Raw genomic sequence first — 72089 nt, 5'->3', positions numbered from 1 at the left:
TATGCTTAGCAAACATGTCAAACAGCACCCTACACGGTCAGATGTTTGTAAAACATAGTAAAGTATCACAAATTGTTTGATAGTTTTAAAGCGTCGCTTTCGGGAGGTGGAGGTGCATCGGCTCTGGCCTCGGAGTGCCAGTCAGTCTGAATGTGGTTTTCAGACGCTTTCCCGCATTCTGCTAAAGGAATACAGTTCTGAGGCCTAACTCCCGTCACAATTATCGATTGACAAACATTTCAGAAACTTTCGCTCACTTTCGAATGGATAATACTGCGCGCAGCCAGTTGGGACACACACATTCCGTCCCAGGGGATGGAGCGGGGGTGACTGGAAAGGCATCCAGCCACCGCTTAAATTAGTCATGTCTAGAATTGTAAAACGAGCATGTGTTACTGTAATCGTAGGTAAGCGTAGACTACAGCAGTTTTCCGAGTAGCTTTGGTCAGTCAAGATCGTACCTGCCTACCAGTGCTAGTGTGAAGTTACACACAGGACGAGTGTCCCAAGTGCGACCTACTCATAACAAAAGTCAGGACGCGAATCATCTCCACATCGGAGTCTGAATCAGAAAATCCACTCAAGACCGGAGTCTCAATTGGAAGACCTCTCCAGACTGGAGTCTGAATCAAAAGATAATTTTCCTCTCCTCACTTTCCATCAAACCTCGCTAAACTGCACAATAGAACTTCTGCAACTCTCCCGTAAGGGTTTTGTGCCAATCACAATACTCCACGAGTCCATGCCTCCCGTCCAAGACTTCCGCTTTACACTTTGGACAATCCTAAGCAAAGTTAACAATATTATTCTCTTTTCAGGAGAAGAAGCCAACCCCTGACTCACAAATTCCCGCACAGAGACGATGAAACATTGTGCTCCAGACTTATTTTTCCCCAGGGCCACTTTAGGCAGTGTGTTTTGAGTTTCTACATAGCTCTAAACTGAACAACACATTTATCATGGAAATAATTACCTGGATAGCCCCAACGTTCCCACGTGTCCAACCAGGGGTTCCAGCTAAACTAAGAGAAGTGCTTTTGCGTCCCTACATAGATCATTTCAGAGCCACCATAAATGTCGTGGTCCTTCTAAAATTTATTTGAAGGCTTGAGGCGTCCCAAAAAACTATGCAGGCAGAGAGACTACACCACCTGACAGTTCCCTTGATAGCATCTGGTCCACGGTGAACATTGGAACTTGTGAATTTTTTACAGCCGCCATTCCTGTTTACAAAGGGCATTTACGACACTGTTGCGGCAAGAGACACCTAACAGGTAGTTTCGGGTAGGCAGTTTTCCGCCTCTTTGACGGAACGCAACTAGTAGGCTAAATGTGGCGTGAGGACAATTTTGATATCAAACTGACAAGCAAATTAATTAAATTGATCAATTAATTACGCACAGCCCCAGCCCATCAACACCCAACCCCAACCCCATATGATGTCATGTGTTTTCCTCAGCTGGCACATGAGTCCCCTCCCAATCCCTTCCCACCCCAACCTTACCTATTGGCGGGAATTTTGAATTTTTGCGGGAATTCCGAGTTTTGGTGGGATTTTCATCGTCCCAGGGTTGTACTGACATCACATCCCACCCTGCCACCCGGGAACTGGCGGAAAATTAAAAGTGGTGGTGCCTTTTCTGGGACTGAAACCCTAATACTTCTGGACAGAAAGCCCAAGTGCAAACCCCCGATATATGGAAACTGCCCAGATGCAGGAGAGGAAGGTTAGGTAAGTGTACTTTATTTATTTCGGTTGGGAAACTGAGGTAAAGATCGGTCATAATTACGTAATTAATCACAAATATTGGGCCTGATTACACAACTATACGCATACCACTACACAAGGAGTGCCTAGAATCGCAATACAGCTCAAAAATTGATGATGCCATAAACTGGTGTTATGCTGCCATGAAAAAATTCCACAATATCACTCGAAACTAGTGGCATATGTACTCAGACTCTTCCCTTCACCCACAAGCTTACAGGAAAAAGGACTGGAGTGGAAAGTACATTCTATATTTTTTTGGTGGGAAATATGTTCAACTGATGAGATGCAGTTGTTGGCTCTAATGGCTCTGAGCACTATGGGACTTAACATCTATGGTCATCAGTCCCCTAGAACTTAGAACTACTTAAACCTAACTAACCTAAGGACATCACACACATCCATGCCCGAGGCAGGATTCGAACCTGCGACCGTAGCAGTCCCGCGGTTCCGGACTGAGCGCCCCTAGAAGCGTGCAGTTGTTGCACAGAGAGGAGTTTAATAAGTTTAATAAGCGTAAAGCTGAGGACTGTGTCTATCACTGTTTGACATCAGAGTTCACTACAGATGCCTGCTCGACAATCACCCTGCAGCCCAGGTAATCGGAGCCAATATACGTTCGTCTATAAATTACGTTGCCAGCGGTGCGCACTCCGTGCTAAGTAGAAGGGAAACTCTCACGTTCGGGGATGCTCAGTGCAGTCAACACACTGTCAACTAACGAATAACTTATTACTAGGACAAAAAATACTTGAAATATACAGTTTAGGTGTCCTAATATGGTTGTGGGGACGTATCAGAGTTGGAAAGTGTAAACAAAAGTAGCGAAGCTCATCTGGCAAGCAATAATAGAATGTAAATATGAGGAAAAAATATCATAGGAGGAGTAGAAATCAACTCTGTACACATGCCAACTCCCTGTTGCAGATCCCTACACGGTACAGTGGAAGTCAGATGAATGTGTAGAACTGTGCCAGACTCTAAATTTCCATCAACTGCATTACTACACGAGTCTGCAGACAAGCTCTCTGATGTGTCTTAGAAGTACACATATTTGTTTCCAGACTATGAGTTTCCAATCTGCACCACTCGCTGAGCCTCATCTAGGTACGAGGCGAGTGTTACTATACTTTACATGATATTCCTATCCAAAAAGTACACAAGTATGTAATCTGGAATAGGGGAATCCTTAGGATTTTTAATAGGTTTCTGTATAGGACAACAAACAATGCATTGGTATGCCTGCACTAAGACAATATACACACGGAGAACTATCGGAAAAATATGAAAAAATGACATAAAATCAGTAAGAATCGTCGAAAACCTGGTATAATTACGACAAATCTATGTAAAATACATAAAATTGAGGGAAATATGCCGAAATAAGTAAAAATTACGAAAAAATTTGCAAAATTAGGTAACTTGACTGAGAATACATAAAACTAGAGAAAAAGCACTATGAAATGCGGGGAATTGAGGTGAGTTTGGGGTACCCAGACACTCAATACGAAGAAAAGCTTAAAAATTATGCTCTGGCTGCATTCAGTTTTAACCCTCCCCCTGCCCCTGTAATCTACAAGGGTTTTCCTAACACATACTTCAACTGAGGCGATACAAGTATTACACAGAGGCGCTATACTAAAGCATGCGAAACATATGTATCCCAATCCATAACTGTGTTCTCACATATCTCGAATAAAGATTTTACCGAATTACGGTTAGTTCTCACAAGCAATGTTATTCCTTAAGTGCATTTATTAGACGTAAGCCATCCCCTAGTGTGTTCTGCAGGAGAGCGGACTGCTGCCTCATACATCACCTTTAATAGTGTGAGGAGGGTGTACTCGAGAGACGTGGTGTTAGGACGGTATTGCTATATTATCCTACATATGAGCAAAGCTGCCTAACATCAAATCAGTATTCCTTTGTGCAAGAGGAATACTGCCAGATCCGTGCTGATGTTGCTGTATACAGCAATAACACTGTTACATCTCCTTTAGCTACTGATCGTGGTGCTTATGCCCTCGTAAGAAGTTGCTGCTTCTTCATGTGCATTTTCGTACAGCAGGGCATAGATGGTACCTCAATGTATCAGCTATCGAAAATATTCATGTCCCTTTTATCCTCGCTCTATTTCCTAGTGAGAGATAGCCACATCTGACAAAACCGATATTACTACTAAAAAATAAGCACGACTGACACGATAAGTGTAATCGAGAGTACGTACAATCCCGATTTAAAAGGACATATAAAATCCATTAATTTCCTAGGAGACAGAACAGCAGTCTCCTGACTTCTTCTAGGTGGTGTATAAGCAACTCTAACGGCACATATACATTGACGATTCCTTCCTAGGTCACCAGAATAGTGTAGAAGGAAGTAGTTTATTTTAAAGTTTGGCACTGTAGTGATTGGGATAGGAGACTTGCTGGGTGATTTTTAGTCTGATGACGGACAAATACATCCTGCATTGGAGTATTAAGAGCGTTGCCTTCCACACCACTTCGGAAACTATATGGCTTTAACAAATAGCATTTTTAGGTTTAGAACTGTGTAACCACAGGAGTATGTTTTTATGCTCTTTTTTGATATACGTCATGCTGGTACCTTCCTGGTACTGACTCCCGACAGTCGAATAATACTTCAGAGGCTGGCCGTGGTGACCGAGCGGTTCTAGGCGCTTCAGTCCGGAACCGCGCGACTGCTACGGTTGCAGGTTCGAATCCTGCCTCGGGCATTGATGTGTGTGATGTCCTTAGGTTAGGTTTAAGTAGTTCTAAGTCTAGGGGACTGATGACCACAGATGTTAAGTCCCACAGTGCGCAGAGCCATTTGAACCATAATACTTCAGAATTGATAGCACTGTTGATTTACGTGAAATATTTCCAACTCCGTCCGTCTGGAGCTCCATCATGTAGAAATCACACATTTCTTGTTAACCGTCTGTTATATCTCTGCAACATTCTCATTTCTACTACACACTGATAAGAAAAAAATGGTTCAAATGGCTCTGACAAGGGAACCTCCCCATCGCATCCCCCTCAGATTTAGTTATAAGTTGGCACAGGGATAGGCCATGAAAAACTGAACACAGATCAATCGAGAAAACAGGAAGAAGTTGTATGGAACTATGAAAAAAATAAGCAAAATATACAAACTGAGTAGTCCGTGTGCACGATATGTCACATTAAGGTACATGTTACCGAAGAGCACCGTGGTCCCGTGGTTACCGTGAGCAGCTACGGAATGGAAGGTCCCTGGTTCAACCCTCCCCCGGGTGAAAAGTTTTAATTTTTTATTTTCAGACAATTGTCAAAGTTCATGCACTCAGACATGATCAACTTTGCTCTCCAAAATTCCAGGACATGTTCAGATTTGCTTGGACACATGCAGGATTTGACGGCCTACACACGGAAAAACTTGAAAACGTTAAAAACGTTTGTTTTGACAGAGCACAGGGAAAACTGTGCGACTGTGAAACTGTTGCATTCATTTGTTGCCGTTTATGCGACAAACTCAATGTTTTCATCACTTTTTTGGGAGTGATTATCACATCCACAAGAAAACCTAAATCGGGCAAGGTAGAAGAATCTTTTTACCCATTCGCCAAGTGTGCAAGTTAGGTGGGTCGACAACATATTCCTGTAATGTGACGCACATGCCGTCACCAGTGTCGTATAGAATATTTCAGACGTGTTTTCCTGTGGAGGAATCGGTTGACCTATGAATTTGCGATCAAATGTTTTCGGTTCCTATTGGAGAGGCACGTCCTTTCGTCTACTAATCGCACGGTTTTGTGGTGCGGTCGCAAAACACAGACACTAAACTTATTACAGTGAACAGAGACGTCAATGAATGAACGGTCAGATCGTAACTTTGCGAAAATAAAGTAAATAAAATTTTTGCTCGAGGGAGGACTCGAACCAAGGACCTATCGTTCCGCAGCTGCTCACTCTAACCACGGGACCACGGCGCTCTTCGTGTTACATACTCCTAGATGTTGGATATGTTACACTTGGACTACTCAGTTTGTATATTTTGTTTATTTTTTCATAGTTCCACACAACTTCTTCCTGTTTTCTCGATTGATCTGTGTTCAGTTTTTCAAGGCCTATCCACTGTGTCAATTTATAACTAAATCTGAGGGGGTTGCGATGGGGAGGTTCCCTTGTGAGCACTATGGGACTCAACTGCTGAGGTCATAAGTCCCCTAGAACTTAGAACTACTTAAACCTAACTAACCTAAGGACAACACACACATCCATGCCCGAGGCAGGATTCGAACCTGCGACCGTAGCGGTCGCGCGGTTCCAGACTGTAGCGCCAGAACCGCTCGGCCACCAGCGGCCGGCACACCGATAAGAGGTGTTACGCTTCCCGGCATGCACGCATCTGGTGAGATCGTGTGCATTTAGATGAGTGCCGTTGCCGTGGGTAAGACTGGTGCTGAACAGTCTTCGCTGAACAGCAGTTACAGACACAGCTTGCCTTGTTCCTTCACAAAACATTGAGTGCAGTAGGTGTAGGACCCTAATACTTCTGGTTAGTTGCAGATTAAATTGGCGACTGTGTTGCAGGGAGGTTTGGCCAAGGACATGTGGGAGGGATCTGTCAAACTCCGACTTTATCCTGCGACTGCGAGAATACTCTGTGCGCCCATCCACACAGGGAAAGATGGCCAGCCGTAATCGTAAATTGTGCACTATGATTGATGTGCTGGAAATATGTAGATAACCTAATTGTGTCCGTATAGGACGCTGTCTGGTGTAGTTTGGTGTATATGGCCAAACTGATGTACTCCAAAGTCATCTATCTGCATTTGCAGTCTAGTACAAGGTGTCTGGAAAGAAGTGGAGGGGTGATTTAGCGATGATGCAGAAATTTGGAAGCATTCTGCTTTGTCATTGGCAGGTGTTGAGACTGCAAAACAACTAGTAAAATTGTTAAAATTGAAGGCACAGTCAACTGCAGTGCATATTACAGTACATCGTCCCATATCAACGGTGCCTTTCCCGTCCCATCCATCCACTGGTACATTATTGATTACCAAATAACGACTGACACCACTTACAGGGTGGCGCACGATATGTGTTACCAATTGTGTCTTTCACAATTTACGACGCACATTAGATATCCCACTGGGATCTCTACAGCAGTACCAGCAGAGCTTGGAAAAACAAATGAGTTACGAAATGACGTGTAATTCACGATGCTGCTGCCAGGAGACTAGTAAGCAGCAATGGCTGACAATGGAAGACTGACGACACAGCAACGATCGGCAATTGTGTTACTTTTTCATGAAACGAAAAGCCTTGTGACTCAGAGGCGTTTTCGACAACAGTTTAACACACGATGGGTCCCTTGCAAGAAGACCATCCACAGGTTGTACGATAAATTTGTACAGGAAGGAACAGTATTGGAAGCGAAGCGACCTCGGCCTAAGCCTGTTTGTTCGCCGGAGAATATTGAAGCGGTACGAGTTGCTGTACAGAGAAGCCCCGGGAAATCGTGTAGAAAGGCAGCACTGCAACTGGGAATATCCAGACGCTCCGTTCAACGCATTCTTGAAAGTGACCTCCACACGTACCCATACAAGATTACCTGTGCACAGAAGCTCACTGAAGAACACAAGCAGCAGACACTACTGTTTGCTCAGTGGGCGGAGGATAGGGAAGAAACAACGTTTGGTTTTCAGACGAGGTGAATTTTCATTTAGACGGTGTGGTTAACAAACAAAATGTACGCTTTTGGGCCACTGAAAACCCACAAGTGCTTCATGAACGACAACATTATGCTCCGAGGATTACAGCGTGGGCAGCAATTTCCAGTCACGGACTTATTGGGCCCTTTTTCTTTGAAGAAACTGTGAACAGCGAGCGTTATTTGAGCATGCTTCGCAATAGTTTCATTCCACAGCTTCTTGCTACTGCCTTGCCCTTCAACACGCAGTGGTTCATGCAAGATGGAGCAAGGCCACATACTGCAAACATTGTGTTGGAGTTTTTACACGAGCATTTCGACGTGCGGATCATTTCACTCAGGTTTCCAGGTCGCTTCAATGACGGACAAAATTGGCCCCCCAATAGTCCAGACGTCAGTCCATGTGACTTTTCTTTGGGGGTACCTAAAGAAAATTTTTTTTCCCGAAACTTCCACGTGATTTAATGGAGCTCAGAAGACTTATTCTTCAAGCTTGCAGTGAAATTACGGAAGACATGTGCCGTGGGGTAATCACCAACTTCAGTGTTCGTTTGAAGGAAGTTAGGAAACGAAATGGTGGATATATTGAGCATGTGCTGAGTTAGAAAAAATCTCCATGGACGGCTCTTTATTGTAGTATATGTTCCTTTCAGATTGTATTGACAATAAAGTTTATATTCAAAAACAAAACGGTCACACATTTCGTGCGCCACCCTGTAGTTGAGATGGAGAGAGCCGTGGAAGAACAGTGGATATCCACTACTTGTCACGTGGAGCATTAGATTAAATGTAGGAGTCATCACTTTCAAATTGTTGTTTGGAAGTGTTCCTCAATGCTACAGACTCGTCCTACTTCCACATACTGCGATACTCTGCACATTTTTTCACCAATAAGATAACAGCACCTCTTTTTTATTTTTATTACCTAGCATGTTGTAAACAGCACCTTCCAGCGATGGTCAATACTGGAACAGTAATCATGTACATGACTGCAAAATGAGGAAACAATGCTCCTGGAACACCGAGACATCTGCTACACCGTCACTGTGGAAGATGAGGTAAAGCATATGGGTAATCACCTTTGGATCGCTGTTGGAAACGCTCTACAATGCCTCAAACTCTGCCAGTTTCCAGATGTTGCGATTTTTAGCACGTTTTTGATAAACATCGCCTCTGTGCTTTATTTCTACCATCCTTTGTGTTGTGGGAGCTGCATAGTTTACACCATGCAATGTTCAGCTTCCTGTGAGAGCCAATGTATTGGAACATCTTAATGTCATTTTAGCACCTGTCACAGACCTTGAAGTCATGGTAGAAAAAGAAGTGTGTGGTGGTGTACAAAGCTGTAGTCATACATTGCTTAGATGTGTTACAGCCGAAAAAAACAAAGAATTAAACTGCTTATGAATTAACAGTACAAGAACCCTCTCATGTGATTGATAGTCTGTTGGTTGTGGACCTCCTCCGGTACAGGAAACATTACTTTACGCAGGTCTGTGCAAGCGACTTCGACCACTGGCCACCTGCTTCCAGTGGAGCGATACGTGTATATGCAATATGCTCGATGTTAACACACAGACGGTATTTGTTCTTCGGTATATTAGAAGAGAGTGACATGGGAAAAGCTCGTAGAAGGTGCTATTACAAGGAGTGATACAACTGGTTAAAGTTCGGATGAGATAATTCTGTCAAACCTGCACCGATTTTTTCTCGTAAAACCAATGGAAATCTGCTGCATCTATTCTTGTGGAATCATGGATGTTTTCATTATTACCCTCACGATCGCATGTTTCAAAATAGGTGTTACCGCAAGTCCTGTGTTATTTCGTATTTCATAGTCTCTAATTATAAAGCAGACATCACTTTAATTGTAGCTCGTTGTGGAACCTAGAAAGGGCAGTGTTTGTCCTGACATGTGAATAGATTATGTGAAACAGGCTGTGATGATCAAATTGTTTACAAAACTAGAACGCAGGCTTTTCTTCTATTGCGAATGATTGTCTGCTGTGTGATAGTAACTTTACACACAGGTTGGTATAAAAGAGCTATGCAGCAAAAATGTCAAATCTAAGCACGCAGACAATATTTGCTTTCATTGTATTGGAAGGAAGAGATCTGGTAAAATATTTTTGCAGGTTCTGTTTAAAGATAGGCTCTGATGATTCGCTCCGTAAACACTAATGGGATTCAGTATCGCATTGGTAAAACGGGACCTGCCACAGTGTACAAAACAGCAACGGCTTCTTGAATTATAGCTTGTTCAACGTAAAATGATTGTTTTTTCAGCCATGCGAGAAAATGGTGTTTTTTTTTGCCATGTGAGCAAATGGCATAGAAGGCTGTATTCTGTAACGTTATTCCACGCGTCTGAAATGTTTGTAATACACACGTGCATGACAGATTATTTACAGATACTGACTTGAACGTGAGAGAGACACTCAGGTTGTGTAATTTGTTCATCAGGCTGCTGAACATAGATACTTCTTCTTCAGAGCTTAAATTCTCGCTTTTTCTTTACTGCGATCACGGTTTCGAAATAATGAGGGCATTCTACAGTGATCGGTAGTTTTTGCTGCAAAACAATGGAAGTTTTCTTTTTCCCGATTTTACGCAGGGTGGACATGTATGAGATGTTGATACATCCAACAGATGTATAGTACCGACTTCTGCAGTTTGGTTATCTGTAATCGGTGGCAGTGCTGCAGTTTTTTTCTTTCACTTCAAATGGCTCTGAGCACTATGGGACTTAACTTCTGTGGTCATCAGTCCCCTAGAACTTAGAACTACTTAAACCTAACTAACCTAAGGACATCACACACACTCATGCCTGAGGCAGGATTCGAACCTGCGACCGTAGCGGTCGTTCGGTTCCAGACTGTAGCGTCTAGAACCGCTCGGCCAATTCGGCCGGCTCTTTCACTTCGTCGGCTGTCTCAAAATAATGAGATTCGAACTGTACCCTGCAGTCTAACATAAAAGCTATACCTATTTTGATCATAACAATAAAAGAAAATGAACTGCGCCTATTTTTGTGGAAAGAAGACATTTATTATCATCACTATTGTGTTTTCCTTTTTAATAGATGCTCGCTTATAAGAAATGTGTTGACGTTAAAGACAGTTTTTACAGTGAATTGTCTTCACATTCATATTGCCTGTTTGATAACACTATCGCCATTACATTATTATTTATTCACTTTCTAACAGCTTAATGAAATGTCGGCTCTGTAGCCATTTCAAGTGTAACATTGTTGTACTGCATACTGTAGTTAGATGACACTCAGCTTGGCTTTGGGAACATCAGTGACACGAAAGACGTAGTTCTGACGTTGCGCCTGGTAATGTAAGTGAGACTTAGGTAAAATCAAGATAAGTCTGCTGTATCTGTCGACTTAGCAAAAGTGTTCGAGAACGTAAAATGGTGCGAGACGTTAGGAATTTCTGAGGAATACGGTTGAAAGTTATAGGGAATGACAGGGAATACCAGTATATACAAGAACAAGATGGAAAAATAAGAATGAAAAACCGAGAATGAAGTGTTGGGATTACAAAGGATATAACACAGGGATGTAGACTTTCGCTCCTACATTGAAGAAGTAATGATGTTGATAAGTTGGACTGAAATTCAGTGTGAAAGCATATTAATGATAAGATGGCATTGCATTCCCCGGTGAAAGTGAGGAAGAACTGCAGGACCTGTTCAACAGAATGAACAGTTTAATAAGAATACACTACTGATTGAGAGTAAACCAACAGACAACGAAAAGAATGAGGAGCAGCAGAAATGATATTAGTGATAAACTTGATATCAAAATTGGTGGCCGAAAATTAGACGAAGAGAAGGAATTCTGCTGTCTTTTAACCAAAACAGCACAGGCGGGACGGATCAAGGAGGACACAGAAAGCAGACCAGCAGAGGCAAGAAAGGCATTTCTGGCCAAAAGAAGTCCGCTGTTATCAAACACCAGCTTCAATTTGATGAAGGAATTTCTTTCTGAAAGTGTATTTTTGGAGCACAGAATGATGATCATGGAGTTCGGGTTGATCTAAAAAGAAGAGAATCAAAGTGTTTGAAATGTGTTGCGGTAGAAAGATGTTGAAAATTAGGTGGACTTATAAAAAAAGGGGTGAGGAGGTTCTCAGAGAATCAGCGAGGAGATCATGCCGGCCGGAGTGGCCGAGCGGTTCTAGGCGCTTCAGTCTGGAACCGCACGACCGCTATGGGCGCAGGTTCGAATCCTGCCTTGGGCATGGATGTGTGTGATGTTCTTAGGTTAGTTAGGTTTAAGTAGTTCTAAGTTCTATGGGACTGATGACCTCAGAAGTTAAGTCCCATAGTGCTCAGAGCCATTTGAACCATTTGAGGAGATCATTTGGGAGACATTGACAAGAACAGCCGACAGTATGGTTGACATGTATAAGGCATCGAGGAATTACTTCTACGTCCTATGAGGTAGCTGTAAAAGCTAAAAACTGCAAGGGAAGACGGAGTTTGGAATATATCCATCGAACAGTTCCGCACCTTGGACTCAAGTGCTACCCCGAAATGGTTCAAATGGCTCTGAGCACTATGGGACTCAACATCTGAGGTCATAAGTCCCCTAGAACTTAGAACTACTTAAACCTAACTAACCTAAGGACATCACACACACCCATGCCCGAGGCAGGATTCGAACCTGCGACCGTAGCAGTCCCGCGGTTCCGGACTGCAGCGCCAGAACCGCACGGCCAACGCGGCCGGCTGCTACCCCGAGATGAACACGTTGGCATAGAAGAAGACTTAGTGGCTCACCGCAACAAACCCGACAGAAGACTCATGTAAAAAAAGAAAAAAAAAATATAACCTACCCCCACCACCAGTCCCCAAAGGTCCTTGCTACATTACAGCCAGAAAGTCTCTTTGGCCTTTACACTAGAGTATTAGTATCTTCTTTCTTGTACATGACTGTCATCACACAGCTTCAGGAATAACACAATGAGATATGCATATATATTACATGTGTGTAGTACAAGCCACTAGGAATGTGAAAGTGTCACGTAGGTTGTCAACAATTTTCGAATTGAATAACCAGAAGGAGATATATTGTAAAGTGCAAACTTTCACAGCTGGAAATGACACAATTAATGAAATATTCGTGACTATTATGCCTTGGTCGAATGGATTTTCTATCAAAAGCTAACGTTTCGTCCCCATCTGTGGAGGACATTTTGAAGGGGAATCGAAGCTTCTTTGAACGTCCGATTCACATTCTGTCTCGCTACCAAGGCGTAATAGCCCGAGGCAGTACATCACACTCAAATGTTGAGCGCATTATCATTTTGAGACAATTTTATGTGACTGTGACTCGTGATAATAAGAAAATCATCAGCGGTAGGGAGGTGTAGTGTTTTCAGAGGTTCGGTTCGTTTCGCTTGGTGTCGGTATTTCCAAGTATTTTCGCGACGCGATGTCGGTATGTTGATTTTGTGATTTTCTGTCGTTTTCTTTCATTTTGTTCATTTATGTTTTCTACAAGCAAGTTATAAAGGAATTGCAAGTACGTGTTGTTTTGTCGAATTCATTTTTGTTAATATCTATTGTTGTTGTCGTGGTCTTCAGTCCTGAGACTGGTTTGATGCAGCTCTCCATGCTACTCTATCCTGTGCAAGCTTCTTCATCTCCCAGTACCTACTGCAGCCTACATCCTTCTGAATCTGCTTAGTGTATTCATCTCTTGGTCTCCCTCTACGAGTTTTACCCTCCACGCTGCCCTCCAATGCTAAATTTGTGATCCCTTGATGCCTCAGACCATGTCCTACCAACCGGTCCCTTCTTCTCCCCAATTCTATTCATTACCTCCTCATTAGTTATGTGATCTACCTATGAAATCTTCAGCATTCTGCTGTAGCACCACATTTCGCAAGCTTCTATTCTCTTCTTGTCCAAACTATTTATCGTCCATGTTTCACTTTCATACATGGCTACACTCCATACAAATACTTTCAGAAACGACTTCCTGACACTTAAATCTATACTCGATGTTAACAAATTTCTCTTCTTCAGAAACGCTTTCCTTGCCATTGCCAGTCTACATTTTATATCCTCTCTACTTCGACCATCATCAGTTATTTTGCTCCCCAAATAGCAAAATTCCTTTACTACTTTAAGTGTCTCATTTCCTAATCTAAGTCCCTCAGCATCACCCGACTTAATTCGACTACATGCCATTATCCTCGTTTTGCTTTTGTTGATGTTCATCTTATATCCTGCTTTCAAGACACTGTCCATTCCGTTCAATGCTCTTCCAAGTCCTTTGCTGTCTCTCACAGAATTACAATGTCATCGGCGAACCTCAAAGTTTTTATTTCTTCTCCAGGGATTATAATACCTACTCCGAATTTTTCTTTCGTTTCCGTTACTGCTTGCTGAATACACAGATTGAATAACATCGGGGAGAGGCTACAACCCTGTCTCACTCCCTTCCCAACCACTGCTTCCCTTTCGTACCCCTCGACTCTTATAACTGCCATCTGATTTCTGTACAAATTGTAAATAGCCTTTCGCTCCCTGTATTTTACCCCTGCCACCTTTAGAATTTGAAAGAGAGTATTTCAGTCAACATTGTCAAAAGCTTTCTCTAAGTCTACAAATGCTAGAAATGTAGGTTTGCCTTTCCTTAATCTTTCTTCCAAGATAAGTCGTAAGGTCAGTATTGACTCACGTGTTCCAATATTTCTACGGAATCCAAATTGATCTTCGCCGAGGTTGGCTTCAACCAGTATCTATACTTTCTTAATATTATAAATTTTCTGTAACAAAAATAATTACGATATTATAAATGTGTAACATAACATACTTAATGGAGACATTCACAATAATTACACTAAAATCCAAAATGCTTTCGTATCAGTTGTGCTGAAGAAAATATGTAATTGTTTATCATAGCGATGGTTATCACGCCGTCTTTGTCAGTCACATGTTTATTGTACGTTTGTACGTTGGGTTCGTTTAGATCGTCGCTCGTCACTCGAAACCAACATAAAAACTCTTTACGTTTCGTTGATAGCAGTGGGGGTGTTAAGTTCGTCAGCAAGCAGCGGCCACTGGTAATTATCTCTAATTATGTGTTAAGGTAATGAAAACTGGCTTGTCAGCTACATGACTCATCAAAATTATTTTAAAATTTTAGTAAGCATGCTGTGATTGGACCATAGCCATCGGTAAAATATGCTAAAAATCAAATAAAAACAGTCTCGATCGCGTTTATAGATTTTTTTATTTGTTAGCAACCGGTTTCCGCCCTTTATTCAGACCATCTTCAATTTCGCCGCCATTATGGCTGCTGGTGGCGGCAGATGGAGCGAGGCCCATAGAAGTACGGTTATCACTTATACGGACCTCGCTCCGTCTACCGCCACCAGCAGCCATAATGGCGGTGAAAAACCTGAAGATTTATAAATATAAATTGGTGTTTTTCGTATCTGAACTTTACACACACAGAAGAGAGATAACAGTACGCAATATTATTAATATTATTAATTATTTTACAAACAAGCCATTATGGCCGCTGGTGGCGGCAGATGGAGCGAGGCCCATAGAAGTACGGTTATCACTTCTACGGACCTCGCTCCGTCTGCCGCCACCAGCAGCCATAATGGAGGTGAAAAACCTGAAGATTTATGAATAGAAATTGGTGTTTTTCGTATCTGAACTTTACACACACAGAAGAGAGATAACAGTACGCAATATTATTAATATTATTAATTATTTTACAAACTTTGCTTTTTTCTGTTCTTGGGCAAGACATCTTCGTCCGGTATGTTAATTATGACCGCGCTCTTGCAAATTGACCTTTTATCTTTTATATCGGACTTCGTATTTCAGATCAGCACCCGAAGACGTTGATGATTCGTGCTCGACGACTATCTTTTCAATTTACGAATCCTTTCTTTGCCAAGCCAAGATACTCAACAATCTTACAAATTACTAGTGACACAAAATAAAACATACATCGATTAGTAATAATTGTATTCTGAGATAGAAACATAGTTTAAAAATACACTTACATCATGTGATTACGAGAGTCGGTGATTGCAACTCGTCAATAAAATATTGAAATAATACAATGTTAATGGCGGTGTGCCACACACGTGCGATCTGTACAGGACCTATCAAACAAAAAGTCCTATACTTTCGTCATCTGACGATCGTAATTCTTCCTCTGTTTTCCAGCGGTTGCAGGCAATGCTTGCATAGCCGTGGATTTCATCTGTGGATTTTTAATGTATCTATATTTTTCAACTTATAACTACGACTTTTTCTTAAATAACCGCTCAGCGTGCAAAAGTGCCTTTAAAGACCGTCTGAGGCCGCGCGGGATTAGCCGAGCGGTCTCAGGCGCTGCAGTCATGGACTGTGCGGCTGGTCCCGGCGGATGTTGGAAGGTTCGAGTCCTCCCTCGGGCATGGGTGTGTGTGTTTGTCCTTAGGATAATTTAGATTAAGTAGTGTGTAAGCTTAGGGACTAATGACCTTAGCAGTTAAGTCCCATAAGATTTCACACACATTTGAACTTTTTTTCTGTCTGAGGAACGTGTCGTTACCAGTTGCTAACAAATTAAAAATCTGAAAACGTGATCGAGATTTTTTATTTGAATTTTAAAATGATTTCGTTCCTCAGAGTACAGAAATGGCACGTTTTCTGTTCTTTTTACGTCCATGCAGTAGCACCGTCAAAGCAGAATTGTACCTATTCTCGTTTATTTACTTTATTAAGATTGAAAAGTTTTATGATCTCTGACAGAAGTCGGTTGCACAGATAAACATCAGTAGAGCTACCTTATCAATTAAAAAAACAAAGCAGTAGAAAAGTGCCGTGTCGTTAACGACTCGAAACAAAGCTGATGCTTCACGTCGTAAAGTGACTTATACAGTGTATTTCAGAATTGATGGTCAAAATTCAGGGATATGACAGGAATGGTCATTATAAACAAAGAAGTCATGTCAACATGGGCTCAAAAACGTATACCTTAAGAGCTATCAGCAATTCTTTATGTTCGATACTGTGAAACAAATCTCTTCTTCTGCAAGCTCTTTGCTTTCCTAATTTTGGGAAGTGGTGATATGGACCAAAATAATAAAAAAAGTCCAGTAAACATGTGCTCTAAAATGCATACTTTAAGAGTTATGAGCACTTGTTCGTCTTCGCTACTTTGAATCACAACCCTTCTAATGCATTTTAGAGCACATGTTTACTGGACAAATTTTTCTTGTTTTGGTCCATACTACCACTTCCCAAAACATGAAAAGCAAAGAGCTTGCAGTAGAAGAGATTTGATTCACAGCATCGAAGATCAAGAACTACTCATAGCTCTTATGGTACGAGTTTTACAGCCTATGTTTAGTTGACCTTTTTGTTTCGAATGATTATTCCTGTCGTATCCCTGAATATTGACCATGACTTCTGGAAAAACCTGCATATATCAGGAAGTTAATGTCCATAAAATATGAATACTGAAGTACGGAATAGGCATACGATTGTTACATAGATTACATGATAAAATCTGCTACATTATTTGTTAGACGCCCGGAATTGTGATCCTGGGTAAAACATTTTTATTTATCATCAAAAATCTCCAACATAACAGCTATACATACATCAGCCATAGCACTGTAGCGCCAAAGAAACTGGTATAGGCATGCGTATTCAAATACAGAGATATGTAAATGGGCAGAATACGGCGCTGCGGTTGGCAACGCCTATATCAGACAACAAGTATCTGGTGTAGTTGTTAGATCGGTTACTGCTGCTACAAAGGCAGATTATCACGATTTAAGTCAGTTTGAACGTGGTGTTGTAGTCGGCGCACGAGCAATGGGACGCGGCATCTCCGAGATAGCGATGAAGTGAGAATTTTCCCGTACCACCATTTCACGAGTGTACCGTGAATATCAGGAATCCGGTAAAACATCAAATATCCGACATCGCTGCTGCCGGAAAGATCCTACAAGAACGGGACCAACGATGGCTGAAGAGAATCCTTCAAGGTGACAGAAGTGCAACCCTTCGGCAAATTGCTGCAGATTTCAATGCTGGGCCATCAACGAGTATGAATAATTCAACGAAATATCATCAATATGGGCTTTCGGAGGCGAAGGCCCACTTGTGTACCCTTGATGTCTGTACGACACAAAGTTTTACGCCTCACCTGGGGGGCCGGCCTTGGTGGCCGAGTGGTTCTAGGCGCTTCAGTCTGGAACCGTGTGACTGCTACGGTCGCAGGTTCGAATCCTGACTCGGGCATGGATGTGTGTGATGTCCTTAGGTTAGTCACGTTTAAGTAGTTCTAAGTTCTAGGGGACTGATGACCTCAGATGTTAAGTCCCATAGTGCTCAGAGCCATTTGGCCTCACCTGGGCCTGTCAACACCGAAATTGAACTCTTCATGACTGGAAATATGTTGTCTGTTCGGAAGAGTCTCTTTTCAAATTGTATGGAGCGTATGGACATGCATGGGTATGGAGGTAACCTCACGAATCCATGGACGCTGCAGGTTCAGTAGGGGACTGCTGAAGCTGGTGGAGGCTCTGTAATGGTGTGTGGCGTGTGCAGTTGGAGTGATATGGGACCCCTAATAGGTCTAGATACGACTCTGACAGGTGACACGTACGTAATCATCCTGTCTGATCACTTGAATCCATTCATGTGCATTGTGCATTCAGACGGACTTGGGCAATTCCAGCAGGACAATGCGACACCCGACAGGCCCAGAATTGCTACAGAGTGGCTCCAAGAACACTCTTCTGAGTTTAAATACTTCCGCTGGCCACCAAACCCCCTCAGAAATGAACATAATTGAGCATATCTGAGATGCCGTGCAACGTACTTTTCAGAAGAGATCTCCATCCCCCTTGTACTCTTACGGATTTGTGGGAAGCCCTGCAGGATTCCTGATATCAATTTCCTCCAGCACTACTTCTGACATTAGTCCATGCCACCCCGTGTTGCGGCACTTCTGCGTGCTCGCGGAGGACCTCCACAATATTAAGCATGTGTTCCACGTTCTTTGCCTCTTCAGTGATATCCGAAGGGCCACTCACCTACGGGACAAAGAGGTGTCAGTATCACGCTCTGCTTACTCAAATTGTGTTGCTGGGCACGTACACATCATTTTGACGTCACTTCCGAGGCTTTAAGCTGATGTCAGCAAGACCCGTCATGCAAGCAAGGATCTCGAACCACGACCCTCCAGCTGACGATTTCAGCGCGAGGTAAGGGCCGGAACGCGCCGTGTCTCGTGGGCCGGGCGCTGAGGGTGTCCCAGTGCAGCGGCTGACGGCCGAGGCTGCGGGTCGTCGAGCGTGCCCGCCGCCCCCGCCCCGCTGCACCGGCCTGTTCCTGCTCGCGCCGCTCCGCCGTGCCCTGCTCGCTCATCCGTCGTGCCGGCTGTCCGTGGCGCCGCAACCTGTTGCTGCCGCCAACAGGTGTGGCCGGACGGGACGGCACAGATAAAAGGAAATGTCCCTTCGTGCGCGTAATGGCGGGGGAAACACAGGCCGTATATATCCCCGCGCGACACCTCAGCCTAACCTCCAGCCGGGCAGGCCCTGCCGCGGGGCACCGGCCCGACACAGGATGCCATTATAAACCTGGATACCGCCGACTGTCTCATCTTTTACTTCCCTCCCACAGGCAATAAAGGGAAGCAGAATACTGCCTAAATTTCGTAACTGCATTATAGAGTTGGCAATGGAAGCGAAGGGTTGCAGAGGTGGTACTGCAAAGTACTGATACACGTTTATCTTCAAAGCATCTGAGACACAGCAGTCAGCGTAGTTCACGCTAAGACAGTCCGCCCCGGTAGCTGAATGGTAGCCGGCACGGTAGCTCGGCGTGTTCGGTCAGAGGGTTTAGCTACCCTCTGTAATAAAGAAAAAGCTGAGTGAACGGATCGACGAACAACTTGAACGGGTGTCATCGGACGTCCATGACGAACAAATAATATATATATATATATATATATATATATATATATATATATATATATATTCAGCGTGACGGACTGCCGTCCTAAGGGGCCCGGGTTCGATTCCCGGCTGGGTCGGGGATTTTCTCCGCTCAGGGACTGGGTGTTGTGTTGTCTTCTTCATCATTTCATCCCCACCCGGCGCGCAGGTCGCCCAATGTGGCGTCGAATGTAATAAGACCTGCACCAAGGCGGCCGGACCTGCCCCGTAAGGGGCCTCCCTGCCAATGACGCCAAACGCTCATTTCCATATCCACACCGAGACAAACGGAGTGGAGAAGACGAAAGAGGGAAAGGGACCCTGGAAACAAATGAAATGAAGTATTCTTACTCAGGTGTGGAAATGGTTGAAATGGCTCTGAGCACTATGGGACTTAACTGCTAAGGTCATCAGTCCCATAGAACTTAGAACTACTTAAATCTAACTAACCTAAGGACAGCACACACATCCATGCCCAAGGCAGGATTCGAACCTGCGACCGTAGCGGTCGCGAGGTTCCAGACTGTAGCGCCTAGAAACGCTCGGCCATCAGGTGTGGATCCAAATGGAGGATGGCGACCATGGGGATCATGACTCCCCTCTCATCCATCACACCCACGTGCGTTTAAATACCTATAAAGGGTATTTGTTTTAACTTCATTAAATTAAATATCTCGAAAATGACGCTTCGAATAGAAAAAATATTATAGATGAAATTTTCATATTATTAATATGGAAAACGTCCAAAAATGTGTGGCGTCAAATAGATCACGTAGCCATCACAAGGAAATACAAAAGCGAAATTCTGAATGTGAGAACGCGCAAAGGATTCTTCCAGTCCGACCATCACTTGCTACAATTGCAAATAAGGTCAATCCCAAAAAAGAGAAGGAAAACACAGAAACAAATTACAAGACCGGACCCAGAATACTTGAAGATAAACTAAGACAAAATTATTGAAGAAATTAATCAAATTTCAACAGAAAATTGGACAGACCTCGCAAAGACAATTTATAATGCAAGGCGTTGGGGCAACCTCCTAGGAAACGAAAACAATAAATTCTAGGAAGACTTTAAGAGAAATAGCACGAGAAATTTCCGCAGAATTTTCAGGCAACGTACAAAGGGTTATCAGCCTCCAAATATTTGCTTCAAAAGAACAGACGGATCTCTGGAAACAAATAGTAAAGAAAACTGAAGTTCTTAAAAATATTTTGATGAACTGCTCAAATGCGAGAAGCCTAAAGAAAAATTACTCTTCACGAAAACAGTACAAAACTCAGATTCAAAGCCACCTTCAATAACAGAGGTATAAGAGATTATAAAAGAAATAAGAAACAACAGAGCCCCAGGAGAAGACGGCATTATTCTTGAGTTCTGGAAACTCAAAGACCAAACCATGAAAAAAAAACTTGTAATTCTTACAGAAATATGGAATAAAGAAAAAGTTTCACAGGAATGGAAATGTACGTTGATTCATCCCCTCCACAAAAACGCCGACAAGACAGACCCCAATAACTACAAAGGTATCTCATTATTACCGGTCACCAACAAAATTCTCTCCAAGGCATTGCGCAGCAGACTAGAACTACAAGCTGATACAAAGAAAGATAAGTGAATACCAACCAGGCTTCAGAAAAAGAAGGTCCTGTACTGAACAAATTTGGAACCTGAGAACGCTCCTGAAGGTCAGACAGACGAACAAAGCCGTAGTCACATTCGTGTATTTTAAGAAGGCCTACGACTCCATAGATAGGCAGATTCTCGTTGGGACATTAGAAAAATATGGAATAGACGGTAAAACTAGGATACCCATAGAACAGACACTTACAAACACCACACTCGATATAAAATTTATGGGAGAAATGTCAGACTTATTTGAAAAACTTCAGGGGTCAGACAAGGAGATGGTCTCTCACCGCTTTTATTCATCATTGTCTTGGACAAAATTATCAAACGAAGGGAACAAAAAGTAAAATGAATTGAGTTAGGATGAACGTATGCAAACAAGACGATCATAAAATGCCTGGAATTATCAGGTGACCTTGCAATACTCAGCAACAATAGACGAGAAGCATAAGAAGCACTGGAGTACTTTCATGAAGTCTCCGCAAAAACAGGGTCTACAGATATCATATGAGGAGACGCAGTACATGGAAAGAAAGAACAACAACAACCAAGCCATCTACACAAAATACGGAAATGTTTAACAGAGTGGAAAAATTCAAATATCTAGTGGTATATATCCAAATGGGAGGAACAAACAAGGCATCCAACATTCAAAGAACAGAAAAACTTCAGAAAACATACAAACTGCATGGACACACTACAATAAAAAAAATACTTCGAGAAAGGCTAAACTCCGGCACTACAGCACAGCTGCACCACCAGAAGCACCCTATGCATCAGAAACGACCATAATCGGAGCATCGGACATCACAGAGACAGAAAAAAATAGAGCGTAAAACCTCCAAATGGTTCAAATGGCTCTGAGCACTATGGGACTTAACTTCTGAGGTCATCAGTCGCCTAGAACTTAGAACTAATTAAACCTAACTAACCTAAGGACATCACACACATCCATGCCCGAGGCAGGATTCGAACCTGCGACCGTAGCGGTCGCGCGATTCCAGACTGTAGCGCCTAGAACCGCTCGGCCACCCCGGCTGGCGTAAAACCTCCAGAAAAATTTTTGGAGCAGTACACAGAGATGGTTTATGGATGAAGAGACCAACCAAAGAATCATATGAACACACAGACGAGCTCACATACATGATCAGAAAACGCCGACTAACATTCTATGGACACATACACAGAACGTACAACAACAGGCACACAAAGGGGATTTTTGATGCAGTAAATAGTTCAATCAAAAATACCAACTGGTTTTATGAAACAGAATAAGATCATATACAAGCAAGGATCAGTATTGAAATAAAAAATTGAAGAGACAAGAGCAAAAACAAAATTTTGAACACGAAATCTGAAGTAAAAAAAGGAAGAAAACAGGTAAAATACGGACAGAGCAAAGGAAACAGGAACATAGCCAAAGAATGAAGAGGTTTTGGGAAGAGAAAAAGAAGAAGGAAACAAGAAACAAATGGATAATCATGTAACATTCAAGTTAATCACTCTCCTGGACGCAAAAATTTGTAACACTGATACATAATAATAAACGGGACATCTGTTCGTGCTACAGCTGGCCACCTCCTAACTACCGCTCCTGCGTGGGCGGAGTCAACTTTGTATTTGCAAAGGTGAACTCCGCGTTCTTATAGCAATTCTGATTATAATCAAGAAATACTCAAATCATTGTTTCCAGAAATGTTCAAATGTGTGTGAGTTCATAAGGGACCAAACTGCAGAGGTCATCAGTCCCTAGACTTACACAGTACTTAAACTAACCTATGCTAAGAGCAACACACACACCCATGCCCGCGGGAGGACTCGAACCTCCGGCGGGAGGGGCCGCTCAGTCAGTGACATGGCGCCTCTAACCGCGTGGCCACTCCGCATTGTTTCCCATTCGTGGTAGATGGCGTAATCGACAAATATCAAATGTGCCTCTTTTTCCAAGGGACTCTTGATTTCGGTGAGTCCCCTTGCCTCTCATCATTGGAGTGCTTGATATTGGTGAGTATCTATCGCAAATGCGGCTGTTACTATCACTTCATGGGCATATTACCTTATGACAATGGTTGTGATTCGTATTCCGCCGGTAGCCGCGTAGCAGCCAGCATGAGAGTTATGTCGGTTGGATGGAAAAACAGACAAAAATCTGCCACCCTGATGGGGGTGAGGGCGGGGTGGAGGCTCATGCGCTACCAGCGAGGTCAAGCAGTGCGGTGTGCGGTGTATTGGAGACTATCCACAATCAATGCCTTAGCACACAGAAAAGTACGTTACCATACAAGATGTTTATTTTTCAGAAATGTCGATGTCTAGCCATATTATTTGTACCGTACAATCACATCTGCAACGCTCGCGTACGTTTGAATATCAGTATCAATCGTTAGAATACAAAAATTTACATTTACATTGTAAATGAAGTGTAAAATCTAATGCAGAAACTGGCACACTCGATATTTGTCGACCATAGCACCATCTACCATGAACAGGAGGCAACGGTTTGAATAAACCATAAGTATTTTTGGCGTATAATCCGAACATGCAATAAAAATGTGTGGTTGCCATTTGAAAATACAAAGTTGACTCTACCCACGCAGGAGGGGTGGTTAGGGGGTTGCCAGTCGTAGCACAGATACATGTTCCCTTTACTAGTATTGACTTTTCACCTAGAGCATTTTTTCTGTACAATCTGTCGTTTCCGAAAGATTTTGTTGTCTCGGGTTAAAAACAAAAATCAACTTCGTACGTGTTGCAAATCAGCCAGCTAACTCTCAGGGAATAAAGTAGCATGAAAACTCAAAGTCTTGACACTAACACGGAATTGTATAAACTTCCTAGCCAAGCGCAACGAACAAAAAAATTACTTTACACTAAAGACAAAGGGGATAAAGGAATTAATTTCAAGAAATCGGTCGAAATATATGAAGTTTATCCGAAAGTTTCCGAAACATATTTTGTGCGCAAATGGTTACGAGTTGACTGACATACTGCTCGATGTCTCCTCATGCGCCCTCCTTGAATCAGTGTCCGGGGCAGAGAGTGTTGGTTATGTACATAGCACAGAAATAGTGTACAGACGACTGGGTGCTGCACCATGACAATGCACAACCGAATACAACGTACAGTATTCACGAATTTTGTATTAAAAATAAGACGTCAGTTGTTTTCCCCACCCGCTGTATTCATCAACCAGACATAGCTCTGTGTAACTTCTTCCTCCTGCTCAAGATCAAAATCTAGTAAGAGTGAATATTTGATATGGTAGAGAAGGTACAAGAGGAATCGCAGAGCGTGGTGAAGACTAAGTGACGTCACCGCTAGCCGCCAGAGGGTTTGGTCAACACCGACTCCTTTGAGTCGGTGTTGGTTTGGTGCAGTGTGCCTTTGGGCAGTGGTGGGGGGAGCCTGTTAGCCGACGCCAACTAACGGCGCCATGATCCACTCGGTGCCGAGACCAGTAGCAAATCAGTCCAGTTGGAGTTGCTCACTCGGTGGATCTGCGAGCGCGTACGATATTTCACTCGAGCACGTGCCCCCAATCCCCACAGTCCATTAATAACTTGTTGCTACAACACAGCGAACATCGTGTTTGTTGCAGTGCATTATAACACTGCTATATTAAAGTAAATATATGTGAAAACACCAAATAAGCAGAAATCGAATGACGAAGACAGGCACTTCCTTCTGCCTGACACTCGTAAAGTGCTTCCCATAAGAAAACTGAAATTAGGTTCTGACATAATTTCAGTTATGCAGCGGTGCTAACCCAAGATAACCAGCAGTGAACATATCATCTTAGGCCACTATGCCATACCCGTTCCATCATCCCACATAATTTTCTCGTTCCACTTCTCATCAAGGACCACCTCCGCAAGCGCATGATCCGTCGGGTACTAACATATCACAAACTAGTAAGTACGTTCGTTTTCAATGAAATTATTAGCATATAAATGTTTACTGTTTATTGATTTATAAATGAACACATCTGTTCAAAGACTTACTTGGTTGTTCGTTTATGTCTACCTTATTTACCAAAAGTGTACTGTTATTACTAGCCACGAGAAAATATTTTTCAAAATTAGAGAAAATTGCTAAAGATATACTTCAGTGTTAGGACCAATTTCTCTCCTGCTGAAAACCATTTATTTAGTCCAGTGTTGATTCGAGTTGTTTCTTCTTTCCTGTAGCCAAGCAACTCATAAAACAACAATTTTGACATTAGAAGGTAACTGAAAAATTTACTGTCGTCTGGAGTAAGATCGTCAAACACTGGGCAACACAGTCCTCTGATCAGCCGAGTATTATTAATGCAAATGCGCACAACGTGCAAATACAAAACAAATGCAAGCGCAAAAACAAATACAAAGCTGAGTTACATGACTCTACTGCTGGTTTTATTATCGACATTGTTTTTTTTCTATAGTTTTTTGGACGTCATTCACAGTGTTTACTGCACAGTTCACACACACAGTCTTCATTTGGCTGATGGAATCTCTTGTTTTGGTAGAAATTGTGGCGAAAACCATGTGTTGCGTATCGTGTTACCACATGTCGGAGTTTGTAGTTTGCCTTGTTTCCGTTCTCCTATCTTTATGGCGTGGCTTGAGTAGATATCTTTACAGATACACTAGTGTTTGAAGTGTGTTTTCGCACGCCTTCGTATTTGGCAAGAGCATCTGCATTCTCATTTCTATGAAGAAGGTTTCTTTCATTAATGCGCAAGTCATTCTTGAAGGCGGTATCTTCCCGACCCCTATGCTTCATTTCATATTGCGGGCTTTAGTTTTCTCTAATGTTGTGGCGTGATTGACTTTTAGTTTGTCCCAGTTCACACTGATCAGCCGGAAAATTATGACCATCTACCGAATAGCAGGTATTTCCACGTTTGGTACGGATAACAGCGGGGACGTGTCGTGTCATGGAAGCAATGACGCCTTGCTAGGTCGCTGGAGGGGGTTTGCACCTCATCTGCACACACAGTCACCTAATTCCCGTAAATTCCGGGGAGGGGGGCGATGAGTTCTGATGTGTTCAATCACATCTCAGATGTGTTCGACCAGGCTCAGATCTGGCGAGTTTGGGGGCCAGCACTTGAACTGGAATTCGCCACTGTGTTCCTCGTATCACTCCATGGTCTTATGACAAGCCGCATTACCTTTCTGAACAACGTCACGTGTCGGGAAACATGATCGTCATCAAGGGCTGTACGTGGTCTGCAACCAGTGTACGAAGTCCCTTGGCTGTCATAATGCCTTGCATGAGCTCCACTGGGCCCGTGTATGCCCATGTGAATGTTGCCCAGAGCATAATGGAGCCACAGCCAGCTTGTCTCCGACCCGCAGTACAAGTGTCAAGGAGCTGTTCCCCTGGAAGACGGCTGTTTTGCTCCCTCCCATTAAGAAGCTATCGGAATTCATCAAGCCACACAATGCCCTGCCACTGCGCCAACGTACAGTGCCGATGGTCACGTGCCCATTTCAGCCGTAGTTGCCAATCTCATGGCGTCAAAATTGGTACATGCGTGGGTCGTCGGCTGGGGAGGCCCATCGTTAGGAGCGTTCGGTGTACTGTGTTTTCAGGCACACTTGTTCTCTGCCTAGCATTAAATTGTGACATTAGTTCCGCCACAGTTCGCCGTCTGTCCTGTTACACCAGTCTGCCCAGCCTACGACGTCCAACATCTGTAATGAGGGGTGAACCTCCAACTCCTAGACGTCTGGACAACCCTGGTTTGTGTTGAAGACACTCACCACAGCACTCCTCGAACACCCGACAAGTCGTGCGGTTTCGGAAATGCTCGTGCCCAGCCTTCGGTCCATCACAAGCTACCCCCGGTTAAACTCAGATAGATCGCTCGCCTTCGCCATTGAGCACACTGACAGCACACTCACTGACGCTACATGCACCGTGCGTGTGTCTGACTAGCAGTCATTCCTCGCCAGGTGACGCTGCTATCACTTCGACGGATTTGTATCGACGGTAGATCGGTGGTCAAAGTGTTCTGGCTGATGAATGTATGAGGATCCTGTAAGGTGCCATCAATCGAGTAATATTAGAAGTTTCTTATTTTTCTAGACTCTGTCCTTTCGGTTTTATATATTTATTTATTTTAAATAGAAGGATGAGGAGAAGTAGTTCATACGACGTCTTTTCTCTCCACTGACTATCTCCTGAGGAGCAGTCAGCTATCATTACAAAGAGGCGCCACAGGTTAGCCGCTTCGTTAAACATCTGGCATGCTACTGTCCTTCGGCTACTAGCAGCCTAAAAAAGGAAGACTTCCAGGACTCAATTCAAAACTGGAAGAGACGTTAGGAATCACTTTCTTGTGTATTACTTTGAAGGTGATGTGGAATAAGGAGCAATAATTTTAATCAATGTACACTACTGGCCATTAAAATTCCTACACCACGAAGATGACGTGCTACAGATGCGAAATTTAACCGACAGGAAGAAGATGCTGTGATATGCAAATGATTAGCTTTTCAGAGCATTCACACAAGGTCGGCGCCGGTGGCGACACCTACAACGTGCTGACATGAGTTAAGTTTCCAACCGATTTCTCATACAAAAACAGCAGTTGACCGGCGTTGCCTGGCGAAACGTTGTTGTGATGCCTCGTGTAAAGAGGAGAAATGCGTACCATCACGTTTCCGACTTTGATAAAGGTCGGATTGTAGCCTATCGCGATTGCGGTTTATCGTATCGCGACATTGCTGCTCGCGTTGGTCGAGATCCAATGACTGTTAGCAGAATATGGAATCGGTGGATTCGGGAGGGTAATACGGAACGCCTTGCTGGATCCCAACGGCCTCGTATCACTAACAGTGGAGATAACATGCATCTTATCCGCATGGCTGTAACGGATCGTGCAGCCATGTCTCGATCCCTGAGTCAACAAATGGGGACGTTTGCAAGACAACAACTATCTGCACGAACAGTTCGACGACGTTGGCAGCAGCACGGACCATCAGTTCGGAGACCATGGCTGCGGTTACCCTTGACGCTGCATCACAGACAGGACCGCCAGCGATGATGTACTCAACGACGAACCTGGGTGCACGAATGGCAAAACGTCATTTTCTCAGATGAATCCAGGTTCTGTTTACAGCATCATGATGGTCGCATCCGTGTTTGGCGACATCGCGGTGAACGCAAATTGGAAGCGTGTATTCGTCATCGCCCTACTGGCGTATCACCCGGCGTGATGGTATGGGGTGCCATTGGTTACACGTCTCAGTCACCTCTTGTTCGTATTGACGGCACTTTGAACAGTGGACGTTACATTTCATTTGTGTTACGACCCGTGGCTCTACCCTTCAATCGATCCCTGCGAAATCCTACATTTCAGCAGGATAATGCACGACCGCATGTTGCAGGTCCTGTACGGGCCTTTCTGGATACAGTAAAATGTTCGACTGCTGTCCTGGCCAGCACAGTCTCCAGATCTCCCACCAATTGAAAACGTCTGGTCAATGGTGGCCGAGCAACTGGCTCGTCACAATACGCCAGTCACTACTCTTGATCAACTGTGGTATCATGCTGAAGCTGCATTGGCAGCTGTACCTGTACACGCCATCCAAGCTCTGTTTGACTCAATGCCCAGGTGTATCAAGGCCGTTATTACGGCCAGAGGTGGTTGTTGTGGGTACTGATTTCTCAGGATCTATGCACCCAAATTGCGTGAAAATGTAATCTCATGTCAGTTCTAGTATAAGATATTTGCCCAATGAATACCCTTTTATCATGTGCTTTTCTTCTTGGTGTAGCAATTTTAATGGCCGGTAGTGCATTTCGGGAACGTTTGGTTGCCAGCTGGTAGATTAGTGTACGATTGCGCTAGGATTCTTGACTCTGAGTACTGACACGACTGTTGCAGACAGTGTAGGGGCAGGGCGACGTGGGAGTGAGTGGAGGAGCAGGAGGCGGAAGACTGGGAGGCGGCTGGCGGCTGGCGGAAGTGCAGCTGGAGAGGCCGGCCGGTCGGCGGCAGCTGGGGAAGGCCGGCCCGCGAGCGTTGCCACGTCTCGCCAACACCTGCGACGGCTACCGGGCCTGGCCTGCGCTAAGCGCGCAGCGGCGCGCCGCGTTGCTCAACCGAGAAACACCATTGTTGCCTTCACATAACGCAGAACCAGCGGCAGGAGTAATTGCCACTTCTTCTCTCTTCCTCTGCAGCCACAAACATGTCTCAGAATCCACTGTAGTCCATTATCCTGATGGCACTGAAAGACATTCGTATTAAATGTGGTTATCCAACCGGACAAGAGCTACGTTTCAAGTTTACTGCACAGTATTCGAGCAATCGAAGTTGATACTCGGCGCGGTGGCCGATGAGATCGACCGTTGGGGCATTTGCCACTTACAATCGCTGCCATTTGTCACCGCACTGTGCGAGCAAACTACTGTACAGTGCGTGACCAGAGCGCATCGTGCCGATATTAACGATTTCTTGTCCCATTCGGATGTTCAGCGTGGGGTAAACGACTATCTACGTGCCTCTGTAGTTGCACTTATCTGTCTTGTCCAATTATCTAGAGGTCTGAACTAAATATACAACGACAGCAGAAGCAAAGTCGCATAGTCTTTTTCGAATACATGTGCTCTAAATTTACGATCGTAAGAGTGCGTCTCTGAATTCTGTCGTCATCCGTCGTCATGTCTACTTGATAAAGATTCCACTGGACGAATATTCGAGAACTGGACACAGTCACATCTGGAACGCGATCTCCTGATCAAATGCACTGCATTTTTCCAGAACCACTCCAACGAACCTAAAGTCTTCCATTCGCCTGCGCTAGCATTGATTTTATAGCTTCGCTTCTTCTTTTATGAAGGAAACCAGACAAAGCAATTACTCACCCTCAGGAAATATCACGCCAATACTGCGTAACAACGCATACAGCCTAGATATTTGGCTCAATTGGGCGAGGAAGAGTCCACATCTAGGGTGGTGGTGGTGGTTAGTGTTTAACGTCCCGTCGACAACGAGGTCGTTAGAGACAGAGCGCAAGCTCGGGTTAGGGAAGGGTTGGGAAGGAAATCGGCCGTGCCCTTTCAAAGGAACCATCCCGGCATTTGCCTGAAACGATTTAGGGAAATCACGGAAAACCTAAATCAGGATGGCTGGAGACGGGATTGAACCGTCGTCCTCCCGAATCCACATCTAGGGTTATTAGGTGTCCGGCGAGGAAGGTGTCATAACTTTCGTCCGTCTTTTTTTGGTCTTGTTCGGCAAAATATGTATAAGAGTGCATGTCCAGCTTTTGTTAGGCTTTTTAAGAAGTGAAGTAGAGAACACAATTGAAGCCTGTTCCAAGCTAACAAATAAGCGCGAAGACTAAGGAGATGACCGGCCGGAGTGGCCGATCGGTTCGATATTCTAGAACTGGACGCAGTCACGTCTGGTAGGCGATCTCCTTTTCAAATGAATAGCATTTTTCCAGAACAATTCCAACGAACCTAAAGTCTTCCATTCGCCTGCGCTAACACTGATATTATAGCTTCGCTTCTTCATTTATGAACAAAACCGGACAAAACAATTACTCACCCTCAGGAAATATCACGCCAATACTGCGTAACAACGCATACAGCCTAGATATTTGGCCCAATTGGGCGAGGAAGGGCCCACATCTAGGTTGGTTGGTTGGTTGGTGGGGGAAGGGGACCAGACAGCGTGGTCATCGGTCTCATCGGATTAGGGAAGGATGGGGAAGGAAGTCGGCCGTGCCCTTTCAGAGGAACCATCCCGGCATTTGCCTGGAGTGATTTAGGGAAATCACGGAAAACCTAAATCAGGATGGCCAGACGCGGGATTGAACCGTCGTCCTCCCGAATGCGAGTCCAGTGTCTAACCACTGCGCCCACATCTAGGGTTACTACGTGTACGGCGAGGAAGAGTGTCATAACTTTCGTCCGTCTTTTTGTGGTCTTGTTCGGCAAAATATGTATAAGTGTGCATGTCCAGCTTTTGTTAGGCTTTTTAAGAAGTGAAGTAGAGAACACAATTAAGGCCTGTTCCAAGCTAATAAATAAGCGCGAAGGCTAAGGTTATTAAACGGAAGGATATATAGATATTTCAACCAACACTATTCCTACGGATATGCCCTATGTTTTTCTTCGCAGGCCGAAAGTACCTAACAGATAATGTCACAGTCACCTTACGCGCAGAGCTAGCGAGGCAAAGTAGAATGTGCCTATCAGCCGCTGTCAACACATCCCTTTGTGCCATACTTGAGTGTAGCTCCTCCCACCGGTGTTGAAACACACAGGTGCGAACGAGAGTTAATCTGTGCTGCGCCTTCGCCAGAATATTTGCAACTGTTTACTTTGTTTGATGAAAAACAGAAATTAAGAAGACAGAGCACTTAATTCCTAACACAACTGCCAAATTATAATGCTGTTACTCTTTTTTTCTGTTTAAGAACGTTTAACGTTTCTAAACATTCTGCGTGGTGTCTGTTTGTTCTATATCGTGTCTCCTTACCACTTTCGCGCAACGACGCTCTGAGCGTGTTTTTTAGGGAATTGACTAGTTTGAACCGGGGACCTGTTGCTGGTAAGGAGACGTCAGACCACACATGACATGTAGAGTTCAGAAGAGTACAGTGATACTAGCGATGATATAACCAAATACTTAATGATTTCAGCGTCAGCTCCACTGCACTCCCTGTAAAAGAATCTTAATACTAACTAAGTTTAGTGGAAGGGGTTCAAGGCTTTCCTATTTTTAGTTAGCTGGTAAAATAACGTCGAAAAAGCAGTTAAGTTTACCATTCGAAATTTTATTCTACTCACAAAACATTGTTTATAAATTGCACTACTGATAAAAGGAAATGTTTTAATACAGGATGGTAAAAACCAACTGCGTTCAACAAAAATGTGAACGAATATTCCCTGAGTGGGTTTCCAAGTTCTACAATGGATCGAAGGATGACCTATGCCATATCACATCTATAATCTAGGTTTAAATTAAGTTTCACAAAAAAGCAAATTATCAAAATGGTCTACAGTGACCCTCAATTATCTTTAATTGCTTATCTAACTTGTCGTAAATTACAGTGGCTGATGTGGCTTCTCAATAACTATATAACAGAAAAATCATCGCGTTTCAGATTTTTACTTCAAGTGGCAAATGGGAGCACCATGAGCTTTAATTGACGATCGACACTAGTATTACGCAAAAAGGGGGTGTAACAGATGAGACTTCCGCAGTTCTGAGTGAAGCCTTATGAGCCCAAAAATGCGGCATCGCGTGCGTTCATTACCTTGTCGGTGTTCGTCAGGAGACGGCGGCCGGCGCAGCTCCGTCCAGCTCGCCCTCTCGGAAGCAACTCTCTGTCCCAACTCCTTCTTACTACAATTTACCGAAGTTGGTTTAAAAAAACTATCTGGCCGTGTTTTCAGCTGACCAATCAGGGTCTCAATGTTAACCTTAAGCTCCGCCTACAAAAATTCTGTCTATCCAATGAGAAACGTTATACTTTTCGTGGTGGGGCAATGTTTTTTAAAGTTTGCAACGTAACAGAGACGCGAAAAAGTCTCACGCTAAAACTTGCAGCTGGTGTGGTCCTTTTAGCGTTATCGTAACATCTATACTGTTCTTTTGGAGGGCTCTATCTTTTAACATGGGCTGGGGGGTGGTCCTAACGCAACAGAGCGCGAAAAAGTCTCACGCTAAAACTTGCGGGTAGTGTAACCCTTTTTGTGTTATCGTAAGATCTATACTGTTCTTCTGGAGGGCTCTAGCTTTTAACATTGGCTGGGGGGGGGGGGGGTGGTCTTGACGTGACAGAGACGCGAAAAAGTCTCACGCTAAAACTTGCGGGTGGTGTGGACCTAGCGGTTAGCTGGCGACGTGGATGTCCGTCCGTCCCTTATCGTAGGGCCTTCCAGCTTAGCACGGTTCTGCTCTCGGCTTCTGTTCTCGTTTCTCCCCTCGGAACTGCGTCTGTCTCACGGTGGGAAGGTATAACATGCATTTAGGCATTCTTGTGTTAGTCTGTGGTATTCCATTTGCTCACTCGTTACTCGTATTACTTTGGTTAATTTAATGTCACGATTTATTCGGAGCTATGTGACATACTACTGGATTTGCTTATCATGTCAGGGTTTTCATGGAAGATGTTGGATTTGCCTGACACCTTACACGTTGATCTCGCAAAAAACTAACTGCAACTGATTCTTAATAAACGCCTGAAAATACCGAAATGACTATTTCTACCTAAAATAGTCGTCAGGCTTTTAGGGTAAAGTGTCTGGCTAAATACAACGCCGCGTGCGACTTCTCTGTTTTTGGGCCTGGCAACCCTAGCCACATGCAGTTGACGTGCTCTTTGATAGTTGCGGGGATAGTGGTTGCTAGGTTTCACCGTCTCTTTCAAAGACTTCAAGGCATTTTATATGGCATTTCCATGGCATTAAGATTTAGTGGGACAGAAGAGGTACGTCAGGGAGCCTGAGTATTCGTCAAACCAGAGACGTGTAGGTCCCGCCCGTGAAAAGGCTGTTGTCGTCTTTGAAGTCGGCAGAATCTACAGCATACCCATCATAGAGAAGTAGAAGTTCCAACAACAATTGGCCACCGAGAAAGCTGAAATAAACATTCTCGCTCACGATGTCCTGATTCATGGGGCCCAAGTTATTGTATGAAAACAGCCCAAAATCATCACAGAACCACCTCCGGCCTGGCACCCAACAGACACTGCGAGTTAAATCCTTCATTGTGCTGTCTGTGCCGTTGACGCCTTGCATCATTCGAAAAAGACGAAACTAAGAGTCGTCGGACCTCACTATGCGCCTCCAGTCAGCTACTGTTCAGTTTCTGCAGCTCTATGGTCCGCTGTGAGTAATAGCCGTTTGTGAGTTACCCGACTCCTCAAAGTTTGCGCGGAAAATGGTTGAGACAGACTTGCATTCACCGAAAGCTGCAACTCCTGTTGGGTTTGAAACCGATTGTCACTTATGAACAATGACACACTTCACCCTCTGTCGGCTAGAATCTTCCTGCGATCACTTTTCTTCCGTTGGTCACACGGCTATGTGTGGCACATTATTCCGCCATACACTGTAAGGTGGCTTGCGGAGTATAGATGTAGATGCGGACGAACATTGATTGTTGACACGTTGGATAGTCCTCGTTTATACCAACAGCCCAATCAGGACATACGACCTCGCATATTAATGACGAAACGTTGTATTCAAGGTGGTCAGAAATACTCTGAAAAGCTTGAAAGGGTGTTGCAGGGTAGGTTGTGCTGAGAAATAATTGTGAAGAAAAAATTCAATATGTTGCGCCGTTCCCATTTAATTAGCACTGAAACTAGACAATTAGATCGTTGCGCTTGTAAATTCAAGCAGTAAGCTAGGGACAGTGTTGCCAAACTTGTTCTTCGTTTGGTTTCCTCAAACCGAACAAGAGTAGCTTTTACTCACTCAGCTTAAATTTATCAGTTGCGAAAAGGCACATTTGAAGTGGTAATGAGCATTTGAACAAGTGATAACTCACAGACCCACAGATACCACCGAGCTTTAGCGCGTGCAAGTGCTCGAATTTGACATGATTGGCTAACATCAATACTAATTAAATCGGAAAGGCGCAACATATCGTTTTTCTTGACAATTATTTCTCAGCACAACCTCCCCTAAACACCTTTACAAGCTGTCCTGACTACCCGTCTATTCAGGCAATGAGTGTTTCCTAAACCGGACGTCGAAACGATTACGGAACAAGCTTAATTACAACATTTTTGCCGTACAGCAGTACCCAAAACATTCAATTAAAAAGTTTCTGCTCTTAAGAGAGACGTTCAAACAGTAATCAGCCTAGAAAACATTTTTCCCGCATTAAGAGAGTAATTACTAGGATATACAATTACATATAGCAGCCACGCATGCTTGACAATAACGTGGTATACTCTTTATGAGGCTGTTCTAGAAGCCCATTGGCACCATTGCCACTCTTTCAGAAGCCACAAATAGGTCCAGTGGGCCCAAAGGTCTACCACTGAATTATTCTGGCCACTCATTTACGACTGTCTATGTCTTGTGTCCCTATTTTCTACATAGTGTTTACATTTACGACTACATCCATACTCTGCAAATTCCTATGAAGAGCATGACAGACCGTGCTTCCTGTAGTAGCTTTTGTTATTGCTTCTTCCCGCTCCAGTCGCATATGGAGTGAGAGAAGAAGACTACTTAAATGACTCTGTGCACGCTGCGATTAGTCTGCTCTCCACCTTGCGGTCCCTACGGAAGAGATAACGTAGGGCGCTGTAGTGTATTCCTAGTTATCTCAGGTTTTGACGTTTGGAAATAGACTTACGAAGCACATTTGGCGTCTGTTTTCAAGCCAGTTTAGGTTTTTCGGCATTTCCGTGGGGCTCTCACGTGTGTCAAGCAAACTTATGCCCTTCCTGTCGCCCTCAATTGTTTACGTTTGATATACACTCCTGGAAATGGAAAAAAGAACACATTGACACCGGTGTGTCAGACCCACCACACTTGCTCCGGACACTGCGAGAGGGCTGTACAAGCAATGATCACACGCACGGCACAGCGGACACACCAGGAAGCGCGGTGTTGGCCGTCGAATGGCGCTAGCTGCGCAGCATTTGTGCACCGCCGCCGTCAGTGTCAGCCAGTTTGCCGTGGCATACGGAGCTCCATCGCAGTCTTTAACACTGGTAGCATGCCGCGACAGCGTGTACGTGAACCGTATGTGCAGTTGACGGACTTTGAGCGAGGGCGTATAGTGGGCATGCGGGAGGCCGGGTGGACGTACCGCCGAATTGCTCAACACGTGGGGCGTGAGGTCTCCACAGTACATCGATGTTGTCGCAAGTGGTCGGCGGAAGGTGCACGTGCCCGTCGACCTGGGACCGGACCGCAGCGACGCACGGATGCACGCCAAGACCGTAGGATCCTACGCAGTGCCGTAGGGGACCGCACCGCCACTTCCCAGCAAATTAGGGACACTGTTGCTCCTGGAGTATCGGCGAGGACCATTCGCAACCGTCTCCATGAAGCTGGGCTACGGTCCGGCACACCGTTAGGCCGTCTTCCGCTCACGCCCCAACATCGTGCAGCCCGCCTCCAGTGGTGTCGCGACAGGTGTGAATGGAGGGACGAATGGAGACGTGTCGTCTTCAGCGATGAGAGTCGCTTCTGCCTTGGTGCCAATGATGGTCGTATGCGTGTTTGGCGCCGTGCAGGTGAGCGCCACAATCAGGACTGCATACGACCGAGGCACACAGGGCCAACATCCGGCATCATGGTGTGGGGAGCGATCTCCTACACTGGCCGTACACCACTGGCGATCGTCGAGGGGACACTGAATAGTGCACGGTACATCCAAACCGTCATCGAACCCATCGTTCTACCATTCCTAGACCGGCAAGGGAACTTGCTGTTCCAACAGGACAATGCACGTCCGCATGTATCCCGTGCCACCCAACGTGCTCTAGAAGGTGTAAGTCAACTACCCTGGCCAGCAAGATCTCCGGATCTGTCCCCCATTGAGCATGTTTGGGACTGGATGAAGCGTCGTCTCACGCGGTCTGCACGTCCAGCACGAACGCTGGTCCAACTGAGGCGCCAGGTGGAAATGGCATGGCAAGCCGTTCCACAGGACTACATCCAGCATCTCTACGATCGTCTCCATGGGAGAATAGCAGCCTGCATTGCTGCGAAAGGTGGATATACACTGTACTAGTGCCGACATTGTGCATGCTCTGTTGCCTGTGTCTATGTGCCTGTGGTTCTGTCAGTGTGATCATGTGATGTATCTGACCCCAGGAATGTGTCAATAAAGTTTCCCCTTCCTGGGACAATGAATTCACGGCGTTCTTATTTCAATTTCCAGGAGTGTATTTTGCTACTTCTGTTTGGTGTGGGCCCCGTATAATCACACTTTCTCTGCTATTGGCTTATTCACAGCCTTACAATGCCGCAGTTGCAGGAATGGGTTCAGTCATTTTCCAAAAATAGTTTGAATCCGTATTTTACTGCACATTTTAATTGCTAGTTGGTTGCATTTTGTAAAATCAGCATTAAATGTTTCGACAGCTTGCCATACTTTCATCTGATGTTCTTGTCCTCATAAATAGAGTGAACACGAAATCCACCAATACAAGTCTGGAGGTTGATGTTTTCTGAGTATTTTACTATAAGGGAATCATGGCCCTTGGTGGCTCGTTTCAGGCCACTTTCATTTCAAAATGTAATGAAAACTAAAAGATTTGCAGCCGTCTCTTTTGCATTTAATTTATTTGTGCATCTATTTTCAGTGTTTCATTACCATCTGCAGGCCCCTTGTTAAGTGTTGTCTCTTTGTCACAGTAGGCTTGTACCATCGGAAGCTTGCTGGCCAGTGTGGCCGAGCGGTTCTAGGCGTTCAGTCTGGAACCGCGCGACCGCTACGGTCGCAGGTTCGAATCCTGCTTCGGGCATGGATGTGTGTGATGTCCTTAGGTTAGTTAGGTTTAAGTAGTTCTAAGTTCTAGGGGAATGATGACCACAGATGTTAAGTCCCATAGTGCTCAGAGCCATTTGAACCATTGGAAGCAAGGAGAGAATGTTGTCTGGTGGCCAGTATCCTCTTTCGATAACACAAATTGCAAGCCTGCATTAAATGGGTTCTTTATTCATAAGAATAGAAAATTATTTAAGATAGTCCAGGTGTGGTGGTACAAGCTCTCCGTAACAGACCACGTTAGCCTCACTGCTGGTGAAGTGCAAGTCCACTGTGTACACTACTCCGGTCGCTATGTGATGCCTGTCTCTGAGCTAGAGGTGACTCCCTCTGGGCTGCGATTGATGACTCGAGTCGTTGAGTCACTGGATGACAGACTGGAGCACATTGAGCCTGACTGGCCCTCTGGTTCGCAGGGCCGTCTAAATACTGGCGGCCGAGAGAGTGATGGCGGCACGTTTCTTGCGAGTCTGTCTTTGGCCTCTATCGATCTTCTCGCAACCTCTTTGCCACCTGGTGTGCTGGCGCCAGCTTACGCCAGCACACCTTGACTACCGTAAACTGGGAGGAATTCAGTCCTGTGTGCAGTCATAACGGGAGCCAATATTAAATAACCGGTGTCTGTAGATCACTCATTTACAGACACTGTCCCTTCGTTCATCAACTGACGACTTCAGTTGCTCATGTGTGCCCGTAACTGGCCATAGCTTGTAGACCATATATGCTGTCGCCACTCATTGGTTCATACATTCATGCTACAGTGCCTCTCAATAACTTCGCCACTTGAGTGGCTACTAATGAATTCTAGCTTTCTTTGGATAGGCCAGTTACTCGGTAGAATATTTTTAAATTGAGCCATACAAGTTTTAATGTGTAGGTTCCCGCCTACGATGTATATTAAAAAGTTTGTTAATGAGAAAAAATTCTTCCCGTCAAACGACCCCTCATATCTGGACATGGACCCCAAAACCGTACTTGCTTCTTTAATAGAGCCTCTCTCTGTATCGAATAGTGTTGCACCATCTGACCTTGAACTCTCACACAAAATGTTCACACTCTCGGATAGTGCCTAAAGGCAGATCCGCCATTTGCTGTTGCTCAATTCCTCTTTTCAAATTTTCAGTACTATGTGTCATTGAAACAAACTCTTCAGTTTCAATGCTTGCGAAACTGGCCGTGCTTCCAGATTTTGCACTCTTTGTGCAAGTCTTTTATTCATACCTTCTACCGTTCTCATCTTCTGCCAAGAGACGTATTACTCTTCTCTACTTTCCTCATTGTAGTTTCGCCTTGAAATAGTCTATCTGTACCACTTTCTATTCTTTCCGAGTGTTTCTACCGTTCTCACATTCTGTCAAGAGAGGTATTACTCTTCTCTACTGCCCTCATTCTAGTTTCGCCTTGAAATAGCCTATCTGTACCACTTTCTATTCTTTCCGAGTGTTTCTCAATTCGCTTTTCGACAGTATCAAGACGAGAAACGAGTCTTCTTTCCAGTTTGGCCATCTCCTCCCAAAACGGTTTTCATCTTTCTTTTGTTCTTCCCTACCTGCATCAGCTTTTGCTCTACCTGCCTCAGCGTTACCACTATCTGCCTCAGCTTTTTTACCACTTTCCTCCATTCCGAATAGCATCTGTTTAGCCATAATGGCATGTCTCCCTAAGCTCCAAAAATCGAACTCCTCGGCGCAACTCTCGTTTCGCTATCGCCAGCTTGACCAATTCCGCTCTGCTCGTAAACCTGTTCGCTTCGCTGGGCTTCAGGAATGGTAACTGTAGCTACTGCCTCCACCTTAGGAAATTGAACCTAATTTGTCCGTCTCTGTTGGACTTCGTCTCACGTAATTGTCCTAGTCTTTCTTGAACTAGCACGATTTGCCTTTTTCCATATTCTAGAATGCAAATCTAATTTATTGTTCGAAGATTAGGAACTAAAAAAAATATGAGATACAAATAAACACTCCATACATATAAAAATATTCACACCCGACACAATCTTTTATCTGTTTTGACACGAAATACCATAAAGAAACCAAAGACCACAAAATCAAAGAAAAACATATACACTCCTGGAAATGGAAAAAAGAACACATTGACACCGGTGTGTCAGACCCACCATACTTGCTCCGGACACTGCGAGAGGGCTGTACAAGCAATGATCACACGCACGGCACAGCGGACACACCAGGAACCGCGGTGTTGGCCGTCGAATGGCGCTAGCTGCGCAGCATTTGTGCACCGCCGCCGTCAGTGTCAGCCAGTTTGCCGTGGCATACGGAGCTCCATCGCAGTCTTTAACACTGGTAGCATGCCGCGACAGCGTGTACGTGAACCGTATGTGCAGTTGACGGACTTTGAGCGAGGGCGTATAGTGGGCATGCGGGAGGCCGGGTGGACGTACCGCCGAATTGCTCAACACGTGGGGCGTGAGGTCTCCACAGTACATCGATGTTGTCGCAAGTGGTCGGCGGAAGGTGCACGTGCCCGTCGACCTGGGACCGGACCGCAGCGACGCACGGATGCACGCCAAGACCGTAGGATCCTACGCAGTGCCGTAGGGGACCGCACCGCCACTTCCCAGCAAATTAGGGACACTGTTGCTCCTGGAGTATCGGCGAGGACCATTCGCAACCGTCTCCATGAAGCTGGGCTACGGTCCGGCACACCGTTAGGCCGTCTTCCGCTCACGCCCCAACATCGTGCAGCCCGCCTCCAGTGGTGTCGCGACAGGTGTGAATGGAGGGACGAATGGAGACGTGTCGTCTTCAGCGATGAGAGTCGCTTCTGCCTTGGTGCCAATGATGGTCGTATGCGTGTTTGGCGCCGTGCAGGTGAGCGCCACAATCAGGACTGCATACGACCGAGGCACACAGGGCCAACATCCGGCATCATGGTGTGGGGAGCGATCTCCTACACTGGCCGTACACCACTGGCGATCGTCGAGGGGACACTGAATAGTGCACGGTACATCCAAACCGTCATCGAACCCATCGTTCTACCATTCCTAGACCGGCAAGGGAACTTGCTGTTCCAACAGGACAATGCACGTCCGCATGTATCCCGTGCCACCCAACGTGCTCTAGAAGGTGTAAGTCAACTACCCTGGCCAGCAAGATCTCCGGATCTGTCCCCCATTGAGCATGTTTGGGACTGGATGAAGCGTCGTCTCACGCGGTCTGCACGTCCAGCACGAACGCTGGTCCAACTGAGGCGCCAGGTGGAAATGGCATGGCAAGCCGTTCCACAGGACTACATCCAGCATCTCTACGATCGTCTCCATGGGAGAATAGCAGCCTGCATTGCTGCGAAAGGTGGATATACACTGTACTAGTGCCGACATTGTGCATGCTCTGTTGCCTGTGTCTATGTGCCTGTGGTTCTGTCAGTGTGATCATGTGATGTATCTGACCCCAGGAATGTGTCAATAAAGTTTCCCCTTCCTGGGACAATGAATTCACGGTGTTCTTATTTCAATTTCCAGGAGTGTATATTCCTCGCTAGCAAAGCCGCCGCCGCTGGAAAAGAAAGCAAGCGAGCGAATCGGCGACCGCAAAATGGTCGCTACAACAGTAATCTGAACACTAAATTGCGTTTCACTGCGCCATTTATAACTGCGATTGTCAGACCACTCCAGAGACAGGAACCTGGATTAGGGTCGACATGAAACGTGATGCTTATTAGGACATTCTTGTGAACATGACGTGCTGCTGCTCGGCAATGGGGAGTGCTGTCTACCTGCCACACTTATGTTCTCAACACACAAACGATGTGGAGACTGGTGTGAGCCTTGCACTGCCTTACCCCAGGTAATTGCTAATCACAGTAACTGAAAAAGGTCTGTGATCTCAAGACTGTATTGTATGCAAATGATAGCTGTTCTCATTAGTCATCTCTCATACAAATTAACTGAAAATTTCCTACCATACTTTGTTGATCCATGGAGGGGCACCTGCTTCACAACGGATTGTCGTCGTAGCACAAGTCAGTTATGCAGAAGAAATTGATCATATTTATTATTTAATGAGGGATACCTGACATGAACTGTTGTAGGACAATAAAAAATGGAGAAAAAAAATCAATTCTTTTATACTCTAGATTTATTTTCTGTAAAATGCTTCACAATTAAATGAATACTTTCTTGTAATTGAGACAAATACCACTGCTTACTTGAAGCTCAATGAAAGAACAATAGGTATGAAAAAAATCTGTAAAATTATATGCCATAATGGAATGCACGCTGATGTGTTCAAAAATACCACAAATGATTGCTTGAATGACGCTTACTTGTCACGAACTGTGCTGCTAACAAGTGTCGGATATCTTCAACTGAGCAGAAAATCGCTATGGAATTGCGAGTGGCTTTCTTAAATTTGCGCAGTTCACAAACGCAATTAAAACAGGATTCAAGCTGCAAATAAGTAAAGACACTGAAAAATGACCTCACAAATTGTGAGCGGCTCAGAGTAAGGCAACACTAGCGCTAAAATGCGACACTTTCTGGAGCAAATCAATGAAAAGTGCGCTAAGATGTGACCGGGTACCCTTCACTCTCTCGATGTGACCTCTCTTCCACACGTGTCTGCACCGTCCATCCGACTAACTCCACGCCTTGGAGGGGAGGATTCACAATTTTCGCCACAACGATGACCAAGAATTCCTCTCAGCACGCTGAAACGCAGGGGATACCTCCCAAGACTTCTCCACTATAGCTTACAGTATTCTCACTAACTGCCCAGACATTGGTACACTGTATATGCCATGTCGCCATTCGTTGGTTCCGTAATTCGAGCTACAGCGCCTATGGCGATAATTCTTGTGATTGGCTGACATCATCCGGACGGTTAGTTTCTGGAAGTTTCCCACACTGAAAATGGCAAAATGGTACCGCGTATTGCCTGCAGGAAATTCCGATTCCCCACATGAGAAATGTTCAGAGGACGTTTGGTCGCCCTGCAATACCTATGCCACCTGGCAGACAGCGGAACCCAGCAGTATGTGGCCTGAGTATTTCTGCGAACTAATAGCCCAGCAGAGGGGGGCCTGGACCGTCACAGCGCTGCGACCATCCAGGTCCATCACCACACCCTTTGAGGCCTGCCTCAACTAAGAGAAATTCGTGAAACTCGCCTGTAGCTGCTAATTATGTGTTTCCATCCAGCACAGTTAAAAATATTAAACTACAAATTTCACTTATTATTATTTAACTTGGAACGCACCCTCTTTCCATGATGCAGAAAGCCTATCTCGTTGTGACTCCCACTGGTGCTTGTTAAACATTTTCTTAATGGTCTCGCCCCATCTAAATAATCTCGTGCCGATACGCTCCGCTCTTCGTTGGATCTTCTCTATTAATCCAATCCAGGTAGGACATAATACTGATCAACAGTCAAGACTCAGTCTTAACAATAGTTCTGTAAGCCACATCTTTCATGGACGAATTGTATTTCCTTAAGATTCTTCCAATGAGCCGAAGCCTAGCAGCTGCTTTTGCTACAATTTTCTTTATGTAGTTGCTTCGGATTGTTACTCCTATGTATTTTACTCCATATTGTCCCACTCCTCAACGGCGATTCGGCATAGATCCCTCAGAGTGGTTGGTGGGTCATGTCGTCCATAAACAGCTCTTTTCAGGCGTGTTCGATAGGGTTCACGTCTGGAGAACATGCTGGCCACTCTAGTCGAGCGATGTCGTTATGCTGAGGGAAGCCATTCATGAGATGTGCACGATGAGGGCGTTAATTGTCGTCCATGAAGACGAATGCCTCCCCAATATGCTGCCGATATAGTTGCAATATCGGTCGGAGGATGGCATTCACGTATCGTACAGCCGTTGCGACGCCTTCCATGAGCACCAGCGGCGTAGTTCGGCCCCACATAATGCCACCCCAAAACAGCAGGGAACCTCCACCTTGCTGCACTCGCTGGACAGTGTGTCTAAGGCGTTCAGCCTGACTGGGTAGCCTCCAAACACGTCTCCCACGATTGTCTGGTTGAAGGCATATGCGACACTCATCGCTAAAGTGAACGTGATGTCAATCCTGAGCGGTCCATTCGGCATGTTGTTGAGCCTATCTGTACCGCGCTGCATGGTGTCGTGATTATAAAGATGGACCTCGCCATGGACGTCGGGAGTGAAGTTGCGCATCATGCAGCCTATTGCGCATAGTTTGAGTCTTAATACGGCGTCCTGTGGCTGCACAAAAAGCATTATTCAACATGGTGGCGCTGCTGTCAGGTTTCCTCCGAGCCATAAACCGTAGGTAGAAGGCATCCACTGGAGTTGTAGCCCATGGGTGGTCTGAGCGATGCATGTCATCGACAGTTCCTGTCTGTATCTCCTCCGAGACGCCTGGACACAACAAGGGATGTTGAGGGCCCTTCCAGGCACAAAGTAACAATGCGGACGCAAGCGAACCGCGTTATTGACCGTCTAGGCATGATTAAACGACAGACACCACGGGCCGTGTACCTCCTTCCTGATGGAATGAGTGGAACTGATGGGCTATCAGACCCCCTCCGTCTAATAGGCGCTGCTCACGCATGGTTGTGTACATCTTTGGGCAGGTTTAGTGACATTTCTGAACAGTCAAAGGGACTGTGGCTGTTATACAGTATCTACCGTCAACGTCTATCTTCAGGAGTTCTGGGAACCGGGGTGATGGAAAACTTTTTGATGTGTTTATATGACTATGGCTCACAACTATTCATATACTTAACTCGGTACAGCAAAAACTTTCTCTCGAAAGTGGAGCACAGCAAGCAGCGCCGCAGTAAATCAAAATGGTAAACTAGAAATGACATTTTTAGATATCATCGTTTCGAAGGTATTCCCTCTAAGCTTAATATGCCAAATTACTTTAAGAGGTGTGTTTTACGTCTTAATCGTGAAATAGGGTATATGAGGGATGTCCGGAAAATACGTATGGAAGTTGAATAATGTCTTTATGTTACAAGTTGCAGTCACGCCAGGTGGGACTACTGCTGTAATCAATCCCGTCAACGATCAGTTCGAGTCAGAGCACTCTGCGTGAAGTTGGGAGTGTGCGGCAGCTTGTTGACAGTTACCCTTTTTCACCTGCCGTCGGCGTGGAGCTCTCTCTGATTGAGGAACAGCGCGTCAACATCAAGTTTCTTGCAAAGCTAGGCGAGAATGGCTGTGAGATTTCTGAGTGTTTGAAACAGGTTTACGGAGACAATTCTCTGAAGGAACCAACCGTGAACAAGTGGTTAAAAAGGTTCCGGGATGGCCGAGAAGAAGTGAACGATGACCCTCGCCCAGGACGCCCGTCGACATCGATTTCCTACGCAAATGTTGAACGAATTCGGGCTTGTGTTCTTACAGACCGTTGATTGACAGTCAGAATGATTGCTGACGAGCTGTCAATCCCCAAAACAATCGTTCACGAAATCCTGACACAAAATCTTTAAATGAAGAAATTGTGTGCGAAAATCGTACCGAAGCTCTTGACGCCAGAACAGAAAACAAAGATGGTTGAGTGCTGTGAGGATTGGTTGGAAGCAGAGGAACGAGGGGACTTTCTCAATCGTGTCATCACTGGAGACGAGTCCTGGTTTTACGAATTCGATGTGGAGCTCAAATCTCAAAGCAAGGAATGGAAACTAGCAGGAGAACCGAGAGCAAAAATGTCGCGAAAATCAAGGTCCAATGTGAAGACAATGTTTATTGTTTTCTTTGATTCTAGGGGCATTGTTCACAAGGAATTTGTCCCTCCCGGCCAGAGAGTGAACGAAAATTTTTACATTGAAGTTCTGACACGTCTCAGAGCTCGTGTGGCTCGAGTTCGACCGGAGTTGGCAAAAGGGGGCAGGTGGATCCTTCATCACGACAATGCGCCCGCTCACACGTCGCTCGTTGTGCGCTAGTTTTTGGCCCGAAGCTCAATCACCGTGACAAACCACCCGTCTTATTCACCCGATCTAGCCCCGTGAGACTTCTTCATGTTCCCGAAATGCAAAATGGTGCTTCGGGGGCGGCACTTGGGAGATGTGGAAGCCATCAAGGCGAAAACGACACGGCAACTGAACATCACAACTGAAGACTTTCAGCAATGTTATCAACAGTGGAAACGGCGTTGGCAGAAGTGTATCGCCTCTCAGGGCGAGTACTTTGAAGGAGACCATATTACCTGAATAATTGTAAAATAAAGTTATTATTCAACTTTTATACGTATTTTCCGGACAAACCTCGTATATATATAGTATTATTTTGCCTCTAGTACACACCCACCAGTTGTCATGAAGATGGTTTTTTTACACTTGGGAATGTTCCATTGTTAAGGAAAAGATGGCATGATACGTTGCTGATGGTCAGTAAGCTCGTCGGTCGCTTTTTGGTGCACACTGTGTGTTGCCAACCATTTCTTTTAATTTTGCATAATCATCCACTGCAACACGGTCATTCACACAATACCGCTAAACAACACACATAGGCGTGTGTACCGCCAAGTGCAATGCGGACACGAGCAACATGGTATTTCATTTGTGGGAATAATTTTGGGTACTTAAGTTCTACAAATGATTTTTCTAAAACAATTTTATAGCATAGAACTTCTTTACAACTTTCAAGATCGTGAACAATATTGACCTTATACAAAAATGATTGGTTTTAGAAACAGTTCTATCAGGTTGCTTGTTAAACAATTTACTTTACGCAAAAGATTAACGTACCCAAAATATCTCTATTCTTTCACAAAACGTACATGTGGGGGAGGAAAACTAACTTCCCTGGCTGTGAGCAACCCATGAGATATGTTTCATCCTAATTTCGGTAAGACAATTAATTTTACAACAGAGTGCTAACTACGTGCAAGTACGCAAAGCTGCAAATTTAGCTTAAATCCAATCTTCATAAAACTCTTTCCAGAATCCATAAATACTCTCCATCATTGTCTTATTCAGTCATTTCTATAAAATCCGTATGCAATGTTCAGCAGCTCAGTTCCAGATGAAAATTTCGTGACTATTCAGTTCCACATCTCCTTCCCAAGACACCTCGACTAATAATAATGTTCTCTCTGTGAGCGCCCTCAGGTAGAGACGGTGTAAAAACACAACCAAAGATCGCGGTAATGGCTTGCTCTCACAAGTGTGCATATCGATATATGAAAGTAAGAAGTTAACAGTTCTGTAATAGACAAGATAATGTGCACACCTCACACATGGCCAGAACGCGAAACTTGGCTTTCACCTAACAGGCTGTAAAAAGTATCCACCATATCACTAGAGAAAAAGATACATGCTGTAGTACAGCGACTCCTCAGCAACGAACATAACAATTCCGTGATGTACAAAAGGCAGACAAAAGCCCCAGAACGTCGACTGCTGTTCGTTCCAGAGACGTGAGCCATGCAACTACTAATAGTCGTGTGCAGGAACTTATTTTGCCACTGAAGGAAGATAGATTAGGCTTTGACTTGTCGACAATAAGGTTGTTCAAAAATGGTTCAAATGGCTCTGAGCACTATGGGACTTAACAGCTATGGTCATCAGTCCCCTAGAACTTAGAACTACTTTAACCTAACTAACCTAAGGACAGCACACAACACCCAGCCATCACGAGGCAGAGAAAATCCCTGACCCCGCCGGGAATCGAACCCGGGAACCCGGGCGTGGGAAGCGAGAACGCTACCGCACGACCACGAGATGCGGGCGATATGGTTGTCAAAGATGGTGCTGACTCAGGTGAATGAGGATAGTGACTTACATCGTGCTCTGAAGGAAGGGTGTAAGAGACTCATAATGCTTAATCTACAGATCGCAGAAGCAATTACGGAAATGAAATAAGGCTCACGGGAGTGAGATCAACATTCAAGGTGAAAGGAGAGCCATGAAAAGATCCGCTTATGACACTGCTACCCTCGTTCAAAGTGAAGAAGAACTGCAGGATATGCTGAATTAAGCACATAACGCATTGAAAGTAAACTGAAGGAAAATAAAAGAAATGAGCAATATCGGAAATGAACTTAGTGATAAACTTAACAAAAGTTTGGACCACGTAGTAGACGAAGTAAAAGAATTCTGCTACCTTGGAAGCAAAATTACGCGTGAGGACTACACAAGCAGGGTACAAATAGCAGAATAGCACATGTATGAAATATTGGCCTTCATTTGAGGAAAAGGTTTCTGAGGATGCACTTTTGGAGCACAGAATTGTATGGAAGCAAATCGTTGACTGTGGAAAAACTGGAAAAGAAGAGAATCGAAGCGTTTGAGATGTGGTAGTGTAGAAGGATGTTGAAAATTAGGTGGACTGGTGAGGTAAGGCATGAGGAGGTTCTCTGCAGAATCAGTAAAGAGGGGAACATATGGAAAACATTGGGGAGAAGAAGAGACAGAACGATAGAACATGTGTTAAAACAGCAAGAAATAACTATCATGGTACTGGAGGGTGTTGCTGAGGATAAAAGCTATGGTCTAATGTTTTACATCTTTAAAGATACTGAATTTTATAAAAATTTTAAAACTTCTCCTCAAACCTCTTTTATACACTGGTATGGTTCAGACTTTTCGCCCATGTTTTAAATCACTGGGGAATAAAGGTGAAATATCACAGTTCATGTCTTAATTGGATAATAATTTTCGAACGTTGTTCGGCGGAGTTAACTTTCTTGTCACTGTAGTTTTTCCGTTTTCTAGACTCTGTTGTCTAGGAGTATTTTTCATTCGGTTGCAGAGGGCTACTTTGGTTCATCTTTACCGCTGGTTATTAATATGAGGAATAAAAGTCGCAATTTTCTGCACATACACTGAAGCGCCAAAGAAACTGGTACAGGCATGCGTATTCAAAGACAGAGATATGTAAACAGGCAGAATACGGCGCTGCGGTCAGCAACGCCTATTTATGACAACAAGTGTCTGGCGCAGTTGTTAGAGCGGTTACTGCCGCTACAATGGCAGGTTATCAAGATTTAAGTGGGTTTGAAAGTGGTGTTATAGTCGGCGCACGAGCCATGGGACACAGCATCTCCGAGGTAGCAATGACGTGGGGATTTTCCCGTATGGCCATTTCACGAGTGTACGGTGAATATCAGGAATCCGGTAAAACACCAAGTTTTCGACATCGCTGAGGCCGGAAAAAGATCCTGCAAGAACGGAACCAACGACGACTGAAGAGAATCGTTCAACGTGACGGAAGTGCAACCCGTCCTCAAATTGCTGCAGATTTCAATGATATACCGTCAACAAGTGTCAGTGTACGAACTATTCAACGAAACACCATCGATATGGGCTTTCGGAGCCGAAAGCACACTCGTGTACCCTTGATGACTGCACGACACAAAGCTTTACTCCTCGCCTGCGCCCGTCAACTTCGACATTGGACTGTTGGTGACTGGAAACATGTCGCCTGGTCGGACGAGTTTCGTTTCAAATTGGACGTGTACGGGTATGGAGACAACCTCATGAATCCATGGACTCTGCATGTCAGCAGATGGCTGTTCAAGCTGGTGGAGGCTCTGTAATGATGCGGGGCACGTACAGTTCGAGTGATACGGGACCCCTGACACATCTAGATACGACTGTGTCAGGTAACAGGGACGTAAGCATCCTGTCTGACCACCTGAATCCATTCATGTCCATTGTGCATTCCGACGAACTTGGGCAATTCCAGCAGGACAATGCGACACCCCATACGTCCAGAATTGCTACAGAGTGGCTCCAGGAACACTCTTCTGAGTTTAAACACTACCGCTGGCCACCAGACTCCCCAGACAAGAACATTATTGAGCATATCTGGGATGCCTAGCAACGTGCTGTTAAGAAGAGATCTCCACCCTCTCGTACTTTTACGGATTTATGGAGAGCCCTGCAGGATTCATTATGCCATTTACCTCCAGCACTACTTCAGAAATTAATCGAGTCCATGACACGTTGTGTTGCGGCATTTCTGCGTGCTCGCGGGGACACTACACGATACTAGGCAGGTGTACCAATGTCTGGACTGTAGGAAAACCGGAATAGAAGAGAGTTCAAACATTTGAGATGTGTTGCTACAGAAGAATGTCGAAAATTAGGTGGACTGATAAGGTAAGGAATGATGAGGTTCTGTGCAGAATCGGTGAGGAAAGGAAAATGTGGAAAACACTGATAAGGAGAAGGGACAGGATGATAGGACATCTGTTAAGACTTGAAAGGATGACTTCTGTGGTACTAGAGGGAGCTGTAGAGGACAAAAACTATAGAGGGAGACAGAGATTGGGATGCATCCAGCAAATAATTGAGGACGTAGGTTGCAAGTGCTACTCTGAAATAAAGTGGTGAGCACAGGAGAGGAATTCAAGGCGGGCCGCATAAACCAGTCAGAAGACTCAAGAAAAAAAAAAATGGCTCTTTAGTGTATAGTATACACCGAAAATGGATCCCTGAGCAGGTCCATTACAAGTGGAAGACAAATAGTGGAACATATGTAAAATAATTGAAGATGACATGAAGAGGTTGGAATCTGAGAGGAACTCTTGGTGAGATGCATCAAACCAGTCAAATGTCTAAAAAAGGAGGGAAGTTATTGCACTTAGTTTTTGGTGACATATTTATGCTGCCCATCAGTTCCTCTAGTAAGTGGAACCCAAGGAAAGAGGTTCTGTTCCTATTAATCGACAATAAACCGACGGACTCGTATCAAAGTGAGGACCTGGGAAAAATAGCCGAAGGAGCCGGACGAAGAAAGCGTTCCCAACACATAGTCGGCTTCCCATTAACAGCCAGCCGTAAAGAACCTCTGCTTGCGAATATCACTAATGGACAAAGATCCTGAAGATGAGACTTGAAAGATTTCTGATGAGTGAAACTGAATTATCGGACGGTTCTAATTAAGGTGCAGTTACCCACAGTGGACCAGTGTGGGCAGTAAATATCGTATGGCAGCGAAACTTCTAATGCGTTAATTCAGGACGGATTTACGTTGAAAAAACACAGTTCGAATTTGGGTCACCAAGTGCAAATCTGACGCCGCGAATGCAATAAAGACGCATAGAAATGTTCCCATATGTAATGGGTTAGGAAAGAAGCGGTCGGAAAACGTCAGAGAAGTGGGAAAGGCAATATGTTGTTTTCGGTATTAACTGCTGCTTACATAATTGTTGAATATGAGCACCGGATACGTCAAAGAACTGCTGCCCCCGTAAAACGACGTGATCAACAGTTGTTAATAGCAGTTCCGGTGGGATCTGAGCAACGTGCTCCTGTGTGCTGGCCTTCAGATCAAATAGAGACCGAATATGTCCCTGGTTAAAGCATTCTCTTAGATACAGCCAGAGCCAAAAGTCGGATGGATCCACATCAGATGATCTTGTAAGCCATGCATCTGGAAAAGCTCTGGGGATAAGACGTTCGTGAAGGGTGCATTAAGCAGCGGCATGACGTGCGCCCCATATTGCATGAAAACAGTGATTTCCACATAGCTTCGTTCTTCCAAAGCAGGAATCACATGCTGTACAAGGCGGTCTCAATAACGTGCAGACTTCACGGTACACCTGACAGGCCCTGTGGATGTATTCTCCTCAAAGAAGAAACGGCCGAGAATAAAGGTGCTTGTGACTCCACAGCACACAGTCGCATACGACGAGTGCAGTGGATCTTCGTGCTCAACAAGTTGTTTAACAGTACCCCAAATAGGGCAGTTCTGTGCTTTCCCTGCACCATGTAGTGTAAAATCTGCTTCATCACGCCATGGAATACTTCCCGGCCACGCATCATGAACTTCGTTCCGTGCAAGAAACTGAAGAGCAAAATGAGAACGGTGCTGCGGATCATGAGGTTTAAGTTGGTGCATCGCTTGGACCTTTTACAGGTTCCGGTGTAAACTAGACCGCAAAACTTTGCGTAATATTGACCGTGGAGTGGATAACTCTCGTGACAATACACGAGCATTAGCACTTTCCGGGGCAAGTGCTGCATGGTCAGTTACGGCAACAGCAATCTCGTCAGTAACTTCCACCGGGATAGGATGCCTTCCTCGTCCAGGTGCCACACCAAGCTCACCCGTGTTTTCGAATTTCATTATCGCTTGATGGCATCGAGCCTCTCTTCAGACCTTACCGTCGGCGATCCTCTCTCAATATAGCACTGTAATTTCTGCCCTTCACATGAAACAGTTTCACTAACAGCGGCCGGCCGCTGTGGCTGAGCGGTTCTAGGTCTTTCAGTGCAGAACCGCGCAGCTGCTTCGGTCGCAGGTTCGAATCCTGCCTTGGGCAAGGATGTGTGTGATGTCCTTAGGTTAGTTAGGTTTAAGTGGTTCTAAATCTAGGGGACTGATGACCTCTGATGTTAAGTCCCATAGTGCTCAGAGCCATTTGAACCACTAACAGCGCACGGTCTCCAGTTTCGATAGCCATTTTGTTCACTCCTCGTTATGATATGTCAAATGATAGCGTGGATGTAATGCCGTAATACGAACAGTCTACAGCGCTGGATTTGGACCCAGCGGCCAAAACTGGAACTAATATTTTTTTCCAACGTAAAGCGATTCCGCGTTAACGCATTAGCATATTTATCAAGTTTCTCTGCCACACAATAACTGTAGCCCACTCTGGAATCTACGTGATTAGTTGCACAGTGATTATAGCCACTCGGTACTCGTTTTCTGTTTTGTGAAGTACTAATTTCTTTTTTGTGAAGTACTAATTTCCAAGTTCATGTTTTGCTCCATACTTCATTATTCCTTTTATGCCGCTACTGAGTCGAAATATTTCGATTTCGCAAATTTAAAATGATGAATTAACTATGAAAAATACATAAGACAGCAATAAAAGTTTAAGAAATACCGGGTGATCAAAAAGTCAGTATTAATTTGAAAACTTAATAAACCACGGAATAATATAGATAGAGAGGTAAAAATTGACACACATGCTTGGAATGACATGGGATTTTATTAGAACAAAAAAAAAAAACAAAGTTCACAAAATGTCCGACAGATGGCGCTGGACAGCATAACGTCAGTGACTGCGCATGAAAATCGGGTATAAAAGGAGCTGTAATCAGAGAGAGAATCAGATGCGCCAGCAATCGCAGCATGTTGACGTTTCCTGAAAAGGCGCTTTTAGTGAAGCTGTATTATCAGAATGGGGAATGTGCTAGTTCAGCGTTACGATCCTATCGCGATAGGAAGGGGATTCGAACGGGTAAAGGTCCGTTGACAAATACAGCCGTGGCGAGAATGATTTGGAAGTTCGAAGCCACTGGTTGTTTGGATGATAGACCCCTTAGTGGCCGACCGAGCACAAGGCGTAATGCTGCTGAGACAGTCCAGGAAGAAATGGAGACCGTAGCAGGTTCGTCTATGCACGGGGAAGTTGGCGCTCGTGCAGTTGCACGTCGCACCGGCATTCCATGCACTACTGTTTGATTGGCACTTAGGCGTACCCTCCGATGCTATCCGTACAAAATCCATCGGCAGCATGAACTGTTACCTGGCGATTTAGTGAAGCGGAGGGCATCAGCGGTGTGGGCGTTTCAAAAGATGGCGGAAGATGACGATTGGTTGAGTAACGTGTTGAGGACCGAAGCTCATTTCACGCTCAGAGGGTCTGTCAACGCCTACAACTGCAGAATTTGGGCTACCGAAAACCCTAGAACTGTCGTGGAAACTCCATTGCACGACGAAAAAGTCACGGTATGGGTTGGATTTACCACATCTACCGTAATCGGACCTTTTTTCTTCGAGGAAATGCGTGATTCTGGTTTTGCTATTGCTACTGTGACGGGTGAGAGGTACGCCGATATGTTACAGAATCGCATCATCCCCAGCCTCGCTGATAAACATCTGCTGGAACGTACGATGTTTATGCAGGACGGCGCTCCACCCCATATTGCTAGACGCGTGATAGATCTCTTGCGAGCGTCGTTAGGTGATGATCGTGTGCTCAGCCGCCAATTTCGTCATGCTTGGTCTCCCAGGTCCCCAGACCTCAGTCCGTGCGATTATTGGCTTTGGGGTTACCTGAAGTCGTAAGTGTATCGTGATCGACCGACATCTCTAGGGATGCCGAAAGGCAACATCCGACGCCAATGCCTCACCATAGCTCCGGACATGCTTTACAGTGCTGTTCACAACATTATTCCTCGACTACAGCTGTTGTTGAGGAATGATGGTGGACATATTGAGCATTTCCTGTAAAGAACATCATCTTTGCTTTGTCTTACTTTGCTATGCTAATTATTGCTATTCTGATCAGATGAAGCACCATCTGTCGGACATTTTTTGAACTTTTGTATTTTTTTGGTTCTTATGAAATCCCATGTCACTGCAAGCATGTGTGTCAATTTGTACCTCTCTATCTACATTATTCCGTGATTTATTCAGTTTTCAAATTTATACTGACTTTTTGATCACCCGGTATATTAGAATGTAAAGGTTTTTTGCAAAATGTGTTTTGAGAAGGAGGAAAGTCATGAGTCCACTTGCTCTGATTTCGATTCTTTCAGTGTTCAGCCGGAGGATTCGTCGTGTTGCCGAGAAGAACCGATAGCGTCCAGCCGAGACGAAGCGAGTCGACTGCTCGGTGAACGACCCCCGCATGGCGGCGAGAGGCGGGGTGGGCCGCCGTGGCGGGAGCTGGCGGCGGCGCCCGGGCCGAACGGAATGTGGGTTAGGGCGGCCTACGGCCTGTTAAAGGCGAGCCGGTGCGGCGGCCGGCCGGCGTCGCGGCGCGGCGGGCGGCGGGCGCGGGGCGTCCGCTTTATGGCCGCGACTCATCCATCCGCTTTAGGCGCCCGGCCTCTGCTCTGCCGCCGCCTCGCCTGTCAAGTGGGAGTCGCCGCGTCCACCTCGCGACCTGCCCCAACATTCCGATAGCCGCCGTTCGCCGTGGCCACATCTGATCTCCACTGCCGCGGTGCTCCGCCGCTGCACCGGGAGTCCTACTTACAGGGGCCGGACGAAAATATCCAGACATCACCAACACTACACATTACTCTGTCTAATGCTACCCAACCACGATATTATTGCCCTTCACTACCCGTTACCGAAAACACTCTGTGACGTTACACTAAAGAAAAACTATATCCATTTCTGCGACTGTCGTATACACTTTCGAAGTCCGTATACACTACTGGCCATTAAAATTGCTACACCAAGAAGAAATTCAGATGATAAACGGGTATTCATTGCACAAACATATTATACTACAACTAACATGTGATTACATTTTCACGCAATTTGGGTGCATAGATCCTGAGAAATCAGTACCCACAACAACCACCTCTGGCCGTAATAACGGCCTTCATACGCCTAGGCATTGAGTCAAACAGAGCTTGGATGGCGTGTACAGGTACAGTTGCCCATGCAGCTTCAACACGATACCACAGTTCATCAAGAGTAGTGACTGGCGTATTGTGACGAACCAGTTGCTCGGCCACCATTGACCAGACGTTTTCAATTGGCGAGAGATCTGGAGAATGTGCTGGCCAGGGCAGCAGTCGAACATTTTCTGTATCCGGAAAGGACCGCACAGGACCTGCAACATGCTGTCGTGCATTATCCTGCTGAAATGTAGCGTTTCGCAGGGATCGAATGAAGGGTAGAAAAATGGTTCAAATAGCTCTGAGCACTATGCGACTTAACTTCTGAGCTAGTCACCTAGAACTTAGAACTAATTAAACCTAATTAACCTCAGGACATCACACACATCCATGCCCGAGGCTGGAATCGAACCTGCGACCAAAGCGGTCGCTCGGCTCCAGACTGTAGCGCCTAGAACCGCACGGCCACTCCGGCCGGTGAAGGGTAGAGCCACGGGTCGTAACACATCTGAAATGTAACGTCCACTGTTCATAGTGCCGACAATGAAAACAAGAGGTTACCGAGACGTGTAACTAATGGCACCCCATACCATCATGCCGGGTGATACGCCAGTACGTCGATGACGAATACACGCTTCCAAGCCAGCCGCGGTGGTCTAGCGTTTCTAGGCGCTCAGTCCGGAACCGCGCAACTGCTACGGTCGCAGGTTCGAGTCCTGCCTCGGGCATGGATGTGTGTGATTTCCTTAGGTTGGTTAGGTTTTATTAGTTCTAAGTTCTGGGGACTGATGACCACAGATGTTAAGTCCCATAGTGCTCAGAGCCATTTGAACCACGCTTCCAATGTGCGTTAAACGTGATGTCGCCAAACACGGATGCGACCATCATGATGCTCGCGATCGAGACGTGGCTGCACGATCCGTTACAGCAATGCGGATAAGATGCCTGTCATCTCGACTGCCGTTGGGAGGCCGTTAGGATCCAGCACGGCGTTCCGTATTACCCTCCTGAACCCACCGATTCCATATTCTGCTAACAGTCATTGGATCTCGACCAACGCGAGCAGCAATGTCGCTATACGATAAACCGCAGTCGCGATAGGGTACAATCCGACCTTTATCAAAGTCGGAGACGTGATATTACGCATTTCTCCTCCTTACACGAGGCATCACAACAACGTTTCACAAGGCAACGCCGATCAACTGCTGTTTGTGTATGAGAAATCGGTTGGAAACTTTCCTCATGTCAGCACGTTGTAGGTGTAGCCACCGGTGCCAACCTTGTGTGAATGCTCTGAAAAGCTAATCATTTGCATATCACAGCATCACCTTCCTGTCGTTTAAATTTCGTGTCTGTAGCACGTCATCCTTGTGGTGTAGCAATTTTAATGGCCAGTAGTGTATATACTTTGGGGAGAATCGTTGTTGTGATGCCACGTGTAAGGAGGAGAAATGCGTACCACCACGTTACCGACTTTGATAAAGGTCGGATTGTAGCCTATCGCGATTGCGGTTTATCGTTTCGCGACATTACTGCTCGCGTTGGTCGAGATCCAATGACTGTTAGCAGAATATGGAATCGATGGGTTCAGGAGGGTAATACGGAACGCCGTGTTGGATCCCAACGGCCTCATATCACTAGCAGTCGAGATGACAGCTATCTTATCCGCATGGCTGTAACGGATCATGCGGCCAAGTCTCGATCCCTGAGTCAAGAGATGGGACGTTTGCAAGACAACAACTATCTGCACGAACAGTTCGACGACGTTTGCAGCAGCATGGACTATCAGCTCGGAGACCATGGCTGCAGTTACCCTTGACGCTGCATCACAGACAGGAGCGCCTGCGATGGTGTACTCGACGACGAACCTGGGTGCACGAATGGCAAACGGTCATTTTTCCGTATGAATCTAGGTTCTGATGGTCGTATCCGTGTTTGGCGACATCGTGGTCAACGCACATTGGAAGCGTGTATTCGTCATCGCCATACTGGCGTATCACCGGGCGTGATGGTATGGGGTACCATTGGTTACACTTCTCGGTCACTTTTGTTCGTGTTGACGGCACTTTGAACAGTGGACGTTACATTTCAGATGTGTTACGACCCGTGGCTCTACCCTTCATTCGATCCCTGCGAAACCCTACATTTTAGCAGGATAATGCAAGACAGCATGTTGCAGGTCCTGTACGGGCCTTTCTGGATACAGAAAATGTTCGACTGCTGCTCTTGCCAGCACATTCTCCAGATCTCTCACCAATTGAAAACGTCTGGTCAATGGTGGCCGAGCAACTGGCTCTTCACAATACGCCAGTCACTACTCTTGATGAACTGTGGTATCGTGTTGATGCTGTATGGACAGCTGTACCTGTACACGCCATCCAAGCTCTGTTTGAGTCAATGCCCAGGCGTATCAAGGCCGTTATTACGGCCGGAAGTTGTTGTTCTGGGTACTGATTTCTCAGGATCTATGCACCCAAATTGGGTGAAAATGTAATCACAAGTCAGTATCAGTATAATATATTTGTCCAATGAATACTCGTTTATCATCTGCATTTCTTCTTGGTGTAGGAATTTTAATAGCCAGTAGTGTAGCAACTGTTGTGAGCAGGAGAGATATGACAGTTCACCTCGGTTCTCACAAAACCAACCCTGGACGGTAGGACGATGGGACGATGGGAGCTGTGTGAATAGGAGCCCTGTCGTCTTGAAATTCAGCATTGCGACTAGCCTGACCAGCCAAAATGGTCACACAATACTTGGCAGTAATGCGACCTTGCACAGTAACAACGGGGCCCACGGAATACCACGATAGGGCTGCCCCACTCATCACATTGCACTCTCGAGGCGTAAGCTCGGTCAGAAATTGCAAACAGTGTGCAACAATATCCATCCAACCAAATGATTTTCTTCCATTGCTCGGTAGCCCAGACTTTTTGACTTTGGTACCAGATTTTCTTGTTACGGGCATGACTAATGACTGGTTTTGAAATTCGAGTTTGCCCTTCAACTCTCTGCTTGTTGAGGTCCATTCGTGTTGTTTTGGTTGCTGACACCGTCTGCAAGTCCGACATTCAGTTTTACAATGACTTTTGATTCTGTCGTCCTCTTTATTTCTCATTACAATCCTCTTCAACAGTCATCAGCCATGGTCACTCAGCACACACTTTTTCCTGCATCGTGACTGGACGGATGAGTTTTTTCACTTTCCCTGCATGTGGTATAAATCTTCGATACGGTGCCTCTTGAAACATAAAGCCCTTGGGATATCTTTGCTACAGAGGCAGCCATCATACAAACACCAACAGTTTGCCCACGTTCGATTTGTAGAAAAATGGTAAATTTGTGGTAAGACCTTACGGGACCAAACTGCTTGACATTTTCCGGGTGCCGTTGGTGGTCAAACACAACAGCACAGCCTGCAGGCTTGGTTAGCATCTGCGTATATGTTCAAACGTGCATTTCTCGTGGTGTTTCCATATCTTTGTCCAACCCGAGTTTCTTGCTCGCCTTTGAACTCACTCACAATGTTTCATAACAGCATGTACTCCACTGAAGATTAATTCTAAATCCGAAAGTGTGTGAGACGCATCTGACAAGACGTCAAATGTGAGCAGTTTCAGGAACTTGCTTCAGAATCCTAAGCAAGCCCCTTTCCAGATCAGCATTCGAAACTCAATACTGACCGCTCCTATTGCGTGCTATTGGCGATTTGTGCTGAGTCAGTGAAAACGGCTGTCAGCTGACTGCCGCATTACGAATGCCTTTTCCCAGCATCAGCGGGTCCCAGCGAGTTAGCAGATTCCTGTAGCAAATGTGGTTTCGCCCGTACACTACGAAACTCTGCCGGTAACTGAACAGCTGTAAGATATACAAAAGTCATGGCTGAAGACCGGACCTGTTCATTCAGTGCAAATGTAGGCCACTCTGGTATTGTTCGTTCCTGAGCCAGCTCGTGAACTTGCAAATCACACCACCACTGACAATGTGTGCGCCGCTCGAGGTTTCCTCGCGAGTTATAATTGCACCACCCTCGGCGAAGATCATACAGAAGCTCCTACAGCTATCTCATTACGCTCAGACTGACTGCTGATCCGAGCAACTGACCACACACATTAAAATGCAAACAGCCTCCAGTGTACGACTGCCTTCTACGTTCCTGTATTTCATTATGTCGTCATTTCTTCCGTTTCTGCTGCATTTTTACGACAACTAAGACAGCTCAGGCCTCACATTGTCTTCTGTGGTCACGAACATCCATAGCAATGGGCGTGGTTTATCGAAATTACTTTTCTGTTCCTGTTTGTCTCTCAACCTTCTGTAGTGATCTAGAAACAAGGAAAGAATGTTAGAGTTAGAAGTCCTCTTGACGACGGGGTCATTAGAGACAGAGCACCAACTTCTCTAGACGAAGGTAAGAAAAGGACCGGCGTGTGCCCTCGTTGATGGAACGATCCCACTATTCGCCTGATTTGATTTAGGGAAGTCAGGCATGACCAAAGTTAGAATAACTGCACGGAGATTTGAACATCACTCATCCTGAATATGAGTGCACTGTCTTGACCACTATTCCAACTGATTTGATGCGGTTACGATGATTTTGACATTCTTTCCTACAAGACGTTTCTATGTTCACATAAATCTAAGCCGAAATTTCTTTCACTGTGAATCCTAGTTATCAACGTTTCCCGACTCTTGAGATGAAGACAGTGTGTAGTAAACATCTATTCTTTTAGAACGCTTAGTGTTATTCTATGTACTGTGTTTTACAAATAGGTCTTCTTCACATTAGTGTAGCATCCTTTTGGAGGAGGTGATAACCGACCTAAATCAATCGGTGCTTCTCGCGGACACTCAGTGAGAGGTTTTACCAAAGGTGAGTCTCAAAGCAAATGTCTTCCGATGGACACACAGATGGATTGACCACGGGAGCACCGTAGAGCTCAGATCAGCACTGTGTAACAGCTTAAGGATTCGAGCAAGTTGAGGTATATTTGCTCATACAGCTTGACTTAGTTTGGAGAGCGAAAATGAATTCGATCATTGAAAAAGTTTTCAACTGCGCCGTAAAAATCAAATCTCGAGGAAACAGGAATTACGAATGCAAGTATTGAACTACATAATGTGCCAGGACAACGCGAAGGAAGAAGAGAGTTACTCGAATCGTAGCGACAACATAGAAACGGTTCTAGGAAGAGATTTTAGTAAAAATTTTGGGATAAACGATAAGTTCGCCGAGTGTGTGCGGGAATTAGGTGATGAGAAAGACTCGAGATGCAGCAGTCTGAGAAGAGGGGCGCGAGCTAGCGTAAGGCAGCTGTGGTGAGATGAGATGAAATGAGCCAGTCTGAGATTTTAACAGGGAGATTGTAACAGAGTTTGTAACACCTCCTCTTTCCATTCCCTCCTCCCCCCCCCCCCCCCTTCGCCCCCAGATCTGGTACGCAACCGGGCTGTGTGTCTGTTTGTTACCCTGCGGACCTGATCAATTCCTAACTACATCTAGAACGGAACACTAGTTCACGTTTCTTCTGGATCGCAATCAAAATATCAGTTGCTAAATTTAGTCTAGTCACCTATGGCTGAGAAAGAGAGTGACGTCGATAAAAGAATTGATTAATTCTGGTATAAACTAAAATTTTATCAAAACTGGACATATTTGCCTCATGGAGTTAACCGTGATCTTTATTTATACAATAGGGATATATTCCGTTTGTCGATCGCTGTTCTTATTTCAATATTATCGATTCTAGACAATGTCGCCCATCTTCAGATCAAATCTCATAGTTACAAAGTAACCAGTGTTACAGAGTAATTAGTCTAAACGACAGTTTAGTTGACACTGATTACTCTGCAAGTAAAAGATTTGATCTGAAGATGGATGACGCTACCCAAAACTGATCGTTTTAAAATGAAAACTACAATTGACAGGCAAAAAAAATAAGCCTGTTTTGTATCAATTGAAATGGTCACCTGTCTAACTGGACATACGCTATCTTAACGACTTGGATATTACCGTCTTTAATATCACTCAACAATGAAGCATGTTAAAACTTGAAATTCGTAGAGCGCACATCACCAACAGCTTGTTGTTGTGGTCTTCAGTCCTGAGACTGGTTTGATGCAGCTCTCCATGCTACTCTATCCTGTGCAAGCTTCTTCATCTCCCAGTACCTACTGCAACCTACATCCTTCTGAATCTGCTTAGTGTATTCATCTCTTGGTCTCCCTCTACGATTTTTACCCTCCACGCTGCCCTCCAATGCTAAATTTGTGATCCCTTGATGCCTCAAAACATGTCCTACCAACCGATCCCTTCTTCTAGTCCAGCTTATGTTTACCAATTCGCTACGAAACTATTAAGCACAGCCAATATTATAAAGTAACTTCTGAAATGTGTATTCTCATAGGACAACTATCCAAGGAGTTCCACCCGATAATATCCAATCAGCAGACTCTGTACACAATTTATTAAATTGCCAATACTAAACTCTTTTAAATAACAACAAATTCATATAACTTACAAAATTTAACAAATGGTTAAAGAGTGAGCTTTAAAAACAATAACGACGGCTTGCCACCATAAAATCAAGAACCTTTTACAATAGTGCTTTTAGAGTTTACCCAAAAGACAAAATCCAATAATAAGTTAACTTGGCATTACAATTTAAAATTATTTATATAAAAAACGTTGAGAAAGATAATGGCGTTTGGCACCATAAAATGAAAGAAAAAAATGGTTCAAATGGCTCTGAGCACTATGGGACTCAACATCTTAGGTCATAAGTCCCCTAGAACTTAGAACTACTTAAACCTAACTAACCTAAGGACATCACACACATCCATGCCCGAAGCAGGATTCGAACCTGCGACCGTAGCAGTCCCGCGGTTCCGGACTGCAGCGCCAGAACCGCTAGACCACCGCGGCCGGCTAAAATGAAAGAAGCGCAACTAATAAATATAAGAACAAAATAATAATTTGATACAACCAAAGGGCGAGGGCAACTCCCAACGCAATCACAGACGAGCGAGCTCTCAACACTTCGGAGCCTTCCCGCTAGAAACGGTCCCCGAAATAAACCGCTGAGAGCTCCCCGACATGCCTCCCACAAGTGCCCATCACTTACGCACCTTGGTTATGTTCTGTAACACACGACAGATAATATCATCAAAAGATAAAATTCAAAAATACAGTATAACATCCCGACAGCACATGATAACCACGGCGCCGTTAACTCGGGCGCTCTTAATAAGTGCCGTAAGCCAACACACACAAATCTCAAACAATTCTCGCTTCTTAAAACGAAACAATAAAAGCCAAGCGCACATGAATAGTCAAACCACAGTCTTAGAAGTGCCTTAACGACACCAAACGCGACTATTCCACCAAGTTAATCAAAATGGTTCAAATGGTTCTGAGCACTATGGGACTTAACTTCTGAGGTCATCAGTCCCCTAGAACTTAGAATTACTTAAACCTAACTAACCTAAGGACATCACACACATCCATGCCCGAGGGAGGATTCGAACCTGCGACCGTAACAGTCGCGAGGCTCCAGACTGTAGCGCCTAGAACCGCTCGGCCACTCCGGCCGGCACCAAGTTAATAATAACACAGTAAAAAAAAAATACAGAACATACCACTAAATGCTGTTACACAACCAAATTGATGAGATCGTGTTGCTCAGGTCCCAGAAGACCACATATACCAAGCAGCAGTAATTCACTATGTATATACTGTACAAAACCGCCCTTCTTAGGCAGACTTTACCTAACACATCGACTGCCAAATGTACCATACATGAACGCAACTCCGGGCAGGACTCCTATTGAACAAATAAATTAGTACCAACAAATATCGTAACGAGCCACACACACAGCAAAAAGTTCCAACAACACCGTCCCACATCAGAAAAGTTCAGAAACCGCTGCTGGAGCTTCTATGGGAAAATCTGAAGAGCCAACCGAGCCCACACCCTAACCTGGTAGACGACTCCAAAATTCAGCAACTAATTGTCTCCGGGCCAGAGTATCACAGGACCCCACCGGACCTCCACGTCAGACAGGCAGGAAGAACAAGCACGCCGACTCCAATTAGTCACCACCGCGTAGCCAGCACAGCGGCGAGACGCCTCCGCCCCAGATCACTCAGCTCATTTGCGAGGCACAACAACCTTAGCGCTAGTCACTAGCAGGTCACGCAGAGCGAACTTCACGTTCCGTGCAATACCCGGAAAACCAACTACCCTCTCGCTTTCCGCCGGCCACCGAAAACACACGCCATAGCAAATCGCCACCGGAGCGCCACCCACACCAGGACAGCGAACTATAATCGTTTACAGTGCGCGCTCTGAACAAGATCACAGGATAGCGGCGCACGCCATATTAACTTCGATCAGTCAGAAATTAGAGTTTACGTAACAAAATCTCCCAACTACAGTTTTGTAAACAAGATATATAGCAACAGAGGTACAATGCAGGGTGTCAATCAGTACAAAACAGAAGAAACCAGACATATGTCAGGACAAACACATACAGACGCAATATTGAAAATCTTCGTAAGAATTTTGAAATTAGCTAATTTAGTAAGCAACAATGTCTTTCACATATCAGTAACTTTAGTAAGCAACACTTAATATTTTTCACATAGCTTTCAGCTTTCAATCATAGCTTTAGTTATCCGACTACGAAAGCAACCAGATGAGAATATAATTTACCATTGCGGTGTGTTACTCTAAGCACTTTCTTAACTACCTTCAGTTTCAGAATAGAGAGAAAAATTTTATCAACTAACATTTTTTTAACATCAATCGCGAATCACTGAATAAAACTTAATCTTCTTTTTCATCCTTAGGTAAACACTCGAATAATTTTACTAATTAAATCACTTAGAAGCATTACGAATAAGGAGTGAGAGCGAACGACTGGTCACATGCACCAAGTTAATGACTATCTACACCATACTGAAAGTTTAACATTTTTGTTAACATAGGTTAAGAAACTAATTGGCTACGTCTTTTCACAACGAATGCTGATTCACTGCCTGAAGACATAAGGAAAGCTTCAGGGTACTGTGAGCGATGACATCGTATTCCATTAGGTCCTCGACAAAATTGTTCACACGTAGCTCCAGTTGTTAATCTTTTCGTGGAAGATTAAAATATCATTTCCCTTCAGGCAAGTACGTTTGGCCCATGGAGCTGCGTGAAACCGCTTCCCCGGCGTCCCGCTAGGCGGCGGCGAGGTCGTGCATGAGGCTTTAGAGCGCTGTGCGCAAACCGGATCATTGTCTTCTCATGCAGCCGGCCGAAATGGCCGTGCGGTTAAAGGCGCTGCAGTCTGGAACCGCAAGACCGCTACGGTCGCAGGTTCGAATCCTGCCTCGGGCATGGATGTTTGTGATGTCCTTAGGTTAGTTAGGTTTAACTAGTTCTACGTTCTAGGGGACTAATGACCTCAGCAGTTGAGTCCCATAGTGCTCAGAGCCATTTGAACCATCTTCTCATGCCAAAGCAAGTGAATCTGGTGGGACAACGGAGAAGTTGATGGCATGTCGAGTTGATTCCGCAAGGTTGCCATGGTGTTACGTCGGACGGAATTTCGGCGGCAGCATTTATAGTAAATGTTCGCAGGGTCATCTGCATGTGAAGTGGAGCTATACTTGGAGTTTAAACTGAGCAGTGACAGGAAGACGTTATGCTTCCCGCCGTGACTAATTCACCGTCCAGATGGCGAGTGTGTGTACAGTTGAATGGATTGCCTGTGTTAGTTAAAGGATAGCAGGCGCAACGTGTTGGCCGAATCTGAGCGTACTGTCTGTGGATTTTCATCGTGGCAAGGAAAGGACAGCGCAAACGAATAAACCGTCAGAGTTACAGTTTGCTACAAGTCTATATTGTGAGTGGTATGCTCTATGCCCAGACGGTTTACCGATATTTTGCATTTTGGTTTCGGCTAAGTGCCGTTAATTTTTGTATTCTAAAGATAATATTTATCGAAGTAGTCTCTGGTTTTGGTTGAGTCAGAGAGAGATTTTAGCTAAACTGTGGTTCATGTCAAGCAAGGCGCTTTTGAAATCATATTGTGTCAAAGTTCTATTAATCTATTAGTGCTTGATATTTGTATAAGCATTGATAAAATCATGTTATTTAAGTCATAGCTAAGATTAAAATTTTATCGATGGAGACCTGGATTTAAGATTTGTTTTAGTGCCGTTATTTGTTTTTCAGGTTACATTACCGACAAAGGTGTTCTCCTTCCTGTAGAGTGTAAAGCTCACACTAGTTTGTTTCATTTGAAGACGTATTATAATTGTTTCTTATGTATGTTTTAGATTTCTGAAGAGTGTAATCCTCTATATATCATAAATTATGTGTTCAGAGAGCCCACTGCATTTTGGGAGGCAGTATCCGGCGGTTGTTTTGAAGTTGGCATGACCAGTTGGATTCCACAAGGGAATTATATCTAATTTAATGTTTACATTGTACATGTCTTAAAGGAAAACAGTTCTTTCCCCGGGTGGGCTTTACTGTTGTTCCTAATTTTTTAATCTTAGCGTTTTTATTAGAGACATTTCATAAAATAAAATTTTGTAAATGATTGTACATGTTTACTTCTCGGAGTGTCGCGTCTGGCACCTTTCACTATCGAATTGAATGTTCTGTCTTGTGATAATTATGAGATAGCTCGCCTATAACGCTCGTCTCTGCGTTTCAAACCTCATTCAGTTCAGGAAATTAGACACCTGTCCATACTTCACCTCCTTCCCTAACCAAGATCCACTAACGATATCTACAAGAATTCGTCATTTAAAAAAACACAGAACATTGACAGTTTACAAAATACATGTACAGTATTTATTAACGTACACAGTCACACACCTATTTAACGACAATTCTCGACATTCATGCATCGAAATGATAGGAAACTGCTTTGCATACTGGGTGGTCGATTGATCGTGAGCGGGCCAAATATCTCACGAAATGAGTCAAAGGAAAAAAATACTAAGAACGAAACTTGTCTAGCTTGAAGGGGGAAACCAGATGGCGCTATGGTTGGCCCGCTAGATGTCGCTGCCATAGGTCAAACGGATATCAACTGCGTTTTTTTAAATAGGAACCCCCATTTTTATTACATATTCGTGTAGTACGTAAAGAAATATGAATGTTGTAGTTGGACCACTTTTTTCGCTTTGTGATAGATGGCGCTGTAATAGTCACAAACATATGGCTCACAATTTTAGACGAACGGTTGGTAACAGGTAGGTTTCTTTCTTTTAAATTAAGATACAGAACGTAGGTGCGTTTGAACATTTTATTCCGGTGTTCTAATGTGATACATGTACATTTGCGAACTTATCATTTCTGAGAACGCATGCTGTTACAGCGTGATTACCTGTAAATACCACATTAATGCAATAAATGCTCAAAATGATGTCCGTCAACCTCAATGCATTTGGCAATACGTGTAACGACATTCCTCTCAACAGCGAGTAGTTCGCCTTCCGTAATGTTCGCACATGCATTAACAATGCGCTGACGCATGTTGTCAGGCGTTGTCGGTGGATCACGACAGCAAATATCCTTCAGCTTTTCCCACAGAAGGAAATCCGGGGACGTCAGAACCGGTGAACGTGCGGGCCATGGTATGGTGCTTCGACGACCAATCCACCTGTCATGAAATATGCTATTCAATACCGCTTCAACCGCACGCGAGCCATGTGCCGGACATTCATCATGTTGGAAGTACATCGCCATTCTGACATGCAGTGAAACATCTTGTAGTAACATCGGTAGAACATTACGTAGGAAATCAGCATACATTGCACCATTTAGATTGCCATCGATAAAATGAGGTCCAATATCCTTCCTCCCATAATGCCGCACCATACATTAACCCGCCTAGGTCGTTGATGTTCCACTTGTCGCAACCATCGTGGATTTTTCGTTGCCCAGTAGTGCATATTATGCCGGTTTACGTTACCGCTGTTGGTGAATGACGGTTCGTAGCTAAATAGAACGTGTGCAAAAAATCTGTCATCGTCCCGTAATTTCTCTTGTGCCCAGTGGCAGAACTGTACAGGACGTTCAAAGTCGTCGCCATGCAATTCCTGGTGCATAGAAATATGGTACGGGTGCAATCGATGTTGATGTAGCATTCTCAACACCGACGTTTTTGATATTCCCGATTCTCGCGCAGTTTGTGTGCTACTGATGTGCGGATTAGTCGCGTCAGCAGGTAAAACACCTACTTGGGCATCATCATTTGTTGCAGGTCGTGGTTGACGTTTCACATGTGGCTGAACACTTCCTGTTTCCTTAAATAACGTAACTATCCGGCGAACGGTCCGGACACTTGAATGATGCCGTCCAGGATACCGAGCAGCATACATAGCACACTCCCGTTGGGCATTTTGGTTACAACAGCCATACATCAAGACGATGTCCACCTTTTCCGCAATTGGTAAACGGTCCATTTTTTTTTCTTTATTGTGATTTCATTCCCCTGCCCCATATGGGCAGGGGAGGGCTGTCAGCGGCACAATCCGCCGCTCTTCAGCCGAGAGACATGACAACTAAAACAAGAATAAAATGATACATACATAAGGAGATGAAAAAGGGGAACATAAAACAGAGTAAGGGGAGAAAATGGAGGTAAAAAGACATGGACATGTAGACGTTCATGGGGGACAGTTAAAAAAAAGTCACCAGAAAGTTAAAAAACACAGTTGGCGATTCTTGAAACACAGAGAAGACACTGAATGCGAATGCACAGGTTAAAAGTTGGCCACAGTATTAAAAACACTCCGAAACAACACACTTAAAACCCACTTGGAGCACACACGATGAAGAGTAAAACTACCAGGTGGGACCTGCCGAGGGAAAGGTCAGACATGATGGAAAAGGAGGGGAGAGCGTGGGACAGCTGAGGAAGCGGCGGGATGAAGAGAGGAGGGGCAACCGTGGGTTCACGAAGAGGCAGGAGACACGTGGGGCCGGAAAGGAAAAGGGAAGACAGGGCAGGAGGGAGCGCAGAGACACTGAAAGGAGGCACAAGAGATGGAGGGGGAGCAGGAGGGGGAAGCCGCTCAGGAGGAGGGAGGGGGAGGAGAGGGAGCCCTGAGGAGGAGGCAGGAAGATGAGGTTAGGGTTGGTAGGAAGGGTAGATGTCAGGGCAAAGCTCATCATCTGGGAGGGGTAGACGGTGGAAGTTGTGTTGGGAAAGGAGATGGAGGGTGTGGAGATGGAGAGAGGGTGGGACACAACAGTAAAGGCTCGGCAACTGGTTGGGAGTGAACGGTCCATTTTAACACGGGTAATATATTACGAAGCAAATACCGTCCGCACTGGCGGAACGTTGCATGATACCACGTACTTATACGTTTGTGACTATTACAGCGCCATCTATCACAAAGCGAAAAAAGTTGTCCAACTAAAACATTCATATTTCTTTACGTACTACACGAATATGTAATAAAAAAGGGGGGTTCCTATTTTAAAAAACGCAGTTGATATCCGTTGACCTATGGCAGCGCCATCTAGCGGGCCAACCATAGCGCCATCTGGTTTCCCCCTTCAAGCTAGACGAGTTTCGTTCTTTGTAGTTTTTTCGTTTGACGCTTATTTCGTGAGATATTTGGCCCGGTCACTATCAATGGACCACCCTGCATATGGTGTTTTAATCTGCCGGGAAGCGTGAGACGTACACAAGTTTGGCAGCTTCTGAAACGCTGTCGGTTCGCGATGTGCTGACGCGAGGGAGCAGCCGTGCGAACGCAGCGTGACTCGGCGCCGGCTGCTCAGCAAGGTCGCCGGGTCCCCGCACTATCTCCGCGGCGCAGATAGCGGCACGCCAGAGCTCGGCTGACTAAGCCAAACTCTGCGTGCGCGCCGCCACACTCGCTCACAAACAGCTGGTGTATCCTATCTCATCAGAGAAAATAATATTCACCCCCTCAGCAGCTAGAGAGCTCTGTGCGAAGCGTAAACGTCGTACCAACCAATCACGTGGCTCTCCCCTGCTGACGTAACTCACAGCAGAGAAGTACACTTGTCAGACACGCTCTACGGAATCAGCACACTATGATGGATCGACGAGCAGACGCGACAGAGTGACAGAAAGGAGCTATAGTGTGTGGACGTGTTCATGACCACAGGGCGAATGAGGTTGCCAGTGTTTTGGCGAATCGACGCAGAGTGTCCATTGTGTCTACAGACTTGTACACTCTAGGCCAACGAAAGCCAACGAACAAGAGCCAATGGGTTGGGCCGTATCTCGGCCACCGGCCTAGGTGGCCGAGCGGTTCTAGGAGCTACAGTCTGGAACCGCGCGACCACTACGGTCGCAGGTTCGAATCCTGCCTCGGGAATGGATGTGTGTGATGTCTTTAGGTTAGTTAGCTTTAAGTAGTTCTAAGTTCTAGGGGACTGATGACCTCAGAAGTTAAGTCCCATAGTGCTCAGAGCCATTTGAACCTTTTTTTTAACCCCGGCCGCTAACGCATCCTCGTTCGGCTTCTCATCCTCGCAAAATCAAGGTGTTCGGGCGAAGGGGTTCAGCCACGTGGAATCTCAGAGGACTCTGAGAAGTTAGCGAGGTTGCTCCCATTTTGTTATTGTTATAAAGTAGCGTTTTAATTACGATTTCACCTCTCGATATGAAGAGGTAAGGAGATGATTTTTCAGCATTTATTTTACTGAAAGAAGCTAATCGTCTAAAAGGAAAAAGAAGAAACAATGTTGGGGGACGAGCTCTCCCTTAAAAAGTAGGGCCCAGTGTCTTGGAACTAAATCAGTGTCTGATCTTAAAGCTGAACTGTAACATGGGCTATTTCATAATTTTCTCCGAATGAAAGCTAGGGATTTCGAAACCTTACTGAATAGCGTAGGCCCTAAATTTCCAAAGATGACACTCTTTTGTGAGAGCTATACCAACTGCAGGAGGATTAATCAGTTCACAGATATACGAGTGGCTCGAAGACTTCATCTACATCTACATCTTCATCCATACTCCGCAAGCCACCTGACGGTGTGTGGCGGAGGGTACCTTGAGTACCTCTATCGGTTCTCCCTTCTATTCCAGTCTCGTATTGTTCGTGGAAAGAAGGATTATCGGTATGCCTCTGTGTGGGCTCTAATCTCTCTGATTTTATCCTCATGGTCTCTTCGCGAGATATACGTAGGAGGGACCAATATATTGGTTGAGTCCTCGGTGAAGGTATGTTCTCGAAACTTCAACAAAAGCCCGTACCGAGCTACTGAGCGTCTCTCTTGCAGAGTCTTCCACTGGAGTTTATCTGTCATCTCCGTAACGCTTTCGCGATTACTAAATGATCCTGTAACGAAGCGCGCTGCTCTCCGTTGGATCTTCTCTCTCTCTTCTATCAACCCTATCTGGTACGGATCCCACACTGGTGAGCAATATTCAAGCAGTGGGCGAACAAGTGTACTGTAACCTACTTCCTTTGTTGTCGGATTGCATTTCCTTAGCGTTCTACCAATGAATCTCAGTCTGGCATCTGATTTACCGACGATTAATTTTATATGGTCATTCCATTTTAAATCACTCCTAATGCCTACTCCCATATAATTTATGGAATTAACTGCTTCCAGTTGCTGACCTGCTGTATTGTAGCTAAATGATAAAGCATCTTTATTTCTATGTATTCGCAGCACATTACTGCCATTCCCTGCCCCATGCTTCAATTCGTTGCAGATCCTCCTGCATTTCAGTACAATTTTACATTGTTACAACCTTACGATATACTTCAGCATCATCCGCAAACTTCCGATGTTATCCACAAGGTCATTTATATATACCGTGAATAGCAACGGCCCTATGACACTTCCCTGCGGCACACCTGAAATCACTCTTACTTCGGAAGATTTCCCTCCATTGAGAATGACATCTTGCGTTCTGTTATCTAGGAACTCTTCAATCCAATCACACAATTAGTCTGATAGTCCATGTGCTTCTACTTTGTTCATTGAACGACTGTGGGGAACTGTATGGAACGCCTTGCGGAAGTCAAGAAACACGGCATCTACCTGGGAACCCGTGTCTATGGCCCTCTGAGTCTCGTGGACGAATAACGCGAGCTGGGTTTCACACGATCGTCTTTTTCGAAACCCATGCTGATTCCTACAGAGTAGATTTCTAGTCTCCAGAAAAGTCATTACACTCGAACATAATACGTGTTCCAAAATTCTGCAACTGATCGACGTTACAGATATAGGTCTATAGTTCTGCACATCCGTTCGACGTCCCTTCTTGAAAACGGAAATCTTTTGGAAAGCTACGCTCTTCTAGAGACCCACGGTACACTGCTGCAAGAAGGAGGGCAAGTTCCTTCGCGTACTGTGTATAAAATCGAACTGGTATCCGAACTGGTATCCCATCAGGTCCAGCCGCCTTTCCTCTTTTGAGCGATTTTAATTGTTTTTCTTCTTAAATAATATAACTCAGTATGTTGTCCTCGACGGCGAGTGTTCATCAGAGACAAGGGTATCGTCAGGAGTGCCCAGGGAAGTGTTACAGGACTGCTGTTGTTCTCTACATATGGTTTGGCGGACAGAATGGGCAGCTATCTGCGGTTGTTCGCTGATCCTGCCGTGATGTACGATAAGGTGTCGAAGTTGAGTGAGTATAGGAGGATACGAGACGACTTAGACAAAATTTGCACTTGATGTGATGAGTGGCAGCTAGCCCTAAATGTGGAAAAATGTAACTTAACGTGGATGAGTAGGAAGAACAAACCTGTAGCGTTCGGATACGGTATCACTAGTGTTTTTCTCGACACTGCCAAGTCGTTTAAATATCTGGGCGTAACGTTGCAAAGCGATATGAGGTGGAACGAGCATGTGAAAACTGTGGTGGGGAAAGCAAGTGGTCGACTTCGGTTTATTGGGAGAATTTTAGGAAAGGGTGGTGCACCTTTAAAGGAAATCGCATATAGGTTACTGGTACGACCTGTTCGTTTGTACAGCTGGTATGTTTGGGATCCGTACTTGGTCGGACTGAAGATATAAATGGAAGCAGTTCAGAGGAGGGCTGCTGTGTTTGTTACCGGTAGGTTCTAACAACTCGTAAGTGTTGCGTAAATGCTTCGGAAACTCAACAACTGGGAATCCCTGGAAGCAAAGGGATGTTCTTCACGAGAAAATTTAGAAAAACGGCATTTGAAGTTGATCGCCGAACGGTTCTACTGCCACCAACATACATTGCATGTAAGGACCACGAAGATAAGATACGACAAATTAGGGCTCGTACGGAAGTGTAT

Source organism: Schistocerca nitens, chromosome 5 (genome assembly GCF_023898315.1).
Source record: "Schistocerca nitens isolate TAMUIC-IGC-003100 chromosome 5, iqSchNite1.1, whole genome shotgun sequence".
NCBI classification, from domain to species: Eukaryota; Metazoa; Arthropoda; class Insecta; order Orthoptera; family Acrididae; genus Schistocerca; species Schistocerca nitens.
This window is presented reverse-complemented; position numbering follows the sequence as displayed.